Source organism: Coptis chinensis, chromosome 5 (genome assembly GCF_015680905.1).
Source record: "Coptis chinensis isolate HL-2020 chromosome 5, ASM1568090v1, whole genome shotgun sequence".
In the NCBI taxonomy this organism is placed as follows: Eukaryota; Viridiplantae; Streptophyta; class Magnoliopsida; order Ranunculales; family Ranunculaceae; genus Coptis; species Coptis chinensis.
The window spans coordinates 21827968-21900056 of NC_141460.1; the positions used below are offsets into that span (position 1 = coordinate 21827968).

Consider the following 72089-nt stretch of genomic DNA (forward strand, 5'->3'; position numbering starts at 1 on the left):
ATCTTCCTTTGCCTTCTACTTACGCTATTTCTTTTCCAAAAAATAAAAAAAGGGCACTCCTTGTAGTCACATGCCCCATTCTTCTCATCCACACTTTGCACCATATTTTAGAAAATACACATGGTCTAACTATCCTGTGACACCTCGATCTATATTTTCTACATCTTCGGATTGGTACCTATTTATAATAAGGATAGACACCCTAAATACCAACTTCCCTTTTTTCACTAAAATTTTTCTTTACCCCTCCCTCCATCTTTAATGGCCCTTACTCGAATTTTCGTGCCCGAGCAAAATTTTATGGAAAATTTCCAAAACGGTCTTTTTCATCCATTTTTTGACACAGAAATTTTACGTCGAGGATGGTACCCTCTTTTACATCATAAACAGGCAATTTTTTCCAGATAATTGGTCTTGTTGTTCTATAAGCACAGTTATTTCCAAAACGGGCAATTCTTTGTCCGTGCAAACGGATGCAAGCGTGAATTGATTATGGAAATTATCTCCGAGGTACTTCAAATTCCCATTACAAACCAAGGGATACATCTTCAGGATTCACCATTCGACAATATCAGACATCTGATGTTTGCAACTATCCTTCACGGTGAATACAACCGGAAAAACTATGTTGTTCATCAACGATCCTTGCAAAAGAACCAATTATCTGTGATCCAATAGCTGGCTCATAATGTGCTCGGAACGTCTAAGACTTCCGAAATAACAAAGCCCCTCCTCCATCTACTATGGGTCTTGCAGACTAACTGCAATGATTTTTGCATTATTAAATTTATCTGGAACGCTATCGCACGTGCCAGGAAAAAGGCAGCTCCTTTGCCAACCATTGTGACACTTATCATTCATTCAGAACAGCTCTCAGAACAGCTAACATTCTTACCATTCACTCAGTTTGCAGGAACGGTTTCTAGAATCCTGACGTTGCAAAAAACCATGTCAGTACAGAAACCGAAGAAGCTTGTTCCGCTGATAACATCTTCACTGAAAATGCATTAAGCAATGTATTTAATCCTATGGAAGGACTTCGTTTAATTCAACAAGGATTGATGACATTATACAAACGTCAAAACATTATCATCACCAGTCTCCTTGAATTTCACGACCTGCGGACAATACAGGAAGAGGAACAAGCACAATTCTTGCGCAGTCACAACCGTTTCTCGGCAAATCACACTCTCATAATGGAGAACCACGCGAGATTTACCGCATTATTCTGAGTGAAATTATACAACGAGTTGTTGCCAGAATTGACGGCATCGAAGATCTTATAAATGGATCCCTATCATAAAAGGATCCTCGCCGTTACTTGGGCCCATGACACAATTTACATTTTGCAATTTTATGTTCTTTGTCATTTTTTTTAGTTTTTTAAATATAGTGCAATTTCCCTATGGTAATTTGTTTTTTTTCTTAATTATTCTCATCATATTCTAATATTTGTTTATCTTTGTCTAACAGGTAGCATCTTTCTTCACACATCTTTTATAATGGAAGCTCCAAAGATGATTCCAGAACAATCTTTCCATTCGTTGCTGAATTCTCCTGCATATGGACATCTTTTCAGAGACTACATCACTTGAGTCGGTTGGAACTCTCTTATTCTACACCCAGAGCAGACATACTCCCCAGGTTTGGTAATTTATTTTTACGATCATATGGAAGATCTACCTGCTGTACAGGGTTTCCCTTTAAACGGATTTACAATCCGTATTGGTAACACCCGACACTCTTTTTACGAGCCAACAGTTGTTATGGCTCTAGACCTTCCTCCCTTTTAGCCAGACGTCCCCATCCAATACATGGTAGAAAACAACTTTAACGACTATTCTTGGGAAAAATTTGCCACCCGTTATGGCGATGGCCTTGCCCAAGTCAGGGAACGTGCCGTAGCTGGCCGATGGCCAAACTTTACTATTCCACTTGCCAGTATGACCATGAATGTTGGAACTACTATGTTATTTATTCTTCTGAACATTATGGGGGATTGGCATTTTTCCACTGCATCAAAGTCAGCTTGTAAGACGTTCCATGCACTAGCCCAGCAACATACCCTCCTTCGACATCACAGACCTAGTAATTGAGAACCTAAAGAAGGCTCGATCTTTTCGGAAACACTATATCACATTGCCAGTCACAGCATGCAGGATAGTGAGGACGTACTTCCCACAGTTTGCGGCCACCTTTCAGGACTGGGTAAAGGTCGACTCTATGTGTCCAACCAACAAGATCATTCATTCCTTGCAATTTCGGACATGGCGATGCCCTGCAAGGTATCTAAAGAAAGTGTGTTCCTTCCCTAATGATGATAAAATGATAGCTCATCTGGACACTGCAAAGAAGAGGAAGTGGAGCGAAGTCTGGAGAGCTATGATAGATTGGCGTGATGCAAAGGAATGACATTTCTACAGGGACGGGGCAAGGATGGACTATCCCCCAGTTCAAGGTTAGGGCAATGTGAGTTGATGCATGTACATATTTCTTTTTATGTTTTGATGTGAGATAAATAAATAACCTAACAGTGTGCCAATCTAACAGTGTGCTTTTACTTTTATGATGTATAATATATAGTGTGTTATAATAAACACTACACCAGAATTTAAGAAAAAGGACGCACCCTTAGGACTATTTTTTCCGTCTTCAATAAAGTACGAGCAATACCGTCTTAAATCGTTTTGTGCCCGTCGTATTAGTTCATTATGTTGGCAAAAGGACTTTGCTTTTTGTCCCATATTTAGGACGAGACAAAGTGTGCATTAACTTTTCACGCAGACCGTCGTAGTTGGTTTCCCCTATTTCTCACAAACTATGCCGCCCAATATTTGCACTAAACCTAAACCCGGAAGGCCAAAACTAAAACAAAGCGGCAAGAGTGAAGCTTTTAGGTGGGACGGTGGAAGTGCAAGAGCTTTACCTCTCTCTCGTCTCAAGATCGGCAAGAGCTAGAGCTGCATCTCTCTGAAGCTTTGGTAACCATCGCTATCTCTTTTAACAAGTTTCAATTTTGCTTAATGTCGTGAATTGTTCAACCCCGGTTTCGAATGTATTTCCATCGAAGTTTTTAGGATCAACCAAATAAAAAGAAGGAAGAGTGAGCTTCTTCATCTTTCTTGTTTGAATAAATTAATAATAATTAATAAAGAATAATGTCAGTGTAGCAATAATATTGGATCTATGGAGAAAAAATCTTAACTTTGCAAGTCAAGTCGCAAGCGGCTTCAATTCACTCACACCACTTGTTTTCGGCAACATTCGTTTTCATTTCTTTGCTTCTCTTGCTTCTACAAAATCTCATCTACCTTCTCGCTTTCTCTTCGGGTAACAATTTATTTTTAGTAAAGATACCTTTTTTTATGTTTATTAGTTTGATTTTTAGTGTTAAACAACATTGTTTTACTGTTGCAATATGTTTTTCTTGTTTTCAGTATTGATATTTTTAATGGAATTAGTATATTTGAATAAAGTAGTAGTATGCCACTTGCTTTGTGGTTAAGAATAAGAATAAAGGGGAGGAGGAAGTGTTTTTGTGTATTGAGTTATTAGTATCTCAGGAAACAACTTTTTGTGGTCTCTCTGATGATATTAATTTTCTCTATCACAATTGTTTTTCTTTTTTTATAATTTGCTCAATTTCTTATGTTAGTAAGATTGCCTACGGTTTCTTCATTATTTAAAATGCAGAAACCAATCTCTTTGTTCTAATATTTACTATTGCTGCCTATTAATTTACTGCATGCTATTGCGATATTATGAAAAATGCATACTTGTTGCATTTTAAAGTGTAAGTCGATATCATTGTTATGTTTCTTAATGCTTGCGAAAATGAATACTTGCTACATATGAAAAAGATGTACGAATGTTACTTGTTTGTTATTCTTATTTATGAGATGCTACTTATATTTCATTGCTTGCATTCCATTTCTTTTTTATTTATGAGAAGTAGTAGGTGGTATTCAAATACTTGTGAGTTAAATGACTTCTATTCCTCCAAGAAAGGCATGGATGAAAGAAAGAAGTCCCTGTCCTAAGTATCTGGAAGGTGTCGAATCATTTATGAAATTTGCCAAAGACCATTCAGGGAATGTAGATTGGTATCTTTGTCCATGTATAAAATGTCGTAATGTTGGTGGTGGAAAAACTTATAAGGTGGTCAAGGAACATTTAATTTGTGATGGTATAATGACATCCTACACCACATGGTATTGTCATGGCGAACCCATTATTGATGTTGAGCCAAACCCGGGGCGTTTGTAGTGCATCTTCTAGTGGCAAGACTCATGAAGAAGCAGCCTCGGATGTTGGATTTGGTGAATGATGCTTTTAAGTGTTTTGCCCGAGAGCCTCGATCGTGCATGAATGAATTGGGTTCACATGGGGATACTCATGCTGAACATGGAGAAGATAATAATTCTGAAAACAATTCACGTGAGGACATAAAAGCTAAAAAGTTACGGGATGATGCAACTCAACCTTTGTATCCCTCATGTGGAGTTGAGGAAACAAAATTGTCTGTTATAGTTGAATTGGTAGGCTTGAAGTCTACACATAATTGGTCCAATAACAGTTTTGATGAGTTGCTTAAGACACTCAAAAGAGTTCTCCCCAGTGGTAACACCTTGGCAGAGAGCACAACTGATTGTTTGGAAATGATCAAGTCTCTGGGTATGAATTACATATCTATCCATGCATGCCCCAACGATTGTATGTTATATTGGAAAGATAATAAAGCTCTTAAACGATGTACTACATGTGGAGAAGGCAGGTACAAGGCTGAGTTTAATAATAAGTCCTCGCTTGTACCAAAGAAAGTATTGAGATACTTTCCTTTAACCCTAAGGTTCGCGTAGGCTTTCTGAGGTTAGCCATCTTGTTTGTGGGTAATATTCATTTATGCGGTTTCCATGTAAAATAAGTTGAAATATATTTTTTCTTGCATATACTCTTGTAGCATTCCGTGGATAGCTGAGATGATGACATGGCATTCCAAATCAGCTTCCCCACTGTGGGATATATGCCATCCATCGATTCTTCTTGTTGGGGGAATTGATACAGCGTCAACAGAATTTTTGCCGAGCCGCGTAATGTTCGCTTTAGGCCTTTCAACGGATGGATTTAATCCATTTGGTAACAAGAGTCTTTCTCACGGTTGTTGGCTGTAATGATTGTTCCTTACAATCTTCCACCTTCATTTTGCATGCTAAAAGAGTTTACTATGTTATCATTGTTAATTCCTGGGAAGCACAGCCCAGGAAAAAACATTGATGTGTATTTGGAACCATTGGTGGATGAGTTGAAAGATTTATGGAACAATGGATCAACTGTTTTCGACTCTCACAGCAAGACTTCTTTCACAATGAAAGCTGTTCTTTTGTGGACTATACAAGATTTCCCGGCATATGGGTATTTATCGGGTTGTAGAACTTCTGGAAAGTATGCTTGTCCGGTCTGCGGTGAAGATATATCCTCAATTAGGCTTAAACACGGGAGTAAACAAGCTTACATGGGTCACAGGTGCTTTCTACCGGATAACCATCCCTTTAGATCTCAAAAATCTCAGTTTAATGGGAAAGAAGAACATGGGAAGACTCCTAAACGATTAACAGGAGACAAAGTACTTGAAAAAGTTAAGAACCTTCAAAATGTGTTTGGAAAAGTAGCGTCTAGGAAAAGAAAGAAGCGAGAGGACGATGATGAGACTGCATGGTCAAAGAGATCGATCCTATTTGAGTTGCCTTATTGGGAGGTACAATTTTAAAATACGTTATTGTCAATTGTAGTTTAATGTCTATCGTTTAAACTATAATAAACTATAACCTTTGTGTTTTTACAGTTGTTGGTCGTTCGTAACAATTTAGATGTGATGCATGTGGAGAAAAATGTTGCTGAAAATCTCATAGGTACAATAATGGGTGCAAAAAATAAGACTAATAAGGACGGTCTTGCAGCTCGTTTAGACTTAAAGGAGATGAATATTAGGAAAAAGTTGTGGCCTGTACAAAATGGGACTAGAACTTTTTTACCACATGCTCCTTTCTTACTTTCAAGAGAAGAGAAAATGTTATTTTGTCAGACTTTGAAAACATTGAAGGTTCCTATAGGATACAGTTCTAATTGGGTGTATAATGTAAGCATGGAGGAACTTCAGATTAGGTGTCCCAAATCACATGATTATCATATTGTTATTCAACAATTACTGCCGGTACTATTGATGTATGCCTACAAAGAGCAAAAGCCATTGGGTGCTGCGATTAGACAATTGTCAATATTTTTTAATGTGCTTTGTTCTAAGGTTATTTGTCGCAAAGAGCTTGAAATTGCTAGCCGACAGATTGTGGAAGTATTATGTGTATTTGAGAAGTACTTTCCTCCTTCATTTTTGTTTCAATGACACACCTCGTAGTGCATTTGGCGGAGGAAGCACGTATTTGTGGTCTGTTAGATTCCGTTGGATGTATCCTTTTGAAAGGTGTTTAAAATGATATATAATTATTCAATTCAAGTGTTAATTTTTCAAGTGATAATTGTCATTTAAAACCTTAACTTAATATCTTGTTTTAGGATGATGAGAACATTCAAAACCTATGTTAGGAATAAAAGGTTTCGGAAGGGTGTATCGCCCGCGATACCTTATTGAAGAATCAATTTTGTATTGCAATGAATACATGCGGAAGGTGGGAGTGGAAGCCACAAACGAGCAAGGAAAAATTTCTTGGATGATGATAATGGTTGTTCTAGTGAACAACTTAGTGGTAAAAGGGCAAGGTGTACAAACTTTCAAATATCCAGTACGAACAAGTGAGAAGATGGGTATTGGAGTGCTCTAAAGATGTTGTTAGTTGGAGAGAGTAAGTACAACATCCAGTTCATGATTTTAGACTCTTATACTCAATAATAAAGTAGCATTTAATGCTTTTACCAGGAAGTACCATTCCTATGAACAAAACCACCCAAGTAAGAAAAGAGGGACGAAAGGGGAAATCAGTTGGGAAAGTGATGGATTTTATTCCTTGGCCGAAGAACAGGTTCAAATTAGTAATTATTTAGTTTTATATTGGTTGGTGTCTTTTTATTTGTACAAAAATATTAACATATGCATTTTGACCGAGCTAGTTGGAAAATGAAGAGATGTCCCCTTTGAAAAGGCTTGCTGAAGGTCCGTTATTTAAAGCTATGTCATTATAACCGATATACAATAAATGGGTATCAATTTTGCACACCAAATGTGATAGTACCAAGACAACACAAAACAGTGGGGTTGCCATGAATGCCACGACGAGTTTTCGAGCCAGTGCAAGAGATAAGAACTTGATTGATGGAGATCCGACTTATTATGGTGTCGTCCAACAGATTCTTGAGCTAGACTATACTGAGTTCAAACAAGTTGTTTTTTTATGTGATTGGGTTCGAATAGGAGATAAAGTAAATGGGTGTTCAGTTGATCCAGAAACCAGGTTAACATTTGTGAATTTTAGAAGGTTCATGAGCAGTTCAAAGGAAGGTGATGAGCCTTTTATTCTTGCTTCTCAAGCACGCCAAGTCTTTTATTGCAAAGATCCCAAAAGAGACGATTGGCGTGTTGTTTTAGATGCTCCTAAGAAGTTGACCCGAGATGTGGACGCATATGAAGATCCTTTGGTCTTCGAGGCAAGGCTAAAAGCAGATGCTTTTAGATCGACATTAGTAGATGAGGTTGTAGAAGAAGATATTTGTGAAGGATCATGGGTTGAAAGTTAGCTGAGTTTTAAAGGTGCACGGACATAGTTAAATGTTATACGCCTTGTTGTTTTTCATATTCAATTTTCATTTTCTAAACCTTATTTTAGTATCCCTGAATGTCTTACAAATATATTTTTTTTCTTAATTTGAACAGTGCTTTTGGAATGAATCTAGATTCACAACTTGAAGGGATGGAACGTTTGATTGATTGGGCAATCACATCTTCATGTTTTAATTTAGTGAAACAGTTTTTTGTAACTACTAATGTGTATGCATAGAATGTGTCTTGCATTTGGCGTACTTTCTTTTGTTGTGTGCAGTTTGTAATTGTTAGCTACTGAAATGTAATTGATGATGGAATATTTGAAAAGTGAGTTATGAATTAAATGAGTTTTTTTTGTTATGAAAATGTTGTTTTGTGCAATATAGTTTTTTCAGCACAATGGCATCCGGACAAAGCGGACGGTGGGAGTGGATCTCGACAAGCCGAGGGTGGGAGTGGATCTCGACAAGTTGAGAGTGGGAGTGGATCTCGACAAACTAATGGAGAGAATGGATCCCGTCTGCGGGTGGTGGTGTATCCACGGACAATCTGAACTGCAAATCTTTGGTATATTGTTACTGGGTTATTTTAAGTATATATATATATATATATATAAGAGATGCATTTAAGTATTCCTAACTTATACTTGTGTTATTTTAGAACCTAGACAGAAGATTTTTGTACTATTTGATGAAGATGGAAGACCAGTTGGAGACAAAGCTGCTGAATATAGTAGTCATCTTGGAGAATATAGTCGGGCGCATGCTTCAATAGCCCATCACAGATGGAAGAATGTGTCAGATGATGATAAGACACTCATATGGAAGCGAATCTCGATAAATTTGATTACAACTATATTATAGTTCAATATTATTGTTTAACTACGCTAACTAATAATTTAATGTAAATATAGGAAGAATATAATTTGTCTGGAACAACGAAAGAAAAAGTTATGGCCAAGGCAAATGAATATTGGAGGAAGTACAAGAGCAGCTCCCTTAGGAAGGTTTATGATAAGTATAGAACAGATGAAGAAAGGAAAAGGCATTGCCCAGGTGCTGTTAGAAAAGAAGATTGGGAAAAATTTGTTGACAATGAGTCCATTGAAGCAGCAAAATCTCGTCGAGTTAATGGAAAACTTTCTAGACAGGCTGCGATAGCACGACAGAGATCCGGAAGAAAAGGTTCAGCTAGAATTGCTCACGAATTGGTAATCATTATCATATTTAATTTTTACTTTTTGGTGCATTTAGGGTAGTTATGTTTCTCGAGGTAATTTGTTGTAACATTACACTTTTACTCTTTGGTGCAAGCCTCAATTTCATATCTTCTATGCGTGCACATGCATGTAATATAGTTATCTCGATGGCTGTAAGTTAGTTACTTACTGTTCACACACCCATTACTATAGTTAAAAAGAAATATTGAAGACCCACTCCATACTATTTGAGGCTCCGTGATTCGGATAAATTGAGAGAAGAGTATTGGTATGAACTTCGACGAAAAGACAAAGTTTATACAGACTTCCACATTACGAGTACAGACCGCAGTTTGCTGATGGCTTAGGTACGTATCGCTTTAATCCCACAATTTCACACATTATGGTACATTATCTGAAAATGGAAAAAGATGGGCTGGTGGGTATTGGTGAGGAGGAGGTTGTGGAAGACGATGTTTGTTTACGTGCACTCTTTCAGTTAACGTATGCTTTTTATAGTCGGGGAGATGCTCTTGTCCCGATTGATATTTATGAGCAAGTCTTGTATCTTGTCCATGATTAACAATGCAGCTTCTTTAAGTGAAGACCCTCTTTCGTTGATTCCTCAAGTTGAAAAACTTCTAGAGCCATTAAGATGGTATGCGGTAGTGATGTTCCTGGACAAGTTGTTGAAGTTGTCTCCGAGATTTTGAGGCTTGTTTCCGCCGCCGTTCTCAAATCTCAGCCGGGGTTGTGCAAGATAAAAACAACACGTGGATCCAAGTCTTTCCCAAGATGATGTTCTCGCATTTAATTCACTGTAGTGGTTGATGATTTTAAGCACCTTCTCCACTCGGAGATACCGGAGGACTATTTTAGACGACTTTCCCAAAGAAGAAGTTCAAGTGGATGTTGCTCATCTTGAACTATATGTCGGACAAAAGTCGTGAATGATCCTCGTCGTGGAGCTTATGTATCATCCTTTCCAAAATTTGAGAGACTAATACAATGGCTGCATTGAACTATGATGCTTTGCTTCTTCACCTAGTTGTTAGTCTAAGACAACCGAAGAAAGATTTGAAACGAAGAATTGGAACATTCTCTCGGATTATAGAAAGTTATCTAGTGGCATACAAAGGCTCAACTGTGTTTGACAAGCTGATTTTTTTTCCTTGAGAAACGTGACCAGTTGGTCGAGGATTTGACTTTGGACTTTGTTTTCTCGTCGCGAAGTTCCTTAATCATCTCCACCCGAAATAGCTACCGTGATTCAAAGCATTGATCGAGGAGCTGAGCTGAGGGTTTCGGGTGAAGAATATGGAATAGGGCTAGGCGGTTGTCCGCCAATGTGCAATTTGTATAATGCTTCCAGCGTGCCTTAAATTGCTCGCTCGCAGCTTTGCGTGGTTCCGTTTGTGTTCTTGGTGTTATTTTTGTTTTAGTCATTTGTATTTCTGAAAAAATTGATCTACCGATGATGCTACTCGAAAGTGTTCCTTGAGGGTAAATATAACTTTTGTCAAAAGGAGACGTAATCTTTAATTCTTTATGAATGCATCTAAAATTTAAATACAACTTTTGTCAAAAGGAGACGTAATCTTTAATTCTTTATGAATGCATCTAAAATCTAAATACAACTTTTGTCAAAAGGAGGTTCGAAGTAATAGAAGGCCTTGCATAAAGATCGACCTAATTTTAGCATGGTCTAGCATTTTTGTACATGTAAGTAAGTCTTTATGTGTTGAATATCTTTATATGTATATGTATACATTTTTTTCCAGAAACTAAAGAACCCTAATGTCCCCATCCACGAGAACGGATGTGTATGTAGTTTTACATACCAATAGCTTACGCACTTGCCCCCACACAAGAAACAAAGTGACCAAGTGGTAAGACATTTTATAATAGATAACTTATTTGTCAATCATTTTGATGTTTTAGGTTATGAACAAATTCTTATTTGTTATATAGGAAAGTATAAAGGAAATTGTTGCTAGTAACCCTGCAAGCACTATGTTGGATTTGGATCATGATCCTGTTGCACAAGTATTGGGGCGTGATACCAAAGGTCGCTTTCGTGGCTTGGGCGCTGGAGTTAGTAGAAGAGGACTTGACGCTTCAGCTCCAGCAAAAAATCAGCTTAAAATGCAAAAGGAGATGACTTCAACTCTTATGGGGAGGTCCAGGATTTGAAGTTTCTTTGTGTGGAGAATTGCAAAAGGGACGTAGCAATGATGAAATCTGGTCAAGGGTCGAATGTACCGTTCTCCCCTTGTTCCGGTTCTTCTCAGGTAAGGTCGAATGCACCTTCCATATAAATTTTTTAGTGCAGATTTTACTCCAAAACATCTGACTTCATTGATGAAATTTATATCTACTATTTGTAGTTGAATCGGATGGGACCAGCACCCCAAGGATTTCCACCTGGTTTACGCTCAGCGAGTTGTAAGTTATACTCAATGCGCCGTGAGCATGTGGCTAATGGAAGGGCAATTATAGGAGAAGAAGTTGGTGGAGAAGTTATCGAGACTTATGATGTTATCTTCGATAGTGTGCTTGTACCTCATGCTCAAAGTACAAACCGTGCAACTCTTGGAGAGGAGGAGATAGGATCAATTGTCGATTGGCCCAAAGCTCTAACTGTCTTTGATCATTAGCCATTAGGGGTATGAATATCTGAATGTGTAATATCTTATTACATCAGCATCTACTACTAAAAATATTTAGCTAATAGAAAATGCTCTTATTTTGCAGGATGTGGACTTTTTGCGTGTTGCTTCTCTTTTTGTACATCGGTGTTACTGAAGGTCATGGAAGATGCTCGTAGAAGTCTCATGTTTTTTGTATATCAGTGCTTAGGTAGGATGTGAATGCTTAGATGAACCTCTAGTATTTTGTGTATACCGATGATTTTTTTTGTATTAAGTTGATCGTATCCCCTTGTTTTGTATATTGGTTCATAGAACTCGAATTTGAAGTTACTAGCCTACTAGTTGAAAGTTTGAATCTAGATCTCGTGTATGTTTAACGACGTGTGTGTTTGTATGTTCCTTTGTACCATTTTCTATGTTTATTTATTTTTCTTCAGTTACTCGTTTATGGATTGCGATGAACAAGCTTTGACATCTCGCCCTGTCTACCATCAATGGAGGGAATGGAACTAATGATCTTGAGGCTCTCAAACATGTATTGTATTTTCTTTATGTTTTATAGATTTTTGTTTATTGGGTTTTGGCTGTTGACTTATGGGATTCATTATGTTTATTTTCAGATTGCATTCGAATGATTATGATCATTCAGGTGAGTTATCATTTCAAGTTGTCATAACTAGTTCCCTGGATATCAATTGTTTGAATAAATTCTTAATTTGAGAATTCAATTTCAGGGTGAGGCAACTGAATGCATGCCTAAGCTTCATTTGAGGTACTTGATAAGAGCCCAAAACTGTAGTTTTAACCCCTTAATAATCATACTGTTAGACCAATTATGTGAATAATAAGTAAGAGTTAATACCGACACGTGTTTTATGCATTTCGGGCTTCAAAGTCCATTATGTGCAGAAATGTGCCACTTTAGCGAGATAAAGGAGCAAAAGTCAGCAGAACTTCCGAATGCCATATCTTTGGATTTAGACCTCGGATTGAGGCCTACCTTATGTCAAAACGACCGGCTCGGAAAGAGCTTTGCAATGGTCCAAGCCTTGACCCAATCAGAGGAGCAAAAGTAGACGAAAAGTCTGTGTAAGCCAACTGCAGCTGAAGAGGCCTTTTTGGACTGAAAGAATTGGGTTTTGGGCCTGATTCTCTGGCCCAAAACATGGCTCCAAGCCCATGCACGATTTTTGGATCTGGATGTATAAAAACAAAAGCTTGACTCATTATTAATGGCAGTTAGGTTAGGTAGATAGTTAGACCTAGATTAGTTAGCCTCCATTAATTAGTTTTAGAACTTAGTTTAATTAGTTTCAATTCATTGTATTAGATTAAACCTTTGAATCTTGTTCTTCATTTGATTAGATCAATAAAGTAGTATTTTTTATCAATTTCGATTTTGTCATTTCCATTTCTAGATCTAATTTCAATTCTTGTTCTTATTTCATTTTAGTCATTAATTTAGATTTCATTATTGTTTAAATTAGTAAATTTCAATGCTTTATATTATGTTTAGTTTTAATCTAAATGGAAATGATTGCAGAATGATTCAAGGCTAAACCTCCATTAGAGGGGGTTGAGAAACCTTGATGAAAGCTTAATTCCAATTATCGGAGATTGTCGTAATTTCCTTTCCACTCTAGAAACGTTTAGTTCACCATGAGAATGGGTTTAATCGTTCACATGCTAATTATTAATTGGTAGAAATGCCATGTGTAATTAGGGATTAGGAAGAACCGATTGTTCTGCGTAGCAGTTCAATTCGGATTACTGACGACTTAATGCGCTAGTGGATTAAGTTGAGTTAAGGTGGAATCAATCCCCCTCTAACTCCTTATCATCGAATCAACGTAGCATTGCCTTAGTTGTCTGATAATCGATTAGTTGCATTTCATGGGTAGTTGCATCTTAGTCTAATTCTGCTTCGTAAAGCTCTCATTGACTTAAGACTGATTTCTTAGACTTAGAAAACAATCCATGCTAGGGAACTAGGAGTGGAACTAACTTCCTACTCCACTTAGTGCAATCGCGATCGAGTAGAAGCTTTGATAATTGAGATAGTAAAGATTAGTTTTAGTTTACTTACGATTTGAATTCATCATTCATTTCAGTAGGTAGACTATACATTTTACAGTTATCAAATGGGCTGCCATCTTATCTTTGCACTTTAGCATTGTTTTCCTTGTAGAAGTAGTCATTTTTAAGTCCCATTAAACCCACCCACCCTTGTTTGTTTCATACTGTGGTTGCCCATTTCAGCTTTGACAAATTCCGCGAGAAAATATACGCGGCGCCACGCTTCAAGGAGAGAGCGATTCGCTAAGTTCTTGGAATTTTATCTACCAATCTAGCGGCTTCATACTAAGCAGCGACCAGCGCCAAACACTGGAACTCGACTTCACACTGAGCGCGACCCGCCCTAAAAACACTGTAATCTGAAAATTACTTTCGGGCCTTGGCTTGGCCTTCTATGCCTGTGTTAAATTTTTCGGATTTCGACAGTTTTGATTCGAACTTTGATCTTTCATATTTTTCAGTGTTCTAACCTGCTCTATACACTGAACAAGCGTAAACAAGACGCTATTCATAAGCGAAGCAAGGACGCAATCAGGTATTCCTTTCTTCCACACCTCGCATCTCCTGTTAGAGGTTTATACTAGTATATCAGAATTGTTTGGAGTGTTGCATGTTTAGTTAAGTTCGACTTAGTCTTGCATGAGATTAAGGTCCGGCCGAACAAAAACACCGAACGTAAATACACAACAACATCAACAATCAAATCTATCTAGTATACCACCCACTACACCTCTAACTACTATTTCACACACACCACCTGATATAATGGGGGAAGAAAGAGAGACTCCTCTCGGACTTCCACAAAGCCTTGAGCGATAGCCCCAAATCTTGCATCGTTCTAGCAGACCCAGGGGATTTGAGAATCCCTCCAAATATTTTAATTTGTTACCCGCTTTTCATGGTTTAGACCATGAAAAACCTTATCACATGAAAACCCTTATCAGCACATGCGTAGGATTGAACAAGTCCTAACAACATTCCACCATCCTACGGTTGGTACGGAACAAATTAAATTAAGGGTATTCCCTTTCACCTTAGCCGATAAGGCGGCGTCTTGGTTAACTGCCAAAGCCTAATTGTGGACTCGTGGGCTAAACTTGTTGTTTGTTTATGGAACATTTTTACCCACCCCTAAAGACGGATGAGATGCTTTCCAAGATTCATTTCTTTTCGACAAAATCCTCATGAATCATTTTCAGAGGCTTGGAATCGTTTCACCGATCCGCTTTTATAGAGTGTCCACACCATAACTTAGCGAAAGACACGTTAGTTCGTGCCTTTTCAAAGGACTTCTACACCACCATAAAGAAGTCCTTGACATAATGAATGGGGGTAGTTTCTTAAGCAAAGGAGCCTCGGAGGCTTATAAATTTTTAGAAGACCAAACTAAGCTTAAATAATAATTGGGGGTAGTGACGATTACTCCGCTCCGTTAGTTCTTCTTCAACAGTTAAGGCCGCCGGTATGTTTGAAATTAAACACGATTCCGAGCTTAAAACTCTAATCGAATCACTCACTAAAAAGGTAGAGGCCATTTCTGTACAACAAAAGCCTATCCCCATCATGAATGTAAATTCAAACCCATGTAGTTTCTGTTGGAGTCCTGAGCATCCCGACTCCCACTGTCCTATAGCCTATGAACAGGCTTCTTCCATTAATAGTGAACCTAACGCCCCTTGGAGACAAAATCCCAACTCCGGTTGGAGAAATAACCAACAAGTCCCACCTCAAGGGTACAATAATCAATATGTTAGGCCAACGCACAGCTTTAACCAAGCTCCACTACGACAAGGACAGGGTCAGGGTAATTTTAATAATTATAACAACCAAGTGCAACCTCGACAAGGTCAAGCACAAGGTCAATGTAATTATAATAATTATAATGCTAATAGAGGTATCGTTCCGGTAAATAATAATTATCAAAATCCACCCATAAATAATTCACGTGAAATAGTTCCAGTCACACCACCTGTGACTACTACACCCACACAACCGGATCGCCTTGACACCTTCATACAAGTGAGCCAAAACTTTTCCAAACCATGGCTCAATCTAACCAATGGCTTCTACAATCCGTTAATAATTTAACCCAACGGTTGGCTCAAGATAAAGCCCAAACCAAAGGTGTGTTGCCAGGTCACGCAATACCTAATCCTAAAACAACAAACACAGCCTTTGAGGTAACCGATAATACTAGTAATGAATATGAAAATGTAGGTGAGATAAATGCCATCACCACTCTCCGTTCTGGCAGAGTGGTTGATAACAAGGTAACTATGCCTATAGTTACCCCACCAGTAGCCCCTACACCTACTATTTTACTAGATACCGAAATAGAAACTGAAGAGCCTACCACTGTAGAGGTACCAGTTACAACACAACCTAAGAAACAGAAAGCCACGGTTAAACATCTAGGTGATACCATTGCTAAATATAGACAGAAACCACCGTTTCCACAAAAATTAGCCATGTTAACTAGGGATACAAATTACGAGGAGATTAGGGACGTTTTCAAGAATCTAACTATAAACCTTCCCTTCCTCGAAGCTATTAAAAAGCTACCACATCATGCTAAGTTTCTTAAGGAATTGTGTACTACTAGGCGTAAGACAAATATACCAAAAGACGCTTTTTAACATAACAATTCCCAACCTTATCTGAAAATAATGGAATTGTTAAGTACAAGGACCCCTGTCGGTCCTATTGTATAATGCACCTTAGGAGATTCCTATCTGACGACGCGTTATTAGACACGGGGGCTAGTGTTAACTTACTCCCATTTTATTTGTATAGACAAATAGGTCTAGACAAGATGCAACCCACTAAAATGGCGTTGCAATTAGCTGATCGGTCTATTAAGTATCCTAAGGGTGTAGTCGAAAATGTCTTTGGTAAAAGTTCAGATTTCTACTATCCGGCTGATTTTGTAGTCCTCGATACGAGGAAGTCGGTAACGACTCTGTCCGATCATTTTAGGGCGCCCTTTCGGCGCAACCGCCAACGCGCTCATTAATTGCCGTGATGGTTCAATGTCCATGTCTTTTGGCCATCTTGCTGTTGAAGTCAATGTTTTTAAAACAAGGACACAGTTACCCAATTCATCTATGGATGGAGAGGTCAGCATGATCGAGAGCTTCGCTCGAGATTATTTCAACAACACGTTCCCTGATAGTCATATGCCCAAAATTCTTTCCTTTGGAAAGTCAGACTCCAACATTTTCATCCCTACACTAGTCGATACACATATTATTGATGAGGACGGGATAGATGACTTTCTCAAAGATGTAGAGGACTACCATAGTAATGTGGATATGACCAATCTAGATGAGGAATTCGATGAGTTTCTTCGAGTAGGTGACGATTCACCCTATCAAGATCTACCTTGCATAACATCCACCTCGATTCCCCTCCTTCCACCCTTTCAAAGGAATCTCGAGTTTGCACTCGATCCTTTTGTTTCTCCTGTGCTTCATAATTTTTTAAATCCTCCTAGCAAACAGATACTTCAGAAGGACAAACTATTTGACACCTTCATTTTCAGAATTGAGACAGTCCCTACACACACAATGAATGAGTTCGGTGCTAAAACCACATCCTCATTGTGTACAGGCTGTCTTTCTACAACTTATCCATATCCACCATATTCTCCACAACCATTCACTTTTCCACACTTATTTACTAAAACACCCACTCATTCAAAAATTAAAAAGAAGGTGCATGATAGGTTACATAATAGGGTTATCCGACTTCGCTTTCATTTCACTAGGTTGAGTCATAGAAAATCTTGGTGCTTGATTGTGTTTGGATATGTTTTCTGTGATATTTATTTATGGAATGATCCACAACTATTTCGGTTGTTGATATATGATCAACTGCATGTTCATACATATGTTTTAGATAAGGTCTCGAGTATCTGACTATAAACGACTCAAATTCTGTGTTTGGTGCACTTCCTTTCACTTTAATATATTGGTGAGTGCACCATTAAGGTAACCGGGCCCTCCCTATGGAGTGTGTGGCTGTAAGTACCGGATCCTAAGTCCACGGTTCACATAGTTCACGTTTTCCACTCTTGCATGTTTTTCTCGGATTTTTGAGTCATGTTTCTCTATGGTGTGAATTATGTCTTTATTGCTTATTGTTTTTCCTTCTAAAAATAAAATAAATAAAAATAATAAAAAAAATAATAATAATAAAAAAAAAAAATAAAAAAAAAATACACATAGTAATCTAGGAAGTCTCGGGAATCTGACTTTAAAAGACCTACTGCTAAAAACAAATTTTCTAAGCTTCGTTGTAAAAAATTTGTTTGGGGGTGGGGTGTTCGTGTTTCCGTACTAAAATGTTTATGTCCCATTACAGTTGCTTAGGCCGTTTAATTGTATTACGATTCGGATTGACATAATCTATTAATTTAGAGTTCATTCGTTCGCATAACTTACGTCATTCACGCACTTCGAGGCGTTTTCCACTATCTCGTATGTCACCTGAAGTCGGAATAGAGTGTTTTATGGATCATTGGATAGGAAATTCTCTCCTGATCATTTCCATATCTCATTCGCAAAAATCGGACCGGTAACGAAGCGGGAATTTTGAATTGAAGTTCGCGAAAAAATAGAAAAAAAAATCAAAAATTTCGATTTTGGGCTTGGGCCCAACCAGCTAACCAGCATCACCCGGTGGCCTTACCTTACCTTCTCACCATCACTTCATCGTTTTCATCTTCCATTCCGCCATTAACAAAGCTCCAAAACCTAAAACAAAATAAAAATTAAAAAGAAAATACAATAAACCCACGCCCAAAATCAAATGATAACCCCAAATCTTCTCTAAAACCAAACCACCACAACCCCCACCAATTTAAATCACTAAAAACCACCGAAATTTACAAATTTTGGTGCTGCGCCGCCACCACTCCACCACCACCACTGCTCTTTCAGTCGGTCAATTTAAACCACCACCACCACATCATATTTAAACCCTCACTCCATTCCAAACACTAGATGGCTCAACAACGCCGAATTATACCGGAGCAAGTTTTCACTGCCGACCACTTCGCTACCGCGTTTTTTACGGTGCGAAATGGCTAGTAGAGACTGGGGTAGTTTGTGGTACTCGACCGAAGCCTTCTACCATGAAGACTTGGTCCGACGGTTCTACAACACCAGGGAGTTGGAGGGGAGTAGGATTTTTGTGATGGTAAGGAAGAAGAGGAGGGAGTTGACTACTGGACTGTTGGCTGAGATTCTAGGCATTCCGCCTAGAATCCATCTGGATGCCACTCTACAGAGGTTTGGTTTGACGGGGTAGAGCCTCGATGGGTGGATGTCATCAATGGGAGCTACAATACAAACTCCCATTGTGTACGCCAGGCATCCCTCAGGACCAACCAGCTGGCTACAGCTCAGTGGATTGGTCGGAATGTCCTAGGGAAGGACAAGGTCAGCGACATCGGTCTGACCTGCCTCCACGTCTTATGGGTACTCCAGGAGCAGAAGTACGATTTCTGTATCTTGGAGTTTTTGCTGAGCATGATTAGGGGGGTCGGAAAGTCTTTGGCACCTCTTCCTGTGTTAATCACCAAGATCATGCTGAAGATGAAAGCAGCTCCGGCGTCTGATAGGATTTACATTACCCTGCACCGTAACACGCGTATCTATAGGGAGTGTGTCCAACAAGTTTGGAGGAGGGCTGAGGATAGAGAAGAAGAAGAAGAGGATGGTGGAGCTGAGAATGAAGAGGAGGCTGGGGGACATCAGGATGCCTCCGAGGATGAGGAAGACTTGACCTGCTTTGATGCAGATGCCCTCCAGAGGTGTTGGTCTGATGCGGAACGCATGGCTGTGCTTCATAGGGGCATGCGTTCACTAAACACTATTTGTGCAGACCTCCGGACTCGACAGGCGACTATTCATCACAACTTCGAGATCCACACCCAGAGAGGATGAGAGATGGGAACAAAGCGAGTATCTGAGATGGAAGCCCAGCGCCAGTTTAGAGTGGATATGCTTGCACGCTTCCCACCTCATACAGACTCTGCTTCTAAGGACACAGCTACGAGGCATGAGCGTCGTCGACGAAGGACGACTGCTGCTGGACCTTCAGGAGCCCAGGAGCCACCACTAGAGAGTGTGCCCTCCGCCACCAGTGGCGAGGTATTTAGAGAGTGTGAGGATTGATAGTGGTTGTTGTTTTATTTATTTTTGTTGTTTTTATTGTAATGTAACTTTTATTTTCGTAATTTGAATTTTGTAGTGAAAGATACTCTGAATGAAAATTTTAATATAAGGGGTTATTTTCAGTATGTGTGGTTGTTTCATATTGATCCCACCTTCCCAACTTGTTTGGGGGTGGTTTTATCAATTCAATCTTTATTTTTATATAACCCTACTGTTAGAATTTATTGCGGAGTCAAGGTGAAAATATGGTTGTTTAGGCAGAAATATGATTAAGTATCATTGTAGGATGAAATCTAGATTAAATAGGTACATTCAATCATATAATCAACCTAAAAGATACTGGGTTTGAATTAGAATCAAGAAAATGAGTTGTTTCCGTTTTGGTTTGGAAATTTTAGGATTTCCTGAACCCGTAATTAGTTTTGGCAACTTTTCGATCCATTTTAGCAACTTTAAACCTATATAAACTTGATACAATCTATCCTCACAACTCACACTACACCTAAACTCCATCACTCACCCTTCACACCCGCGATTCCCACGTTTCGTCTCCATTTTCGCAAATCTACAACTCGGGCGTGCTTCGAGGAGGAAGGGCTCGCGCCTCTACACTTCTCGACAGAAAATTTTGCTCGAGGCGCGCCAGCGCAAAAGTCAAAGCGACTTCGCCAAACACTGGAATTCCAAAATACAAAGAGCGACTTCGCCTAGTTGGCCTTTCCGGCTGCGCCTTCCGGGACAGAAAAATTCCAGTTTTTCGAAGTTGTGCCCGGTTGTTTTGCAGCTGTTTCGAGCTTAGTTTTGAGATGACATCTCCTATAATAATACCGAACAGTCTTCGAAGATTTGTTCCAAAGCACTACTTACGGTGCTTGGTTTTGAGGTGATCACATCGTTGGTGGGAACCTCTTATGGTAAGACCGGCTGAACTTTATTCTCCAAAGACTTGCATCTTATTTTTATAATAACTGCATTTTCTTTGAGAGACCGGATGGAGAACAAGTGTTCTCCATCAACATTGACGATGAACCAATGGAAATTACCGTGTTCTTGCTAGCATTTGTTCTTGGACTTGCTATGCCGGCCGAGATACAAGACCCATGGTGCTATTGGGTCGATAATATGCATGTCTACACTTATGAGTTTTTGCACGAGGCTTATGGGGCAGGCATTTTCCGTATTGAGGACCAAGGGGACTATAACGTTGCCCTTGGTAGCCTGTCCATGAACATAGGAACTGTTATGTTTTGGATTATGCTAAACATTTTAGGGGAATGGCATTTTTCTTCTGTGAATGATGCCACTTGCAGCGTTTTCCTTGCTTTAGCCACGGGACGCCGGTTCTATGACCTTCCCAGAACTTTGATGTCTAGTTTAGCACGAGCCCATACCATGAGGCATAAGTACCTTCTTATGCCTGTTCTAATTTCACGTATATGCTATGTTTCTTTCCTTTTTTGTACACGTTTTCACGGATTGGATTAGGGTAGACACGGTCGCGACCCACCAATAGTATTATTCGATCTTTCCGTGCAATGACTTTGGCAAGGGTGGCGGATACAACCTCACCAGGTTGCACCCTACACCCTATCGGACCAAGTGGCACTTAATAGGTTAGCAACCATAGATGATAAATGGCGTGAAGCCGGCAAATTATCATAGCATGGCAGGGGCCGAAGGAGCCTCACTTCTTTATAGAAGTAGAGGATGGCGAATATGACGAATAACAAATGGAGTGGAGGTAAGTTTTAGTTTGTTAGTGTAATGCTTATGTCCCAAGTAATTTCATTCTTTTAACCCCATAATGGGTAGAACTCGTATAGAGTTGAGTCAGTTTTTATTTCCTATATTAGTACGTTCTAACCTTGTTTTGCAGATGTTTATGAATTTCACGCGCTTCAATGGTATTTTTCCTACCCTCTTTATTTAAATGCTTTGAGGACAAAGCATGCTTCTTGTTTGGGGGCATAGAAACACGTGTAATTAAGACATCTGCTAGGATATAAATATGTATAATATGCATTTGTTTTCTAGTTAAAATTTCAAAAATTTAAAAATATAAATAAATAAGTTATGCTATACACTTAGGAATATTGGTATTGTTTCTTTCTCCATGCTCTTAACAATCTAGAAGTCTCAATGAGTCATTTGCATCGAATAATTGTTAGAAACTTAGGTTAATATATAGGTAATAATCTTTACATCTATCTATAAATATATTACATGAGTATCTATGATTGTTAGCAGTAAGTTTCTGAAATCTAGGCTAGAGTAGTTATTCTACAAATCCTGTGAGAATATAGCCTAAAGTCTTATATGAGTGAAACATTTGAGAAATGACACAAGGGAGAAGTAAAATCCGGATAGAGAAATCACGTGTCCACTTGCTTGATCACTAAACCATATCCTAAGCGAGAATTTAGGCCCTTTTTGGATCGATATAGCCAGAAATTCAAACCTATGAATTATTTTTTTCGCTAGTAAGCCCTAATCGAGCCTTTCATTAGCCCTTCCATAAACCACAATTCCTTTACCCATTGTTACAAAACAAAACAAAATAAAAAAAAAATAAATCAACCTACCCAATTTAGAATAAGTCCGAGAATAAAATGATGAAGAAAGAAGAAGAGAAAAACTGTGTAAACAAAAAATTAGTTAGTGCTTCAGAAAATAAAGAAAATAAGTTTCCATCCAAAGAAAATAAAAATAAAAATAGAAATAAAATAAAAACTCCAAAAATAGAATAAAAGGGAGTCAAAAGCCAAAGAAAAGAAAAACAAAAATATGGCTAAGGATGGAAACAAAGTGTAGAAGTAAAAGTAAATAACAAGGTTTTCTCTAGTTACATAATATGAAGACTCTATTATCTCAGACTTGTCCTTTTGAATATCCATTTCTTTCCTTCTTAAACCATCTCCTAATCCCCGTAACACCTAATAAAGACCTCTAGCTCAATTAGGAATAGGTTAGTGTGATAGTAAGTGGCAGATGTGTTTGATCGACTCCGGCTTCCTGTGTGTCATTGAGATTGTAAGGTAAAGTGTGCCCACTGTACACTAGAGTAGCGAAACTTGAGTGGAAAAATCAGAGTGTTGTTTCTTGACTATTATTGTGAGAACCTACTTAAGGACGCTATTCCGAGTTCTAAGAAACAAACCTGCTAAACATTTTGTAGTACTACTCATTGTGTATATGTTTATTGTAGATGATAGATTATTATGCATATATTAACTTAGGTTTCTGACTTGGTTATTCTTATTCAATTGCTAGAGAGATGTATAGATAGTTGAGCATGAATAAGGAAACAATAGTTTTATTTTCTTAGTCGTTGTAGTATAGATGAAGTTTGTGAGTACCTTCCTTTGGAAAACTCTCCACGAGGCTATAACTTCGTCCACTAGGGAATTCCTAGTGGTTTAAGGCCTTGTTGCATATGGTCAATGCAATCGCGACTCAGTAAACGAGAGTAGTTAGAACTCCATTTTTGGTCACTTATTCTAATTTCTCATCTTTGCTTGAGGACAAGCAAAATCTTTGTTTGGGGTGGTTTGATAAGAGCCCAAAACTGTAGTTTTAACCCCTTAATAATCATCTTTGTTAGACCAATTATGTGAATAATAAGTAAGAGTTAATACTGATTACGTGCTTTTATGCATTTCGGGCTTCAAAGTCCATTATGTGCGAGAAATGTGCCACTTTAGCGAGATAAAGGAGCAAAAGTCGTGAGAACTTCGAATGCCATACCTTTGGACTCAGACCTCGGATTGAGGCCTACCTTATGTCAAAACGACCGACTCGAAAGAGCTTTGCAATGGTCCAAGCCTTGACCCAATCAGAGGAGCAGAAGTGGACGAAAAGTCTGTGGAAGCCAACTGCAGCTGAAGAGGCCTTTTGGATTTGAAAGAATTGGGGTTTGGGGGCCGATTCTCGGCCCAAAACATGGCTCCAAGCCCATGCACGATTTTGGATCTGGATGTATAAAACAAAAGCTTGACTCATTGTTAATGGCAGTTAGGTTAGGTAGATAGTTAGACCTAGATTAGTTAGCCTCCATGAATTAGTTTTAGAACTTAGTTTAATTAGTTTTAATTCATTGTATTAGATTAAACCTTTGAATCTTGTTCTTCATTTGATTAGATCAATAAAGTAGTATTTTTTATTAATTTCGATTTTGTCATTTCCATTTCTAGATCTAATTTCAATTCTTGTTCTTATTTCATTTTAGTCATTAATTTAGATTTCATTATTGTTTAAATTAGTAAATTTCAATGCTTTATATTATGTTTAGTTTTAATCTAAATGGAAAAGATTGCGGAATGATTCAAGGCTAAACCTCCATTAGAGGGGGTTGAGAAACCTTGATGAAAGCTTGATTCCAATTATCGGAGATTGTCGTAATTTCCTTTCCACTCTAGAAACGTTTAGTTCACCATGAGAATGGGTTTAATCGTTCACATGCTAATTATTAATTGGTTGAAATGTCATGTGTAATTAGGGATTAGGAAGAACCGATTGTTCTAGCGTAGCAGATTCAATTCGATTACGACGACTGCCGTCGCTAGTGGATTAAGTTGAGTTAAGGTGGAATCAATCCCCTCTAACTCCTTATCATCGAATCAACGTAGCATTCCCTTAGTTGTCTGATAATCGACTAGTTGCATTACGTGGGTAGTTGCATCTTAGTCTAATTCCCCTTCGTAAAGCTCTCATTGACTTAAGACTAATTTCTTAGACTTAGAAAACAATCCATGCTAGGGAACTAGGAGTGGAACGAACTTCCTACTCCACTTAGTGCAATTCGCATCGAGAGTAGAAGCTTTGATAATTGAGATAGTAAAAGATTAGTTTTAGTTTACTTACGCATTTGAATTCATCGTTCATTTCGTAGGTAGACTATACATTTTTACAGTTATCAGTACTTAATTACTTGATTACAATTACAATTTCCTTTTTCTCTTATTTGATTGTTTAAGTATAGTTTTGGTTTAAATTTACACTAATCCACTAGTTTGTGCATATCATGCACATGGCATGGTGATTTTATAACGAGACGTACAGGTGAAGTTCCAAAAAGAAGTTCACCTTTGCAAGAATGTAGAGTATCGAGGAGAAACTTAACCATCTTTCTGCCACCATAGAGAGGGAAAGAAGCCATCTCAACAACAACCTTTCACAGTTCAAGAAAGAGTCGAAGCTTTCCGTTTCTAGAATAAGTGCAAATGTGAGTAAGCGCAAACATGATCTTATTCATCATTATTTATAGCTGATTGTTCTTGTTCTAGTCATTAGTTCAGTAGAAACCATGAATATGGACTTGGACAAGTGCATTTAAGGTCTTTTTGCTTCAAGCTTAGGTTTAGGTTGCAAAGACTTCTTCGACGGTTTTCAGGAACAAACTTATCTGGCGATCCAAGGATATCGCTCTCACCCTACATGTAACATGTCAATGAGAAAGTTTTCTTTCAAGGTGGACTATTTATAACTTGGATCAAAATGTAAGCTTGTTACTAAATTGGTTCTGTCTCTCGCGAGAATGCCGCTTGCTCGGATGCATAATTGACACCGGTGAGGTTTTGAAGTTCGATGATCCATATATGAGGGAGGAAAGGGTATAGTAGTCCTAGCGGTTGAACAGAATGAGACACAAGGATTAACTTATTCTGCATGAAACTCCAATAAGGGAAATATTTGTTTTTATTACAAGTGTTTATGTTTACAATTGAAAGTAACCAATAAACTGATTACGCTTTTTTCTGAGTAATGAATATTTTACGGTGATATCTGCAACTGTTTTGCCGTTAGTGAATCTACCGGAGGCACCGCCGCTGAAGTCTACACCATAAGGTGGGAAATTTGTATCTAGATATCGACGGAATTCGTATCATTGGCAGCATTCTTGGTCAAAGTATTGTAAGTTCTGCATGCCATAGCCTTAACTGTATATGTTCTCATGAAGAGTCATTGGCAGTAGATTGAAGACGAGCAAAACATCTTCTTTCTTTCTTTTTTACATTTTTTATCTTGAATAATTTAACTCTTGAAGCGGCAAGGTAAGAATGTTTAAATGCTAAAAAAGATGCAAAATAATTATATTTGTTCAGAATTTAACACCTTTACCAGTACCAGCTTAGATACTTAAGTGCCAAGTCAAGCAGTTAGCACCTTTACCAGTACCATCGTGTTAAGTTAGCTTTGACTCTTAATAAAAAAAAAGTTTCATTATTAGTTGTTGGAAGAAATAGAAGTTAAAAAGGAAGGATGACAGACACTTAGAAATGGCAGTTGAGGACTTAGGGTCGAAGCCAATGATCAGTGTGAGCAGAGGGACAAAGATGCCACCACCACCAACTCTTACACTCCCCAAAACTGCACCTAAGAATCCTATTATGGAAAGGGGGGTTAGATATCAGTGAGTGCTTTTCGTACCAGTGGGTAGTTATTTTGTGTAAAGAACACAGTTGAGAAGAAAGAGTTTGAGCATCCCCCTGGTAGCCTGACCACTTCACAAGCAGGCAGGGAAGTCGCCTTCTTATCATCCGGCCTCTCCTCCCAAATTATCCTTATTTCTTACCATCCGGTTTCTCTGAGTTAGCGAGAGAAATCTCCCTCATACCACCCGAGCTCCCCACCTAGACATGTTGAATCTTCGGGATCATTGGTAATTCGATTACGTGGTTGTCGGGGCTATCGGATACCGGCCGAGGCGAGGGACGGCCGAAGATGAGCTCGGATGAGCACTCCGAAAGTGCTTATCGGTGTGCTCATCTCCTAGAGTGTAAGTCGAAGGATGTCCATATCTTCGAAGAGGATCCGTAGAGCTTGCCGGATCTGTTCAACGCCCTTCCGGATATGTGGCCCGATCTTTTGGTTTACTACTTAAATAGCTATGTTAGCCCGTGGTCCATTGGTTTCATAGATGTCCACAAGCGGGGGTTGCGGCAATGCCTTCAATTATGGACCGACGCAAACAACGGGAATTACGGTTGTCTCTGGGCAATTCTTCTTGGATAGCCCGGTCGGTCCGGTGACCATTGAGATGCATCCTTGATGAGGATTGTCATTCTGCTCTGACTCTTCGCCCGGCTGATCTAATTGCTTTCGGACCGTTAGAATCGATAAATACAGGCGCGTCGGCTCGATTGTCGTCGGTGTTGCCTTCACACTAGTAGTTCTTTGTTTCTCCAGCGGATGGCTTGTGGAAAAACTTCGCTTGCTTGGTCTTGAGACAAAACCAGAAAGCGATAAACATAATTAAGGAGTGACATGGTACTCCCCGCCACAAAGCCATCTGTCTCGATCTCTTTCCTTTGTCCTTCGAGTAGTATTTCAACCACTCTTCGTTGAGGATCGCCTCTTACTTCTTTCTAGAATTCTTCTTGCATGTCCGAGCTCTTGAGTAGCTCTCATCGTAAATGAAAGCCTCCATGTTAAGGCCACGAAGATTGGACGGTCGCACAAAAGGCTTCCTAACTTTTCTGCGCAGTCTTTAGAATTTTATGGGGCTTGCCAATCCTGCGGATAAAAGCATAGAGGCGGAAGGTCTAGCTGAGGCTGGGAAAGGACGATGTATATAGGAGCAGAATCACTGAATTAGAAAACTAGTCGATCGAGACCTTGGCTTGGGAAGAAAGCAAGGGTGATTTAATCTTTTCCTCTTGGCTCTCTGAATGGGAAGCGAGGCTTTTCTACAGTACCGCAGGGAGTGAAGTCTGTTTGTAAGATAGGTTCCACTACCCGGGTATGAGATCTTATCGGTGAGGCGCTTTGGAACAATTCGGTGGCCGTCAAAGTCGGCTGAAGGAGGGGGGGCATCCCATGCGATAAGTCGGGGCTCCCTCGTGCCTTCCTTATTGCGTAAAGGGAGTCGAGTTCTTCCTTTCCTTCCATCCTTCAAGTAAGTCTGTCGGGTAAGTCGGGGATCGATCAAAGTACCGGATCGCACTAGAGTACATCCTCAAACATTTACTCATGCGCAAATAATACATTATAGATTGTGTCCGACAACATCAGAATTTTATTCTTGAAGAGTTGACATTTACTCATTATGTTTATTTTCAGATTGCATTCGAATGATTATGATCATTCTGGTGAGTTATCATTTCAAGTTGTCATAACTAGTTCCACGGGTATCAATTGTTTGTATAAATTCTTAATTTGAGAAATTCAATTTCAGGGTGAGGCAACCTGAATGCATGCCTGAGCTTCATTTGAGGTACTTAATTACTTGATTACAATTACAATTTCCTTTTTCTCTTATTTGATTGTTTAAGTATAGTTTTGGTTTAAATTTACACTAGTTTGTGCATATCATGCACATGGCATGGTGATTTTATAACTTGACGTGAGCTTGTCTTGCAATGGAACGGGTATTCCTTTTTCATGCACGGTAGCTCTTTTTGTCGATCCATTGTATTTTTACCTGCCTACTATTGGGGGCTCAAACACACGAGCTTCGTGTATGAAAACAGACTAAAATCTGAGAATTGTTGTTACTTGTTTCCATTACCATTGCCGATCTGTTTTCTACCTCTTGCACATGGTTATAAAATTCCATACAACATATGTAGCGCCAAGCTCATGAGTTTTCGGAAGGGGTGAACTTGTCATGGATCTTAAGAAGATTTCTAGGAGGTATTTGAGATCAGATTTCCTTATAGATTTGGCAGCAACACTCCCTCTGCCTCAGGTACTATCATGTATTTGCTTCAAGTGAACTCCATTTGTTTTTATTTTTTGGGTCATTTCCTTTTCAATACCAAAATTTTCTTGTTACACACACATAGCATATATAAATGGCCACGAGAAAACTAGGGGCGTGGGCGTGGTAAAGTGTATTACACAAAAGGGATATTGTTATGTGTTGACTTCTTTTCCTAGGCAGACGCGTAGGTCGCGAGGGAGTGCCGGGCCTCATGCTGTTTAGTAATCCAGCTAGGCCAACCAGGGGGCTGGTTAGGCGAGCTTGCAAAAACAAATTAATCCCAATACCATAATGCCCGAAAAGAGCTCAAATACCAAAAAAACCCATAAAAGGGATTGTGTTAGATTGCTAGAGAAGCTCTTGGGTAACGGTGGAGAAGCAACCATAGCAGATAACGCCCTAGAGTTTAGACTTCAGAAGTTTCCAAAATGTTGACTTAAGAAAACTTCATGAAGTATATTTTCTATTGGATGAGGGAAAGGAAGAGGAGGGACGTGTGGGTCATTAGTTTGATGGGTAGAGAGGCTTGAAGAGATATGAAGAAGAGCGGTCGAGAGACCTAGTTGACTAGTTCATATTTTTAGTTGGTGTTTGAATTATGTTAAATGTTTGGTTGAAGAACTTTTATGCCTTTTAAGAAGTATTGTTTCTATTTTTGGTGGGTGAACTTTAAAATCAACTATGTAGGTGGTAGAAGGCCTCCTGCCTTCTTCTTTGAGAACACTTGCTTTCATAATGTCTACACGGGTGCTTATTTTGATGAATTAGAAGTCTTGAAGGAAGATTCCTCAAATTATGATACTTGTGTTCTTTTGGGATACAATCCTAAAACATAGTTGTTTGTTGGAATTGAACTTTGTCGCTATGCTTATCTTTACAGGTTAAAACATTTCTTCTATCAAACATTGTTTCCCTTAATATTGGCTTGCCTTTTCTTCATTATCTTTCAAGTGATTAAGTAGTTGGTTCTTGTTTAAATATGATTCAGATTGGTTTGTTGACCGGAGTAGCTTTAGTCTGTTATCTTTATTCTTGGGTTTGAGACCTTTTCTCGCCTTTTACCTCTAACTCTGCTTGTCTTGGAGATCACAAGATCGGGGGTTCCGTAAGGACCATTGATTATTTATTGTCTTTACTATGTGAGAAGTCCGAGGATACATGCAAGGCATGGTAGCTTTGAGATAGCCTAAAATGGCATTTTGCATGACAATTATGCAAGGCGTTTTAACCACTCTATGATTCCCAATGGATCTATAATATGCTTACAATGTAATCTTTGGAGTGGGAAGAGCTACGAGAAGTTGCAAATGCATTCTCGCTATTTATATCATAGCAACGCAGCGGCGTTGCTACTTGGTGGTAGACTTGTAGCAATCTTTGTTTATATCATAGCAACGAACCATTCGACTTTAATGAAAATTGGAAATCTTTTGATGGAACGGATGGTTGTAGTCAATATAATGATTGATTTGACCACATCTAGGTGCCCCCTCCTCCCCCGAAAAATGCAGTATTTTCTTGTGAGACTGCATAAACTTATATATTTTTGAGAATTATTAAATCAAATGAAGAAAATACTAACACCGACACATATTTATGAGCGGTTTGTTCTTTGGCTCTCAACCGATGAACGCCCTTGCTTTTGTTCTTGATGGACTCTACTATGGCGTTTCAGATTTTCCATATCTTTGCATACTCAATGGTATCTCTACATGTGGCACTCTCTTAAGCGTGTCCTTTTCTAACTACTATTATTTAGGAATAAAAGGTTTAATGTCGGATAATGGATCATCCTTACTCCTTAGGTGTTGGTTGGGTGATCACGCCGATGTTCTTATATTTTATGGCTCCGTGTATATGGTCTTGTTGGAGTCGGTGCAATCTGTCAAGGTATGCATGTATGTATGTTAGATCAGTATTTTGGGAACCTTTTGGCATTGAGAAAGTTGTTCTTGTTAGTTGTATTGTTTTTTTGTCCCGACTCTTTCTATTTGGCTTTTCTAACCTTATAGGAAAGCATTGGTCACTCTTTAGCCAAGATAAATGCTCCAACAGACTTGAATGAGGCTCTAGATATTATTTCATTTGGTTCTCCTAAAGCGAGGTTCTTTATTTTTCTTGATATATGCATGATATAATAAATTTGTGGTTTTTCAGATTTGTTAGAGTTCTAAGAGGATATCCCTCACCACGACCCGGCTATTGTCCTTTTTAATATAACATATTTTGTCTTTTAGAAATGGTACACCATGATCCTAGAGGCTGAAAAATTACAACCGCCAAAAGAAAAACAGAGGATCGGAAACTTTACACACTCCAAGGGCGGAGCTATTCAGAATCCTTGGGGCACAAGTGCAAATTGCCCGGGACAGTGGGACAGATGTCAACAGATGCAGCAGAAAGTGAAAGTGATCTCCTCCAGTCTCTAACTATGCTTAATGGAAGAACCATTCCACTGGTTAAACGGCCAGCCCGAAATTCGGTTGAAAAATGGGATGCTTTGCTATAGACATGGTCTTGAGGGAGATTCCCAGGTAGAGTAAGAAATTGGTACTTCTTGCAGAAACAGAACAAGAAAATAAATTTTCAGTCATGGATTGAACCTTTCTAACTCTTTCTGGATTATGGTATTATTTTCTGGTCTCCAATCATGAATTGTTTTTTATCCCATGTAGGTTGAAGCTATGCTAGATAAAACCATCAGTGCTATGTCAACTGTGTTCATTGGAGCATTAGGCTCGACATTCACAGAGGACATACTCCGACTCCGAAAAGATTGGCGTACAAGTTCAGTTTGTGATGAGTACCTTTGCCAAGGCGAGCAACCCAACTTTATAGTAGACACTGAACCTTTCCCATTATGTTTTTATTATGCCTTGATGTGTACTTTAAAAGCCTAGTTATTTATTGGCAATCAACAATTTGAAATTTGAAAAAATTGTAAATTTTGGAAAACCAATGTATAATATATCAAATTTTCAAATGTGTTGTTTTAGTATGCTTTAGTATGTTTGTATAATTGATTTTATGATATGAGAACTATGTAGTATTAGTAGCGATGTCGGGAAAAAATACGTTCTACCAAAAAAATGAATTATTTAAAAAAAAAATTATTTTGAACAAACACGACGACGAATATTGTCGTTACTTGACTTCCCTAAGACAATACACCACGAAAATGCGTGTCCTAAATTTAAGACAAAAATTTACGACGATTCAGTACGTTCTAGATTTGAAAATAGGCAGTTACAGCAAAAAGGCAATTTGCGACGGTTTTGAATGTCCTATAATTAATGACGTCTTTAAGTGTCGCAATACCATCGCATTTCTAATTCGCTTTACCACGCATTTTCCCGTCGTTAATATTAACGACAGGGCTATTCGCGACGAACTCTAAGACACTATTTTCCGTCGTAAATCTCGATTTAGGACGGCAATATCCGTCGTTTATGGCCTTTTCTGGTGTAGTGAAATTTCTGTGGAAGATGTCAGCTATATTTTTGTTCAAAGCCTCTCAGGTATACTCTTTCTTCCTCTTAACACTTTGAGGACACAGCGTCCGACTGTTTGGGGGTGGTGAGAACCTTTCGCAAAAATTAAGCATGCATAATTATATATAGTTTACCTTATGTCTAAATAAACGTATTTAGTGACAAATTCTCATTTCCTTTTCTGTGATGAAAAATATTTAGAAATCTCACCTTAGCATCAGAATTAGGACTTGTTCTTAAAAACTTAATTTACTACATATGCAATAGTTTTTACATCTTTTCATGAGCATTCATGCACTGACTATCATTAAATGTATACAGCAGTAAGTTTCTAGGACCCACGGTTAGACAACTTAGTTTCCATATCAGGTAAGAATCTAACTAAAAGGCCCCAAAATGTGTGATATGTGAGTAATGACACAAAAGAGTAGTATTTTCTGATAGAAAAGTTCACACGTCTACTTACTTGATCACTACCCAAATCCTAGGCGAGAATTTAGGCCTTCTTTAGATCGATATAGCCAAAAATTCACACCTGTAAAAAAATTTACTGCTAGTCGCCCCACTAAATCTTTCATTAACCCTTTCTATTTCACTAAAAATTCATTACCCATCTATTAACCACAAATAAATAAGCCTACCTAGATGATGAGTATGAGAAATAGGATGAAGTGCAGAAAAATGAAGAGAAAAACCTTTTCATAAATCAAATTCAGTTACCTGTTTCAGAAGAAAAGAAAAAAAGAAAAATAGAAATATGTTTCCAAAAATCAAAAGAAATATCAAAGTTAGAATTTCCCCCAAAAATCAAATCAAAAGGGAATACAAAAGCTTGAAAAATCCAAGTATGGAAACCCATGTTAGAAGCAGGAAAGAAAATAAGGATTTCTCTAGTATAAATATCTCAAGACCTTATTCTCTCATACTTATCATTTTTTGGAATTTTCTATTCCATTTTTTCTACACTACCTCCTAAGCCCCATAACACCTAATAAAGACCTCTAGCTCAATTAGGAGTAGGATAGTGTGATAATAAGTAGTAGTTGTGACTTCTCGACCTCGGCTCCTCTGATTCTCATTGAGTATGTGAGGAAACGTGTGCCCACTGCACACTGGAGATAGCAAAGTTGAGTGGAAAAATAAGAGAGAAATTGTGTTTCAACACATACCTATGAGAACTTACTTAAGGACGCTATCCGAAGGATCCAGAAACGGCCCTGCTCGTACATTTTATTATAAGATCATTGCATGCATACTCATACGTAGATGTTTTGATTATTGTATATATATTAACTTGAATTTTGAAAGAATTAAATCCTTGTTTTCCCCGCTAGTGATATGTCTAGATACCTGAGATTATTTCAGGAAACAGGCCCTTGTTACTAAGTCATTGTAGTATAAATGAAGTTTGTGAGTATCTTCTCTGGAAAACTCTCACGAGGCTATAACTCGTTCACTAGGGAATTCCTAGTGGTTCAAGGCCTTGTTGCATACGGTCAATGCAACCGCACTCTGCGAAATGAGATTTAGCTTAGGACAACATATTTTGACCACTTATCATTTTAATGTCTCTTCTTTGCTTGAGGACAAGCAAAGTGATGTTTGGGGGTGGTGTGATAAGCACCCAAAACTGTAATATTAAATCCCGAGAGACATAGCATTTTGATCAATTATGTGTTTAATAATCATGTAATAATTATAATTTCGTACTTTTGCAGGTTTACGCAGTTAACATGAAGATAATGATAAAACATGCATCGATGTACGAGAATACTAGAATATTTGAAGTTTCCCACTCAACCCCAATGAAGCCCAACAAAGCCTGACTGGAGCCGAAGTTTCCAAAAGAACAAAACTAGTGCAGAACGGGTCCACATATAAAGAAGCAGCAAACTTTCGAAGCTCACATCTGATAAATCTAGATTCCGACGTTGGCTAGTGAACTGCCAGAGCGACCAGGGCGACGAACCCTATGCAAAGATAGAAAATTGTAAAAACGCCAAAATCAGCGACGCCACTGGACACACTAAGTGGACCCACTCGGTGGGCCCAAAAGGCATGACGAGTCAGCATAGGCAGGTGGCAAGAGATGGTCACAAATTTGTGCCACCTTGCAATGTGAAGACACATACCTGTTCAAAGATTGAAATGAAATTGAGCAAAGGGACAAAAGCAAAACACAAAAGGACGAAACATTAAATGAAGTTTTGTTTCGTAAACAAAACTTTGGTTAAAAGGAATTCACATGCAGACAAAACTTTGACTATCAAAGTTTTGAAGGTCTCAAATTGAGAAACGGCCAAAACTCAATTAATCCTTCTCCAGCCATCCAGCATATATATATGAAGGGGGGAGGGTCTTCGAGATATTCTCCTTCGGCATTTTCATGTTTTAGCCTCGGCTTTAGGCTGGCTAGTTTAGTTTCAAAGACTTAAATTCGTCATCCCTTTTATTTCATTGACTTAATACTATAAGTCATTTTCTTCTTAATGAAAGTCATTTCTTTTCCAGTTTAATTTCTATCCTGCATTTATTTATTTAATATATACAACAAGTTTAATTATTCTTCCAATGACCATGAGCTAATCCCCTCCCTGGGAGGGTTATCTTCGCTTCGTGTGAAAATCCAGATTGACTCTTTAATATTCTAGAATCACTACTTAGGAATTAGGTGTAGATTAGACATCCGGTCCCAAAATGACTGAGACTGTACAAAGTTGGAGGGCTGATGCTCTAGAACAGTCTCACGAGAGACCCAAAATGTCTCGCGTGACTTTCTGGTGTTAGACAGCTCTCCAATTGGTCCAGCTGATGTAGAATCGAGCCAGGAGCTGAAATGATATTCCAGAGATGAAATATTAGTTCAACTTCTTATGCTAGTGTGATGTGGCTCAGAGATATGGGCATTTCGCTAGGGATCAATACTCGACGTCGTCTCGGATTTGTCTATGAACTCGAGACGAATTAGAGCTGTAGTGATGTGGTAATATAAACTGTTAAAAAAATGAATCTTGCATGAGCATGATTAACCCTCTCCCTGTTTCTCTATCTTTGTTTATTTACACCGAAATCACCGTTAGTAATTTACATTATTTACATTTCCGTTAAATTAATTAAACCAACTAAAAAAAACCTAAAATCCTACTCACTAAAAGTTGTAATTCCAGTTGTGAACCTTGCCGAGCCCTAAGGTTTGGACGATCCCTTACTCGACCTATCCTACCAAACCCACGTGAGTAAGGTAACTTGACTAAACGAACGACTATACGGACTTTGGACTTCGGACTTTGGTCTTCGAACTTCGGACTTTGGACTTCGGACTGTGGACTTAAGTAAAAGAATAAAAACCAAAGAAACGTACAATTAATGTTTTATCACCTAACCCTTGATCTTTCTTTCATCCATCTATTTTGCTACTCCCACGTGTCTTCTACTACGTGGCATACTTGTCCACCGCCTAGCCAATTATTTGATATCCTCCGCTCTATGGTTTCCGCGTACTCCTCCTCTTTGGAATTCGTCCTAACAGCCCATTCATTCCTCCAGACCTATGAAGCCCATTAAGCTCAAACTATATTGTAACAGTTGCCCCCTTTTGGGGCTGCAGACTACAAGTCCGCAGTGCCAAGAACTCCTCCCCTATGAATTTCGCCGTGGATGAAGTGGTTTCCTTATGAATTTCGTTTCAGAGCTCATCATCCGCTTTTGAACATGAAGCTTCTTCTAACCTATTGAAGGTGGTAAGGACTCATTTGAAAGTTAAACCATCTCATTCTTCTCACTCACACTCTTCTGCTCTTACTTGATAAGTCCCCAAATGTGCGCTTTATTACCTTTACAATGCTTCAATTATGCCCTTCTTATGCTTAATGAACATACAATTTATAACGTTTGCTACCTTTTGCAGGATACAAGCCATTTAGGACCTATATGGACCTATATTCCTAAAACGTGCATTTTAGCGCAAAAAAGATTGCTATTTATGTTGCTTGGGAAGATTCCAGTTTAGGAGCAAAAGTGTCAAAAAGTTAAAGTCAACTATCAAAGACAACTCTCAAGGATTCAGGACTAAAAGATGAACACTCAAGGACTCAAAGCTAAAAGCTATAGACTCAGGGACTTAAAGCCAAATCAAGAATTCAATTATATAGGCTTAAGTTAAAAGCCCACAAAGCTTAATCTTATCCTCAAGGTGTTTCTAAAATAAGGGGCAAATATGTAATTGGTGTCCTATATAAATCGAAGTAGGGAGAGAGAACCTTACCCTAGAATTAATCTTTGGTCATTAGGAGTAGGTAATATGTTTTAATTAATAGTTTAATTTGTTATTTACTTATTTTCCATTTTTATATTTTTCAAGCTTTAGTTGTTAATACAAGTTCTTATTATCTTCAATACAAGCTTTCAATCTTGTCTTCAATACAAAGTTTTCACTACTTCTCATAATCTTTGATTCAACCCCAAAAACACTAGTCATACTTATTTGACAAGTTCTCTATCAAATGAGTATACCTTTGTGAGCAAGATATCCATCTAAACCATTTCCATACATGTTTCTTTATCAAATCAATAGTTTATTTAAGATTTCAACCCATTCTAGATAAAAAAAAACTAGTGTTTCCACCATTTAAAACATCAAGAACAAGAGTAAGAAAAACTAGAAAGTTTAGAAAGAGATTTTCAATCCATCACAACCCCTCCTCCTAACAAATGATCTAAGATGAACAACAAAACCCAACTACCAACTATATCTACCTCATCAAATGGCACCGCCATCATGGATCTAAGCACAAGGAGGAAGATGGAGAAAAAAAATCACTCTTTGAACTTTTCTTCTCAATCTTATTTTCAAGTTTTTTTCTTTATTTTCGTTACTGATAAATTTTTTTCGTGTACTTCTAGTAACCTTCTGAGCAAACGGAGCCCGAAAATAGCACGAGACGGTTCACCGAAGACTGCTGGAGAAAAACGAGCGAAAACGGTGAAATTCAACCCGTCTTTGCTGCGCTTGGACACCACATGCCCGCATGCGACATGCGCCCGCACCTTTCAGACCCGCGCCGCACCTTGGTTTTTCCCAGTGAAGATTCTGTTGACTCAGAATCTTCGTTTGTAAGTTAGCTTTAATTTCCCCTGGTCATTTTAGTTCAACTGTGAGTAGATAAAAAGTAGATAGATTTGCAAAGTTTTGAGTTTTCAAAACCAAAAATTAAATTAAAAAAGGAATTTAAAAATTAAATTTTTTTTATTAATTTAAATGAATTAGTAATCCATAAGTAAAGTTAACATTAAAATTAGTTTAGTAGCATGTTTAGGTTTTATTTTCTATTGATTGTTGCTTATGTATGTTAGATTAAGATAATATCATATAGTTAAGTCAGAATACAAAAACATAATTAGGATAAATACAAAACAGTTTAAATTTGAAAGTTTAGTCTTTTGGTTTAAGTTTACTTACCAAGAGTTGGGGATTCAACCAACTTGGACCGATTGGATGTGTGAGGCAAGGAGTGTAATATCACGCTCGTGCATCTCAACCCAACTTGGGGGTTGAAGTTCCAATTTTTGACGAAAACTTTCTAAGCTTTTACATATTTTGTTTAATTAATCATAAGTAAATAGTTAATTAGTTAAACGTAGTTATTTTTCGTGTTTACTGCTTTCATAGTTTTAAGCCGACTGATAAACTATAAAATTGAATAGTTTACCTACGAAATGAACGATGAACTCAAAACGTAAGTAAACTAAAACTTTCTTATGCTGCCTATGTTCATCAAAGATTCTCCTCTCAATCCTATGAGATATAGTGGAGTAGGAAGTTCGTTCCACTCCTAGTCCTTCCGCATGTTAATGTTCTCTACGTATAAGTACTCTTAACTCTAAAGTCTAATGAGAGATTTACGAAGTGGCAACTAAACTACGATGCAACTACCCACAAGATGCAACTAGTCGACTATTAGAATAACTATGGGAATGCTACGTTGATTCTATGATAAGGAGTTAGAGGGGGATTGATTCCACCTTAACTCGACTTAATCCTACTAATGACAACGACGAATCGTCGTAATCCGAATTGAACTGCTTCGCAGAACAATATGGTTACTCCTAATCCCTAATTACACATAGCATTCCAACCAATTCATAACTAGCATGTGAATGATTAAACCCATTCTCATGGCGAACTAATCGTTTCTAGAGTGGAAAGGAAGTTACGATGACTCTACGATAATCGGAATCAAGCTTTCATCAAGGCTTCTTAACCCCCTCTAATGGAGGTTTAGCCGAGAATCATTACGCAATCATTTCCAATTAAATTAAAACTAAACATAATATAAAGAATTGAAATTTACTAATCTAATTTAAACAATAATTAAAATCTAATTAATAACTAAGAATTGAATAACAAGTAATAAATGAAATCAGATCTAACACAAATGTAACTGACAAGAATCGAAATTGACAAAAATAACTATTCTTATTTATCTAATCAATCAAGAACAATGATTCAAAGACTTAATCTAAAACAAGAATTGAAAATAGAACTTAAACTTAATTACTCTACTGAAAACTAGATCTATAATTCTATAAATTTTTAGGTCTAACTAGCTACCATTAACTATCTACCCTATCTACCATTAACAAAGAGTGAAGCTTTGGTTTTTATACATTCAGATCCAAAAATCGTGCATGGGCTTGGAGCCATGTTTTGGGCCAGAGAATCAGGCCCAAAACCCAAATCTTCCAGTCCAAAAAGGCCTCTTCAGCTGCAGTTGGCTTAAACAGACTTTTCGTCCACTTTTGATTTTCTGATTAGGTCAATGCTTGAACCATTGGAAAGCTCTTTCCGAGCCGGTCGTTTTGACATAAGGTAGGCCCCATTCTGAGGGCTAAGTCTAAAGATACGGCCTTCGGAAGTTCTGCTGACTTGTGTGTTGTTTCTGCCCGCGTCGACTTTTCAGCTTTTGACCGGGCTTTAGAAAGGCTTTATCTTCTTGAATCTTGGCCTTTAATCACAGAACTCCTTAGCAACTGACCTTTGCTTCTTTATCTCGCTAAAGTGGCACATATCTGCACATAATGGACTTTGAAGCCTGAAATGCATAAAAACACGTAATCAGTGTTAACTCTTAATTATTACTCACATAATTGGTCTAAAAGTATGTCTGTTACAGGGTTAAAACTACAGTTTTGGGCTCTTATCAAACCACCCCCAAACAGCATTTTGCTTGTCCTCAAGCAAAGATGAGAAATTAGAATAAGTGACCAAAAATGGAGTTCTAACTACTCGTTTATTTGAGTGCGATTGCATTGACCATATACTGACAAGGCCTTAAACCACTAGGAATTCCCTAGTGGACGAGTTATAGCCTCGTGAGAGTTTTCCAGTGAAGGTACTCACAAACTCAATCTATACTACAACGACTAAGAAATAAAACTATTGTTTCCTTATTCATGCTGTAAATTAACTATACCTCTCACTAGCAATGCATATAGAGTAATCAAGTCGAAACCTAAGCTAATATATACATAATAATTAATCATCTACAATAAACATATATACAATGAGTAATGCTATGAAATGCCTAGCAGGTTCGTTTCTGAAACTCGGGATAGCGTCCTTAAGTAGGTTCTCACAATAATAGTCAAGATACAACACTCTGATTTTTCCACTCAAGTTCTGCTACTCCAGTGTGCAGTGGGCACACTTTACCTTACAATCTCAATGACAACAAGGAAGCCGGAGTCGATCAAACACATCTACCACTTACTATCACACTAACCTATTCCTAATTGAGCTAGAGGTCTTTATTAGGTGTTGCGGGGATTAGGAGATGGTTTAAGAAGGAAAGAAATGGATATTCAAAAAGGACAAGTCTGAGATAATAGAGTTTTCATATTATGTAACTTAGAGAAAACCTTGTTATTTTCTTTTGCTTCTATACTTTGTTTCCATCCTTAGCCATATTTTTCTTTTTCTTTTCTTTGGCTTTTGACTCCATTTTATTCTATTTTTGGAGTTTTTTTATTTATTTCTATTTTTTTTTTCTTCTTGGATGGAAACTTCTTTTCTTTTTCTGAAGCAACTAACTAATTTTTCTTTACACAGGTGTTTCTCTTCTTCTTTCTTCACTCATTCTATTCTCAGACTTATTCTAGATTGGGTAAGTTGAATTTTTTATTTTGTTTTGTTTTTGTAACAGGGTAAAGGAATTGTGGTTTATGGAAGGCTAAAGAAAGGCTCAGAGGGGCGACTAATGGAAAATAATTCATAGGTATGAATTTCTGGCTATATCGATCCAAAGAGGGCCTAAATTCTCACTTAGGATATGGCATAGTGATCAAGAAAGTGGACGTGTGATTTCTCTATCCGGATTTTACTTCTCCCTTGTGTCATTTCTCAAATGTTTCGCTCATATAAGGCTTTAGGCTATATTCTCACAGGATTTGTAGAATAAGTACTCTAGCCTAGAGTTCAGAAACTTACTGCTAACAATCATAGATACTCATGTAATATATTTATAGATAGATGCAAAGATTATTACCTACATATTAACCTAAGTTTCTAAGAATTATTCTAATGCAAAAGCTACGTGAGACTTCTAGATTATTAAGAGCATAGAGAAGGAAAACAATACCACTATTCCTAAGTGTATAGCATGAACTTATTTATTTATATTTTTGAATATTTGAAATTTCAACTAGAAAACAAATGCATATTATACATATCTATATCCTAACAGATGCCTTAATTACACGTGTTTCTATGCCCCCCCCCCAAACAAGAAGCATGCTTTGTCCTCAAAGCATATAAATAAAGAGGGTAGGAAAATTACCATTGAAGCGCGTGAAATTCAAGAACATCTGCAAAACAAAGTTAGAACGTACTAATATAGGAAATAAAAACCGACTCAACTCTATAAGAGTTCTACCCATTATGGGGTTAACAAGAATGAAATTACTTGGGACATAAGCAGACACTAAATAGAACGAAAACTTACCTTATCTCCGGCATTACTCATCATCTTTCTCATCCTCTTCTTCCATAAAGAAGTGAGGTTCCTTTGCGTCCTGCCATGCCATGATAATTTGTCAGGCTTCCCGCCATTTATCATCTATTATTGCTAACCTATTAAGTGATACTTGGTCTAACGGGGTGTAGGGTGCAACCTGATGAGGTTGTATCCTCCACCCTTTCCAAGTCATTGCACAGAAGGATCGAATAATACTATTGGTGGGTCGCATGCGATTAACCGTAATCCAATCCGCGGAAACGTGTACAAAAATAGGAAAGAAACATAGCATAATACGGAAATCAGAGCAGGCATAAGAAGGTACTTATGCCTCATGCTATGGGATCGAGCTAAATTAGACATCAAGGTTCGGGAAGGTCATGACACATCGTCCCCGTGGCTAAAGCAAGGAAAAAGCTGCGCAAGTGGCATCATTCACGTAAGAAAAGCGCCATCCCCTAAAATGTTTAGCATGATCCAAAACATAACAGTTCCTATGTTCATGGACAGGGCTACCAAAGGCGACGATATATTCCCCTTGGTCCTCGTCACGGAAAATGCTGCCCCCATACGACTCATGCAAAACTCATAAGTGTAGACATACATATTATCTACCCAATAACACCATGGGTCTTGTATTTATTGGGCATAGCAAGTCCAAGAACAAATGCTAGCAAGAACACGGTAATTTCCATTGGTTCATTATCAATGTTGATGGAGAACACTTGTTCTCCATCCGGTCTTTCAAAGAAAATGCAGTTATCGTAAAAATAAGATGCTAGTGTTGGAGAGTAAAGTGCATCGAGGTCTTACCATAAGCGGCTCCGATAGCGTATGTGATAAACTTCCAAAACCAAGCACCATAAGTAGTGTTTTGTAACAAATCTTGAAAAGACTGTTCGGTATCAATGTTGGAGATGTCATCTCAAAATTACGCTCCGGAATAGCTGCGAATGATCCGGAAACTACCCGAAAACTGGAATTTTCTGGTCCCGCGGAAGTCGTATGAAAGGCGCGAAGATTTGAATTTCAATGTTTTGGCTGGTCACACCTTCACCTTGAAGCGCTCGACAAAAATCTGAAAAAAAAAAAATTGCGAGCTTGAGTGCGGCTCCCTCTAGGGCGCTGAAGTGCTTTCGGAGTTCTTGAAACTTCGGAAAATGAGGCGAAACGTGGGAATCGTGGGAGTGAAAGGTGAGTGATGGAGGTTAGGTGTAGTGTGAGTTGTGAGTGTACAATGTATGAAGTTTATATAGGTTTTAAGTTGCTAAAACGGATCGGGAAGTTGCCAAAAGGTTTTTACGGTAGTTTCCGGAAATACCAAAATTTCCAAACCCGAAAACGGAAACAACTCATTTTCTTGATTCTAAAACAACCCTAGTATCTTTTAGGTTGAATTTATGATAGAATCTACCTATTTAATCGAGATTTCATCCTACAATGATACTTATTCATAGATATGCCTAAACGGCCATATTTTCACCTTGACTCCGCAATAAATTCTAAGACGAGGGTCATATAAAAATCATGCTGGAATAGATAAAACCACCCCCAAACAATTTGGGAAGGTGGGATCAATATTAAACAACCACGCATAATGAAAATAACCGCGTTATATTAAAATTTTCATTCGAAGTACATTTCACTATAAAATTCAAATTACGGAAATTAAAACTTACATGAAAATAAATGACAATAATGAAACTACAAATAAAAATAGAAACATCAAATGATACTATCCCTAACCACTCCGGTACTGGTAGCGGAGGGCACACGGTCCGGAGATGGCTCCTGAGCTCCCGATGGGCCAGCACCATTCGTCCTTCGGCGACGACGCTCTTGCCTCGATGGTGTGTCCTCAGAAAGAGAATCCCCATGAGGTGGGAATTGTGCAAGCATGTTGGTCCGGAACTGGCGCTGAGCTTCTAGCTCGGCCCTCATCTGTTCCCACCTCTCATCCTCTCGCTGGGATCGGATCTCGAAGTTATGATGGATAGTAGCCTGTCGAGTCCGGAGGTCTTCGTAGATAGTGTTGAGTGAACGCATGCCACGATGAATTACAGCCATGCATTCTGCATCTGACCAACACCTCTCCAGGGCATCCGCATCAAAACAAGTCAAGTCCACCTCATCCTCCGAGGCATTCTGATTTCCCCCATCCTCCTCGGCATTCTCGTTTCCCCCATCCTCCTCGTCTTCTTCTCTATCCTCAGCCAACCTCCAAACTCGTTGGACACACTCCTTATAGATGCGAGGGTTTCGGTGTAGGGTGATGTAAGACCTATCGGGCCTTTTTCGCTCTCAACTTCAAAGATGATCTTAGTTATCAAACACGGGGAGAGGTGCAACGCGGACTTCCCTACTCCCCTAATCATGCTAAGCAAAACTCCAAGATCTGAGAACTTCGTACTTCTGCTCCCGGAGTATCCATAAGATGTGGAGGCAGTTCATGCCGATGTCTTGACCTTCTCCTTCCCGGGCGTTCCGACCAATCCATCGAGTTGCGGCCAATTTGGTTGGTTACGAGGATGATCGGCGAACACAATCGCGATCTCGCATTGTAGTTCCCTTCGATAACCGCCACGTTCATCAATGGTTCTACCCCATTATATTGGGACTCCTGCAACATGACATCGGATGGATTCTAGGCGGAATGCCTAGAATCTCGACCAACAACCCGATAGTCACTTCCTTCCTCCCTCTTCGCCACCAAAACAAAATCCTAGTCCCCTCCAACTCCCTCGTATTGTAGAACCGTCGGACTAAGTCTTCGTGGTAATAGGTTTCGGTCGAGTACCACAAACTATTCCATCTCTATCGATCATTTAAATCACCGTAAAAAGCGAAGCGAAGTGGTCGCGATAAAAGCTTGCTCGCAAACCCGGCGTTGTTGAGCCATTGGAAGTTTGGATACGGTTTGAGGTTTGTAGAAGGTAGGGGGAAGCAATGAGGGACACCTCACTAAAAAGAACGATGGTGGTGGTGGTGTGGTGGCGCGGCAGCACCTATTTTTTTTTTAATTTTGATTTTCCGGTGGTTTTGTTGATGTAAATTGGTGGAGGTTGGGGGCTGGCGGTTCGGTTAGATAGATGGGTTGGGTCTTGGATTGTGGGCGTGGGTTAATTAGGTTTTGTTTTTAATTTATTTTTTTTGGTCGGGTTTGAAGCTTTGTTAATGGCGGTTTGTGGAAAAAAACGATGAATTGATGGTGAAGGTAAGGGCGCGGGTTGGGCCCAAGCCCAAATCGAAATTTGTGAATTTTTCGATTTTTTCGCGAAACTTCAAATCAAAATTGCCGCTTCGTTACCGGTCCGATTTTTACGAATGAGATATGGAAATGATCAGGAGAGAATTTCCAATCCAATGATCCATAAAACACTCTATTCCGACCATGGATGAAATATAAGATAGTGGAAAATGCCTCAAAGCGTGCCTGACGTACGTTATGCGAACGGCTGAGCTCTAAATTCAAGATTATGTCAACCCGGATCGTAATACAATTAAACGGCCTAAGCAACTGTAATGGCACATAAACATTCTAGGACGGAAACACGAACACCCCACCCCCAAACAAATTTTTTACAACGAAGCTTAGAAAATTTGTTTTTAGTAGTGGGTCTTTTAAAGTCAGATTCCCGAGACTTCCTAGATTACTATGTTTATTCTTTAATATATATATATATATATATATATATATATATATATACTTTTAAAAAGAAAAACAATAAACAAGAAAGACATAATTCACCCCATAGAGAAACGTGACTAAAAAATCCGAGAAAACATGCAAGAGTGGAAAACGTGAATTATGTCAAACGTAGACTTAGGATCCGGTACTTACAGCCACACACTCCGTAGGGAGGGCCCGGTTACCTTAATGGTGCACTCACCAATATATGGAAATGAAAGAAAATGCACCAAACACAAAAGTTGAGTCGTTTCTAGTCAGATACTCGAGACTTTATCTAAACATATGTATGAACATGCAGTTTATCATATATCAACAACCAAAATAGTTGTGGATCATTCCATAAATAAATATCACAGAAAACATATCCAAACACAATCAAGCACCCAGATTTCCTATGACTCAACCTAGTGAAATGAAAACGAAGTCGGATAACCCTATTACGTAACCTAGCATGTACCTTCTTTTTCATTTTTGAACGAGTGGGTGTTCTAGTAAATAAGTGTGGAAAAGTGAATGGTTGTGGAGAATATGGTGGATATGGATAAGTTGTAGAAGGACATCATGTAAACAATGAGGATGTGGTTTTAGCACAAAACTCATTCATGGTGTGTGTAGGGACTGTTTCAAGTCTGAAAATGAAGGTGTCAAACGCTTTTGTCTTCTGAAGTATATGTTTACTAGGTGGATTTAATAACTTATGAAGCATAGAAGAAACAAAAGGATCGAGTGCAAACTCGAGATTCCTTTGAAAGGGTGGAAGGAGGGAAGTCGAGGTGGATATTGTGCAAAGTAGTTCTTGATAGGGTGAATCATCACCTGCTCTAAGAAACTCATCGAATTGCTCATCTAGATTGGTCATATCCTCGTTACTATGATAGTCCTCTACATCTTTGAGAAAGTCATCTATCTCATCCTCATCTGTAATATGTGTATCGACTAGTGTAGGGATGGAAATGTTGGAGTCTGAACTTCCAAAGGAAAGAAATTTGGGCATATGATTATCAGGGAATGTGTTGTTGAAATAATCTCGAGCAAAGCTCTCGATCATGCTAACCTCTCCATCCATAGGCGAATCGGTGGCTGTGTCTTTGTTTTAAAACATTGACTTCAACAGCAAGATGGCCAAAAGACATGGACATTGAACCATCGTGGCAATTAATGAGCGCATTGGCGGTTGCCGAGGAAAGGGCCCCTAAGATGATCGGGACGAGTCGTTAGCGACCACGTATCGAGGATGACAAAATCAGCCGGATAGTAAAAATCCTGAACTTTTACCAGAACATTTTCGACCACACCCTTAGGATACTTAATAGACCGATTAGCTAATTGCAATGTCATTTTAGTGGGTTGCATCTCGTCTAGACCTATTTGTCTATACAAATAAAATGGGAGTAAGTTAACACTAGCCCCCAAGTCTAATAACGCAGTCGTCGTATAAGAATCTCCTAAGGTGCATTATGCAGAGAGGGGCGACCGGGGTCCTTGTACTTAACAATTCCATTATGTTCGGATAGAGTTGGGAATTGTTCCATTAAAAAGCGTCTTTTGGTATATTGGTCCCGCCTAGTAATACACAACTCCTTAAGAAACTTAGCATGGTGTGGTAGCTTTTTAATAGCTTCGAGGAAGGGAAGATTTATAGTTAGATTCTTGAAAACATCCCTAATCTCCTCATAATTTGTATCCCTAGTTAACACGGCTAATTTTTGTGGAAACGGTGGTTTCTGTCTATATTTAGCAATAGTATCACCTGGATGTTTAACCGTGGCTTTCTGTTTCTTAGGTTGTGTTGTAACTAGTACCTCTACAGTGGTAGGCTCTTCAATTTCTATTTCGGTATCTAGTAAAATAGCAGGTGTAGGGGCTACAGGTGGGGTAACTATAGGCATAGTTACTTTGTTATCAACCACTCTGCCAGAACGGAGAGTGGTGATGGCCTTTAGCTCACCTACATTTTCATATTCATTACTAGTATTATCGGTTACCTCAAAGGCTGTATTTGTTGTTTTAGGATTAGGTATTTCGTTACCTGGAAACACACCTTTGGGTTGGGCTTTATCTTGAGCCAACTGTTTGGTTAAATTATTAACGGATTGTAGAAGCTGTTGGTTAGATTGAGTCATGGTTTGGAAAAGTTTTTGACTTACTTGTGTGTAGGTGTCAAGACGATCCGGTTGTGTGGGTGTAGTAGTCACGAGTGGTGTGACTGGAACTATTTCACGTGAATTATTTATGGGTGGATTTTGATAGTTATTATTTACCGGAACGATACCTCTATTAGCATTATAATTATTATAACTACCTTGACCTTGTGTTTGACCTTGTCGAGGTTGCACTTGGTTGTTATAATTATTAAAATTACCCTGACCCTGTCCTTGTCGTGGTGGAGCTTGGTTAAAACTTTGTGTTGGCCTAACATATTGATTATTGTACCCTAGAGGTGTGACGTGTTGGTTATTTCTCCAACCGAAGTTGGGATTTTGTCTCCAAGGGGCGTTAGGTTCACTATTAATGGAACAAGCCTGTTCATAGGCTATAGGACAGTGGGAGTCGGGATGCTCAGGGCTCTAACAGAAACTACATGGATTTGAATTTACATTCATGACGGGGATAGGCTTTTGTTTAACAGAAATGGCCTCTACCTTTTTAGTGAGTGATTCGATTAGAGTTTTAAGCTCGGGATCGTGTTTAATTTCAAACATACCGACGGCCTTAACTGTATTTGATGAACTAGCGGAGCGGTGGATATCATCACTACCCCCCCAGTTGTTATTTCGCTTAGTTTGATCTTCTAAAAATTTATAAGCCTCCGAGGCTCCTTTGCTTAAGAAACTACCCCCATTCATTATGTCTAGGACTTCTTTATGGTGGTGTAGAAGTCCTTTGAAAAAGGCACGAACTAACGTGTCTTTCGCTAAGTTATGATGTGGACACTCTATAAGGAGATCGGTGAAACGATTCCAAGCCTCTGAAAATGTTTCATGAGGATTTTGTCGAAAGAAATGAATCTTGGAAAGCATCTCATCCGTCTTTAGGGGTGGGTAAAATGTTCCATAAACATTTGAACAAGTTTAGCCCACGAGTCCACCGAGAATTAGGCGTTTGGGCGTTAACCAAGAGCCTTATCGGCTAAGGTGAAAGGGAATACCCCGAAGTTTAATTTGTTCCGCACCAACCGTAGGATGGTGGAATGTTGTTAGGACTTGTTCAATCCTACGCGTGTGCGATAAGGTTTCTCATGGTCTAATCCATGAAAACGGGTAACAAATTAAAATATTTGGGGGATTAGGAAATCCCCAATCGGGTACTAGAACGATGCAAGATTTGGGGCTATCGCTCAAGGCTTTGTAGAAGTCAGAGAGAGGAGTCTCTTCTTCGTCGGGCATTGTGTCAGGTGATGTATGTGAAATAGTAGCTAGAGGTGTAGTGGGTGGTATACTAGATAGACTTGTTTGTTGACGTTGTTGTGTAATTACGTTCGGTGTTTTTGTTCGACCAGATCTTAATCTCATACAAAGCTAAAACCAAACTTAGCTAAACACATCAACACTCCAAACAATTCTGATATACTAGTATAAACCTCTAACAGGAGATGCGAGGTGTGGAAGAAAGGAATACCTGATTGCGTCCTTGCTTCGCTTATGAATATCGTCTTGTTTACGCGTGTTCAGTGTATATAACAAGTTAGAACACTGAAAAACTTGAAAAATCAAAGTTCGAATCAAAACTGTAGAATTCCTGAAAAATATATCTTAGCTGGGCGCGCGCAAGATAGGCTGGTCGCTTCGTGTTCCATAACTTAGGCATGGTCGCTTCGTGTTCCAGCTATAGAGTATTGAGGTGTGCTCCTTATAGGCGCGATCGCGCTCAGTGTAATTTTGTCGCGGAATTTTTCAACGATGAAACGGAAAACCACAGTATGAATCAAACAAAGGTGGGTGGGTGAAATGTGACTTTAAGAAAAGTACTTACACTACGAAAACAATGCGAATGTGAAACTAAGATGGCAGCGGTGCCATTTGATAAACTATAAAATTGAATAGTTTACCTACGAAATAAACGATGAACTCAAAACGTAAGTAAACTAAAACTATCTTATATGCTTATATGTTTATCAAAGATTCTACTCTCAATCCTATGAGATATAGTGGAGTAGGAAGTTCGTTCCACTCCTAGTCCTTCTGCATGTTAATGTTCTCTACGTATAAGTACTCTTAACTCTAAAGTCTAATGAGAGATTTACGAAGTTTCAACTAGACTACGATGCAACTACCCACAAGATGCAACTAGTCGACTATTAGAACAACTATGGGAATACTACGTTGATTCTATGATAAGGAGTTAGAGGGGGATTGATTCCACCTTAACTCGACTTAATCCTACTAACGACGAATCGTCGTAATCCGAATTGAACTGCTTCGCAGAACAATATGGTTACTCCTAATCCCTAATTACACATGGCATTCCTACCAATTCATAACTAGCATGTGAACAATTAAACCCATTCTCATGGCGAACTAATCGTTTCTAGAGTGGAAAGGAAGTTACGACGACTCTACGATAATCAGAATCAAGCTTTCATCATGGCTTCTCAACCCCCTCTAATGGAGGTTTAGCCGAGAATCATTACGCAATCATTTCCGATTAAATTAAAACTAAACATAATATAAATAATTGAAATTTACTAATCTAATTTAAACAATAATTAAAATCTAATTAATAACTAAGAATTGAATAACAAGTAATAAATGAAATCAGATCTAACACAAATGTAACTGACAAGAATCGAAATTGACAAAAATAACTATTCTTATTTATCTAATTAATCAAGAACAATGATTCAAAGACTTAATCTAAAACAACAATTGAAAATGGAACTTAAACTTAATTACTCTACTGAAAACTAGATCTAGAATTCTATGAATTTTTAGGTCTAACTAGCTACCATTAACTATCTACCCTATCTACCATTAACAAAGAGTGAAGCTTTGGTTTTTATACATTCAGATCCAAAAATCGTGCATGGGCTTGGAGCCATGTTTTGGGCCAGAGAATCAGGCCCAAAACCCAATTCTTTCAGTCCAAAAAGGCCTCTTCAGCTGTAGTTGGCTTCAACAGACGTTTTGTCCACTTTTGCTCCTTTGATTGGGTCAAGGCTTGGACCATTGGAAAGCTCTTTCCGAGCCGGTCGTTTTGAAATAAGGTAGGCCCCATTCCGAGGTCTGAGTCCAAAGATACGGCCTTCGGAAGTTCTGCTGACTTGTGTGTTGTTTCTGCCCGCGTCGACTTTTCAGCTTTTGACCCGGCTTTAGAAAGGCTTTATCTTCTTGAATCTTGGCCTTTAATCACATAACTCCTTAGCAACCGACCTTTGCTTCTTTATCTCGCTAAAGTGGCACATATCTGCACATAATGGACTTTGAAGCCTGAAATGCATAAAAACACGTAGTCAGTGTTAACTCTTAATTATTATTCACATAATTGGTCTAAAAGTATGTCTGTTACAGGGTTAAAACTGCAGTTTTGGGCTCTTATCACCTACGAAGGCAACTTTGTTTTAGGCCCACAAAGGCAACCAATTGTATCTTATTGGCTTTGCCACATTTTGACCCGACTTGTGGGTGTTAGATAGATTAAACTTGTAACTGTAAGGAAATGCTCGAATGGTGGGTTGACATGCAAGACCCCAAACACTTCGTCAAGCCCACCATGTCACCTTCACCCCAAGGGTTGTGTACTCGCACCTTGGGCGGTACTTTCTAAACCTCCTCGCTACAAAGTGTAAGAGGATACTTCTATGTTACTTATCATGTGTACTACACCAAAACAGGATATTAGTAACGCACACATTTTTTAATTTGTAACATTTTTTTACCGTTAGTGCATTCCTATTGCTTTGTTACCGTAAGGAACGATGATAAAGCGTTAGTTTAAATGCCCATGAGATTTGAATTAATTCCTAATGGTTTTATGTTTTTTGGTCGCGAGATTTTATCATCAGGCAAACGTTAAAAAAAAAAAAAAAACAACTAAAAATTAGAAATTTGGGAACGAGGGAAATTCTGGGAAGAAAATAAAAAACTCTCAAACTAAAATAAAAGCTCCCCTCTCTCTCTCTCTCTCTCAACCCTCTCTAAAATCTCTTAAAATCTAGGGTTTCGCCGCTCGTGCTCTCCCACTGCTGCCGTAAGTACTCCTTTCCCTTTTTTCTTCCTTTTATTACCTACGGTTTTAACGCTTGTGCTCTCTCACTGCTGCCATTTAAAACTAATGAATTTCATTTTTTTTAGTAAACTAACCTATTTCTTTCTTCGTTTTATTCCAATATTGTGTAGTAATCCTGTGATTCACGAATTGTTTAGTAGCTTTCTGGTCTTGGTTCAGTGTTATACTATGATTTGTTGTAAAGGTATGATTTTTTTTTCCCTTTATCATATTTTTAAATTAAACCTAGTAAATTTGGTGGTCTTTTCTGCGAATGGGCATATTTCCAGCTTGTAGTTGTGCTCTTTCTTTATTTTTGTAATTTTACCTTAGAAAGAAAAATAATGATGGTTGATGATGATAACTTAACAGGGAAGCGATTCCGTTGGCTTTGGCGTATTTATATGGGCATTACCCAAAGCTTAATAATAGTAATGCATTTCGTGTTCTTGTTGTTGCATCATTTCTTGATCTTTAGGTATTTACATACCTCTGCTTGTGCATAATGGGAATTTGCTTTTGTTTTTAGCTTTTTAACTTAAGGGCTTATCTTGCAGGATTTGTGTACTATTTGCACTGACTTTATTATATCGGAATTATGGACATCAAACTTCTTAGCGTATCAGGTAAGACCCTGCTTATTATAGTATTTGTTCAGGTCCCATATGTTTTTATCTAGTTTTAATATACACATTTACCTGCTTTAAATCTATGATTCAGGTATTATTTGCAGAGAGTCAAGACTATGGTATACACAGAGAAAGTGTCAGAAATGCTTGATGGGTTATCTTTGTCAAAATGGTGTCATGGAGTTGAAGGTGGTAATGAATGAGTGTGAATAGTAATTTGTTCATGGAGTCGAATAATTGCAAGTCATCTTCTTAAGGTTTTTTTAATAAATTCTACAAGAGGTGTTATCCTGTTTATGACATATAAAAAATAGAAGAAAAAAAGAATGTCAAATGATCAGTGTTGAGATTATTAATCCCACGTATGGAGTTTAAAGCCTAGCTTGGCCACATATGAGCTAAAACTCCGAAACTTCAGACTGGTATTAGAGAAGGTTGTTGCAGTGTTTGGCAAAAAGGGCCTATGTGTAGTCCACGTCACCCATAAAAATCAAAGTCTCCATGTGTTAGGCTCAACTCAAGCCATACATGAGAGAGCTTAAAACCTAGCTAATTAATATAATTTCTCCCCATTATGGCAGCTCTAGTCATGCTCCGAGTTTAACGGTCAGGCAATCAACACATAATATATTAATGTCTCCAGTTTCAAGTCCATCTTTCAATAATTATTTAAAGAGCTTAATGGGACTTTTTTGCATCTAAAGGTTCTTAAGAAATAATACCTTCTTAATAGTAGTTTAGTTGAAATCCGATATATCATCGTCCGATTATAAGATGTAGGCAATATTTTACTCTTAAAAAGAAAGCATAGCCGGAAGTTTTACTCAGTTGGCAATTATTTCATATTTCCACCGTTTTCGAGACATTTCTGTTTGATATCACTTCATTCTTTACAAGTTCAGGTTTGTTATTTGATTAATGTATGGATACTAACTATTAATGTTAAATTCGGCATGGTTAACATGGGGCTCCTGATAGGTACTGTCCAGACTTTCTACTCAAACTTTGCATGCACTACTCACATCAGATGAATTGTGGGTTCCTACTGAGGAGAAAAGGTAACATATTAACGGGTTCTTACTTGAATTTTATCAACTGCAGCTGTAATTTCTCTGAAAATGATTAATCCATACAACTTTTTGATTTTTCAAAGGTTTGAGTTAGCACTGTAGACATTGCTAACAAAAGTTACATTGTTAAAAGAACAACCCGAGGAAGGAAGTTCAAGCTGGTAAAGAGAAATAATATTATCCTTAGAAAGGGATGTGTATGTATTTTATTCATTTTTCTCTATATCCTTGATTATTTCTTGGTGTATATGGTCTATGGTACTCTCTTCAATTTGAATTTATGAGAAGTGTAGGCCTGATGCTCGGTGATCGCCGCTGGATGCTGTCTAATTCTCAGCTTCTTTCTGTTTATAATGAACTGATTAGTTCCATTACTCGTTGCATTAAAAGGAGTACGGGATTGTTAAATGAATATATACTTCGGGAAAAATTAGACCTGCTAGGAAATACTTCGGGGTTTTTGCTGTATTTCTAGAGATCCTGTTTGTGTGTTCTATTCGACCAATAGGCAATGGGCACCTTCTCTGATGCGTAGACATTCAAATCGTTCACTAGTATGTTTTCAAGGTCATTTATTTGGTGATCCTGTTATTGGCCTCTATTCTACCTAGGCCACATTATCTATTGATTTCCCGACCTTCAAATTACTCAATATTAGTACATGAATTATTCATAGCTTTTCTCTATCTAATATGCTGCCTTTCAGATGTGCCTTTAGTAGTTTAGTGGATTGTTTGACAGTTGGGGGATGCATATCATGAGACCATTTCTAAATACCCACACCATTGTTTGATCACGTCTCTCTCTCTCTCTCTTCTCCCAGAATGTTCATTTCTGGGTTCCTAAATAGTCATTGTGACATGTGTGGCCAGGTATGCTCAGCCACTTCTTGGTTTATCAATTATAAGTAGTACATAGCAGTTGTGCTTCATGTTGCTTGTATAAGTCCATGTTTCTTTATATTATTAACACCTATCAAATCCAATCTCATCATCTGTCATACTAATATGTGTGTGGTTTTCACACTGTGATTCAGGTTATGTTCAATGCAGTCTTGGAGCATGCATGCAGTGAGCAAGGGGTAAGAATGTTTGCTATAGATAGCTCCACTAGAAATGTTGGAGACATGCTTGATCATCTCACACTTACTTACAACAGGTCTCCCATTATCTTTCTCACACTTACTTACAACACATGTATAAAAAAAACAGGTGTATAACTTGCGCCATTGTGTCACATCCGTGCACATACCAACTGCATCAGAAATTCATACCTTTTGTTGTTGTTGCAACTTACTTATACTTGATACTGATCATTCCTTTTGTGATTTCTGATTATAGAACCCATCAAGTAGCTATCACCACTGAACTTATTCATCTCTTTATATTATGCCTTAACTTTTTTGTCTTTGGTTTCAGGTATGGGATCACCAAAAGATCATAGTAATACCTGATCATTATATATTCACAAGTGATGAGCGTGCGAACCGTAATGTGGACATCTTGTGGGACTTTTGTGGAGAGTAAGATGTCAAGGATCTTGGTGATTTCAGGGTATGTGTTTGATAAAAGTTAAAATTGAATAGTTTACCTACGAAATGAACGATAAAACTCAAAACGTAAGTAAACTAAAACTATCTTATGTGCCTATATTTATCAAAGATTCTACTCTCAATCCTATGAGATATAGTGGAGTAGAGTGATTCGTTCCACTCCTAGTCCTTCCGTATGCTATGTTCTCACGTGTAAGTACTCTACTTAAAGTCAGTGAGAGATTTACGAATGAGGCAACTAGACTACGATAGGAATAACTAAGGGAATGCTACGTTGATTCTATGATAGGGAGTTAGAGGGGGATTGACTCCACCTTAACTCGACTTAATCCTATTAACGACGAATAATCGTCAGAAATCGAATTGAATCGCGCAGAAGCGATTGGTTCTTCCTAATCCCTAATTACACATGGCATTCCTACCAATTCATAACTAGCATGTGAACGATTAAACCCATTCTCATGGTGAACTAATCGTTTCTAGAGTGGAAAGGAAATTACGATGATTCTACGATATTCGGAATCAAGCTTTCATCAAGGCTTCTCAACCCCCTCTAATGGAGGTTTAGCCGAGAATCATTACGCAATCATTTCTGATTACATTTAAACTAAACATGATATAAAGAATTGAAATTTACTTAATTAAACAATAATGAAATCTAATTTAATGATTCAAATGAAATAAAGACAGGAATTGAAATTAGATCTAAGAATGGAAATGACAAAATCGAAATTGATAAAAAATACTACTTTATTGATCTAATCAAAATGAAGAACAAGATTCAAAGGTTTAATCTAATACAATAATTGAAATTGAACTAAACTTAATTAATCTACATGAAAAACTAGATCTAGAATTCATTAATGGAGGCTAACTAATCTAATCTATTTCTAGGTCTAACTATCTACTATTCTTTACCTAATTTTTCTACCATTAACAAAGAGCTAAGCTTTTGTTTTTATACATTCAGATCCAAAAATCGTGCATGGGCTTGCAGCCATGTTTTGGGCCAGAGAATCAAGCCCAAAACCCAATTCTTTCAGTCCAAAAAGGCCTCTTCAGCTGCAGTTGACTTCAACAGAATTTCCGTCTACTTCTGCTCCTCTGATTGGGTCAAAGCTTAGACCATTTGAAAGATTTTTCCAAGTCGGTCGTTTTGACATAAGGTAGGCCCCATTACGAGGTCTGAGTCCAAAGATATGTCCTTCGGAAGTTCTGCTGACTTTGTGTGCTGCTTCAGCCCGCGTCGACTTTTCAGCTTTTGACCGGGCTTTAGAAAGGCTTTGTCTTCTTGGATCTTGGCCTTTAATCACGGAACTCCTTAGTAACCGACCTTTGCTCCTTTATCTCGCTAAAGTGGCACATTTCTGCACATAATGGACTTTGAAGCCCGAAATGCATAAAACACGTGAATCGGTGTTAACTCTTAATTATTACTCACATAATTGGTCTAAAAGTATGGTATTCTGAGGGTTAAAACTACAGTTTTGGGCTCTTATCAAACCACCCCAAACAACATTTTGCTTGTCCTCAAGCAAAGATGAGAAATTAGAATAAGTGACCACAAATGGAGTTCTATCTACTCGTTTCATCGAGTCGCGATTCGTTGACCATATGCAACAAGGCCTTAAACCACTAGGAATTCCCTAGTGGACGAAGTTATAGCCTCGTGAGAGTTTTTTCCGTGAAGGTACTCACAAACTTCATCTATACTACAACGACTAAGAAATAAAACTATTGTTTCCTTATTCATGCTCCAAACTATCTATACATCTCACTAGCTATGAATAAGAATAACCAAGTCAAAACCTAAGCTAATATATGCATAATAATCAATCATCTATAATAAACATATATACAATGAGTAATACTATGAAATGTCTAGCAGATCCGTTTCAAACTTCGAATAAAGTCCTTAAGTAGGTTCTCACAATAATAGTCAAGATACAACACTCGATTTTTCCACTCAGTTTTGGCTACTCTAGTGTGCTTGATGGGCACACTTTACCTTACAACAATGACAATGACAAAAGGAAGCCGAGTCGATCAAACACATCTGTCACTTACTATCACACTAGCCTATTCCTAATTGAGCTAGAGGTCTTTATTAGGTGTTACGGGGATTAGGAGATGGTTTAAGAAGGAAGGAAATGGATATTCAAAAAGGACAAGTCTGAGATAATAGAGTCTTCATATTATGTAACTAGAGAAAACCTTGTTATTTACTTTTTTTTTTTACACTTTGTTTCCATCCTTAGCTATATTTTTTTTTTTTTTTTTTTTTTTTTTTTTTTTCTTTGGCTTTTGACTCCCTTTTATTCTATTTTTGGAGTTTTTATTTTATTTCTATTTTTATTTTTCTTTTCCTTGGATGGAAACTTCTTTTCTTTATTTTCTGAAGCAATTAACTAACTTTTGTTTACACAGGTTTTTCTCTTCTTCTTTCTTCCTCATTCTATTCTCAGACTTATTCTAAATTGGGTAGGTTGATTTATTATTTTTTTATTATTTTGTTTTTGTTTTTGTAATAGGGTAAAGGATTTGTGGTTTATGGAAGGCTAAAGAAAGGCTCAGAGGGGCGACTAGCGGAAAATAATTCATAGGTTTGAATTTCTGGCTATATCGATCCAAAAAGGGCCTAAATTCTCGTTTAGGATATGGTTTAGTGATCAAGCAAGTGGACGTGTGATATCTCTATCCGGATTTTACTTCTCCCTTGTGTCATTTCTCAAATGTTTCGCTCATATAAGGCTTTAGGCTATATTCTCACATGATTTGTAGAATAAGTACTCTAGCCTAGATTTGAAACTTCATCGCTAACAATCATAGATACTCATGTAATATATTTATAGATAGATGCAAAGATTATTACCTATATATTAACCTAAATTTCTAACAATTATTCTGATGCAAAAGCTAGGTGAGACTTCTAGATTGTTAAGAGCATGGAGAAAGAAAACAATACCAATATTCCTAAGTGTATAGCATAACTTATTTATTTATATTTTTGATTTTTTTTTTAAAATTTTAACTAGAAAACAAATGCATATTATATCTATCTAATCCTAACAGATGCCTTAATTACACGTGTTTCTATGCCCCAAATAAAAGCATGCTTTGTCCTCAAAGCATTTAAATAAAGAGGGTAGGAAAAATACCATGAAGCGCGTGAAATTCAGGAACATCTGTAAAACAAGGTTAGAACGTACTAATATAGGAAATAAAAACTGACACAACTCTATACGAGTTCTACCCATTATGGGGTTAACAAAAATGAAATTGCTTGGGACATAAGCAGACACTAACTCGAATGAAAACTTACCTTATCCCCCCACATTACTCATCCTCTTCTTCCATAAAGAAGTGAGGTTCCTTTGCGTCTTGCCATGCCATGATAATTTGCCAGGCTTCCCGCCGTTTATCATCTATGATTGCTAACCTATTAAGAGCCACTTGGTCTGATGGGGTGTAGGGTGCAACCAGATGAGGTTGTATCCTCCACCCTTGCCAAGTCATTGCACGGAAAGATCGAATAATACTATTGGTGGGTCGATGCGATTAATCGGCCGTAATCCAATCCGTGAAGCGTGTACAAAAAACAGGAAAGAAACATAGCATAATACGGGAAACTAGAACGGGCATAAGAAGGTACTTATGCCTCATGCTATGGGATCGAGCTAAACTAGACATCAAGGTTAGGGGAAGGTCATGACACATACGTCCGTGGCTAAAGCAAGGAAGACGCTGCAAGTGGCATCATTCACAGAAAAAAGCGCCATTCCCCTAAAATGTTTAGCATGATCCAAAACATAACAGTTCCTATGTTCATGGACAGGCTACCAAAGGCGACGTTATATTCCCCTTGGTCCTCAATACGGAAAATGCCCGCGCCATACGACTCATGCAAAAACTCATAAGTGTAGACATACATATTATCGACCCAATAGCACCATGGGTCTTGTATTTCAGCGGGCATAGCCAGTCCAAGAACAAATGCTAGCAAGAACCTGGTAATTTCCATTGGTTCATTATCAATGTTGATGGAGAACACTTGTTCTCCATCTGGTCTTTCAAAGAAAATGCAGTTATCGTAAAAATAAGATGCTAGAGTCGGAGAATAAAGTGCATCCGGTCTTACCATAAGCGGCTCCCAGCCAACGAATGTGATCGCTTCGCGAAACCAAGCACCATAAGTAGTGCTTTGGAACAAATCTTCGAAAGACTGTTCCGGTATCAATGTTGGAGATGTCATCTCAAAATTACGCTTTGGAATAGCTGCGAATGATCCGGATACTACGCGCGAAAACTGGAAATTTTCTGGTCTACGGAAGTCAGGGCGCGAGTGCGCTCTGATAGGGCGCGGTCGCGCTCTGAAGAAATTGAAATTTCCAGTGTTTGAATTGGTCGGTCGCTTGAAGCTTGAGCTGAAAGCCTCGACAAAACTCATAAAATATACTGAAGGCGAAAGCGCGCCTCTGTAGAGGCTTGCGAGTGCTTCGGAGTTGCGTAAACTTCGGAAAATGAGCCAAACGAGGGAATCGCGGGAGTGAAAGGTGAGTGATGGAGTTTAGGTGTAGTGTGAGTTGTGAGGATAGATTGTATCAAGTTTATATAGGTTTAAAGTTGCTAAAATGGATCGGGAAGTTGCCAAAACTAATTACGGCAGTTTCCGAAAATCCTAAAATTTCCAAATCCGAAAATGGAAACAACTCATATCCTTGATTCTAATTCAAACCCAGTATCTTTTAGGTTGATTTTATGATAGAATGTACCTATTTAATCTAGATTTCATCCTACAATGATACTCAATCATAGATATGCCTAAACGGCCAAATTTTCACCTTGACTCCGCAATAAATTCTAACACGAGGGTTATAAAAATAATGCTTAAATTGATAAAACCACCCCCAAACAAGTTGGGAAGGTGGGATCAATATGAAACAACCACGCATACTGAAAATAACCCCTTATATTAAAGTTTCATTCGGAGTACATTACACTACAAAATTTAAATTACGGAAATAAACTTGCAATAAAATAAATAACAATAATTAAATTACAAATAAAACATAAAACCTCAAACTATACTATCCCTAGCTACTCCGGAACTGGTGGCGGAGGGAACATGCTCCGGAGACTGCTCCTGACCTCCTGAAGAGCTAGCACCATTCGTCCTTCGGCGACGACGCTCGTGCCTGGATGGTGTGTCCTCAGAAGGAGAGTCCCCGTGAGGTGGGAATCGAAGTCAACATCTCGTCCGAACCGGCGCCGAGCTTCTAGCTTCGGCTTCATCCGTTCCCACCTCTCGTCCTCTCTCGGGTATGGAGCTCGTAGTTGTGATGCATCGTTACTGTCGAGTCGGGGGGTCTTCACAGATAGTGTTAAGTTTAAGCGATGCCTCGATGGATCACAGCCATGCGTTCTGCATTTGTCCAGCACCTCTCCAAGGCATCCGCGTCAAAACAGGTCTAGTCCTCCTTGTCCTCGGAGGCATCCTGATGTCCCCCAGCCTCCTCGGCATTCTCAGCTCCTCCATCCTCTTCTTCTTCCTCTCTATCCTCAGCCAATCTCCAAACCCGTTGGACACACTCCTTATAGATGCGAGGGTTACGGTGGAGAGTGATGTATGTCCGATCAGTCGCCTGAGCTGCTCTCAACTTGAGCATGATCTTTGTTATCAACACAGGGAGAGGGGCAATAGTCCTCCCTACTCCCCTAATCATGCTCAACAAAAACTCTAAAATGCAGAACTCATACTTCCGCTCCTGGAGTATCCATAAGATGTGGAGGCAGTTCAGGGCGATATCGCTGACCTTCCCTTCCCCGGATGTTCCGACCAATCCACCGAGCCAGCCACTGGTTGGTCCTAAGGGAATTCGTCGAACACAATGCGATCTCGCATTGTAGTCCCCTCCAACGATCGTCCTCGTGCATCAATGGCTCTACCCCATTATCTTTGGGACTCCGCAACGTGACATCAAATGGATTCTAGGCGGAATGCCTAGAATCTCGCCAACAAACCGGTCGTCACTTCCTTCCGCCTCTTATTTACAACAACAAAATCCTAGTCCCTTCCAACTCCCTCAGATAATAGAACCGTCGACTAAATCCTCGTGGTAATAGGCCCGGTCGAAAGTACCACAAGCTATTCCGATCTCGACTGATCATTTCGTCACCGTAGAACGGCGCGAAGTGGTCCCCGGTAAAATTCGGCGTTGTTGAGCTATGGAAAGTTTGGAATGTAGTGGGGGTTTAAATGTGATGTGGTGGTGGGATTTAAATAAACCGGTTGAAACAGTGGTGGTGGTGGTGGTGGTGGCACCAAATGGCGGCAGCACCAAATTTTTAATTTTTGGAGGTTTTGAGTGATGGAAATCGGTGGTGGTTGTGGTCGGTGGTGTTTGTGATTGATTTGGGATGGAAATTTTTATTTTTGGTGGGTTAATTTTTTGTTTTCTTTTTTTTTGATTTTTTTTTTTTTTTTTTTTTTTTTTTTTATTTTGGTTTTGTTTTAAGCTTGGCGTTAATGGCGGAATGGAGGAAGAAGAAAACGTGACTGTTGGTGAAGGTAAGGGCGCGTGCGCGCTGTCCTTGGGCGCGGGTTGGGCCCAAGCCCAAAATCGAAATTTGTGATTTTTTTCGATTTTTCGCGAAACTTCAAATCAAAATTGCCGCTTCGTTACTGGTCCGATTTTTGCGAACGAGATATGGAAATGATCAGGAGAGAATTTCCAATCCAATGATCCATAAAACACTCTATTCCGACCGTGGATGACATATAAGATAGTGGAAAACGCCTCGAAGTGCGTGCATGACTTACGTTATGCGAACAATTGAACTCTAAATTCATGGATTATGTCAACCCGAATCGTAATACAATAAAACGGCCTAAGCAACTCTAATGGGACATAAATATTTAGTAGCACGAACATTTAACACCCCCCCCAAACAAATTTTTACAACGGAGCTTAGAAAATTTGTTTTTAGCAGTGGGTCTTTTAAAGTCAGATTCCCGAGACTTCCTAGGTTACTATGCTTATTCTTTAATATATATATATTTTAATTTTAAAAAATAAAAACAATAAACAATAAAGACATAATTCACCCCATAGAGAAACATGACTCAAAAAATCCGAGAAAACATGCAAGAGTGGAAAACGTGAATTATGTTTAACGTGGACTTCGGATCCGGTACTTACAGCCACACACTCCATAGGGAGGGCCCGGTTACCTTAATGGTGCACTCACCAATATATGGAAATGAAAGGAAATGCACCAAACACAAAAGTTGACTCGTTTATAGTCAGATACTCGAGACTTATCCAAACATATGTATGACCATGCAGTTTACCATATATCAACAACCGAAATAGTTGTGGATCATTCCATAAATAAATATCACAGAAAATATATCCAAACACAATCAAGCACCAAGATTTCCTATGACGCAACCTAGTAAAATGAAAGCGAAGTCGGATAACCCTATTACTTAACCTAGCATGCACCTTTTTTTTCATTTTTGAATGAGGGGGTGTCCTAGTGAATAAGTGTGGAAGAGTGAATGGTTGTGGAGAATATGGTGGATATGGGTAAGTTGTAGAAAGACAGCCTGTAAACAATGAGGATGTGGTTTTAGCACAAAACTCATTCATTGTGTGTGTAGGGACTGTCTCAATTCTGAAAATGAAGGTGTCAAATGGTTTGTCCTTCTGTAGTATTTGTTTATTAGGTGAATTTAAAAAATTATAAAGCACAGAAGAAACAACAGGGTCGAGTGCAAAATCGAGATTCCTTTGAAAGAGCGGAAGGAGGGGAGTCGAGGTGGATGTTGTGCAAAGTAGTTCTTAATAGGGTGAATCATCACCTACTCTAAGAAACTCATCGAATTGCTCATCTAGATTAGTCATATCCACGTTACTATGATAGTCCTCTATATCTTTGAGAAAATCATCTATCTCCTCCTCATCCGTAATATGTGTATCGACTAGTGTAGGAATGGAAATGTTGGAGTCTGATCTTCCAAAGGAAAGAAATTTGGGCATATGATTATCAGGGAATGTGTTGTTGAAATAATCTCGAGCAAAGCTCTCGATCATGCTAACCTCTCCATCCATAGGCGAATCGGTAATGCGGTGTCTTTGTTTTAAAAACATTGACTTCAACAACAAGATGGCCAAAATACATGGACATTGAACCATCGCGAGCAATTATTGAGCGCATTGGCGGTTGCGAGAAAAGGGCGCCCTAAGATTATCGGACAGAGTCGTTAGCGACCACTACGCGGTCGAGGATGACAAAATCACCCGGATAGTAAAATCCTGAATTTTTACGAGAACATTTTCGACGACACCCTTAGGATACTTAATAGACCGATCAGCTAATTGCAACGTCATTCTAGTGGGTTGCATCTCGCCTAGACCTATTTGTCTATACAAATAAAGCGGGAGTAAGTTGACACTAGCCCCCAAGTCTAATAACGATGTCGTCGTGATAAGAATCTCCTAAGGTGCATTAGTCAAGGAGATCTGACCGGGGTCCTTGTACTTAACAATTTCATTATGTTAGGATAGAGTTGGGAATTGTTACGTTAAAAGGCGTCTTTTAGTATATTGGTCTTATGCCTAGCAGTACACAATTCTTTAAGGAACTTAGCATGGTGTGGTAGCTTTTTTATAGCTTCGAGGAAGGGAAGGTTTATAGTTAGATTCTTGAAAGCATCCCTAATCTCCTCGTAATTTGTATCCCTAGTTAACATGGCTAATTTTTGTGGAAACGGTGGTTTCGTCTATATTTAGCAATGGTATTACGGATGTTTAACCGTGGCCTCTCGTTTTCTTAGGTTGTGTTTAACCGGTACCTCTACGGTGGTAGGCTCTTGGGTTTCTATTTAGGTATCTAGTAATATAAAGGTGTAGGGGTTCTTGGTGGGGTAACTATAGGCATAGTTACTTTGTTATCAACCACTCTGCCAGAACGGAGAGTGGTGATGGCCTTTAGCTCACCTACATTTCCATATTCACTACTAGTATTATCGGTTAACTCAAAGGCTGTATTTGTTGTTTTAGGATTAGGTATTTCGTTACCTAGAAACACACCTTTGGGTTGGGCTTTATCTTGAGCCAACTGTTTGGTTAAATTATTAACGGATTGTAGAAGCTGTTGGTTAGATTGAGCCATGGTTTGGAAAAGTTTTTGGCTCGCTTGTATGAAGGTGTCAAGATGATCCGGTTGTTTGGGTGTAGTAGTCACGGGTGGTGTGACTGGAACTATTTCACGTGAATTATTTATGGGTGGATTTTGATAGTTATTATTTACCGGAACGATACCTCTATTAGCATTATAATTATTATAACTACTTTGACCTTGTGCTTGACCTTGTCGAGGTTGCACTTGGTTGTTATAATTATTAAAAATCCCCGACCACATCCTTGTCGTAGTGGGGCTTGGTTAAAGCTGTCGCGTAGGCCTAACATATTGATTATTGTACCCTTCGAGGTGTGACGCGTTTTTGGTTATTTCTCCAAAGTTGGGATTTTGTCTCCAAGGGGCGTTAGGTTCACTATTAATGGAACAAGCCTGTTCATAGGCAATAGGACAGTGTGAGTCGGGATGCTCAGGGCTCCAACAGAAACTACATGGATTTGTATTTACATTCATGACAGGGATTGGCTTTTGTTGTACAGAAATGGCCTCTACCTTTTTTGTGAGGGATTCAATTAGAGTTTTAAGCTCAGGATCTGATTTAACCTCAAACATACTGGTAGCCTTAACTGTGGAAGAAGAACTAGCGGAGCGGGAGTAATCGTCACTACCCCCCCCAGTTGTTATTTCGCTTAGTTTGATCCTCTAAAAATTTATAAGCCTCCGAGGCTCCTTTGCTTAAGAAACTACCCCATTCCATATGTCTAGGACTTCTTTATGGTGGTGTAGAAGTTCTTTGAAAAAGGCACGAACTAACCTGGCTTTTCGCTAAGTTATGATGTGGACACTCTATAAGGAGATCGGTGAAACGATTCCAAGCCTCTGAAAAATGATTCATGAGGATTTTGTCGAAAAGAAATGAATCTTGGAAAGCATCTCATCCGTCTTTAGGGGTGGGTAAAATGTTCCATAAACAGGTGAACAAGTTTAGCCCACGAGTCCACGCAATTAAGCGTTTAGGGAGTTAACCAAGACGCCTTTATCGGCTAAGGTGAAAGGGAATACCCTTAATTTAATTTGTTCGGTACCAACCGTAGGATGGTGGAATGTTGTTAGGACTTGTTCAATCCTACGCATGTGCTGATAAGGTTTTTCATGGTCTAATCCATGAAAAACGGGTAACAAATTAAAAATATTTGGAGAGATTTGGAAATTCCCCGCTGGGTCTGCTAGAACGATGCAAGATTTGGGGCTATCGCTCAAGGCTTTGTAGAAGTCAGAGAGAGGCCTCTCTTCTTCGTCGGGCATTGTGTCAGGTAATGTGTGTGAAATAGTAGCTAGAGGTGTAGTGGGTGGTATACTAGATAGACTTGTTTGTTGACGTTGTTGTGTAATTACGTTCGGTGTTTTTGTTCGGCCAGACCTTAATCTCATACAAGGCTAAAACCAAACTTAGCTAAACACATCAACACTCCAAACAATTACGATATACTAGTATAAGCCTCTAACAGAGAGAGAGCGAGGTGTGGAAGAAAGGAATACCGATTGCGTCCTTGCTTCGCTTTATGAATAGCGTCTTGTTTACGCTTGTTCGGTGTATATAGCGAGTTAGAACACTGAAAAAATATGAAAGAGCAAAGTTCGAGTCAAAACCGCCGAAATCGAAAAATTTTAACACGAGGGCAATTTTCGGCCCGAAAGTAATTTTCAAATTACAGTGTTTTTAGCGCTGGTCGGCTCCACATGGGGCTGGTGGCTCTATGTCCGATGAGTTTAGAATTGGGCCAAGGAGGATGCCAAGGCTTCGAAGATAATTTTACCCGAATTTTTCAACTCTGAAATGGACAACCACGGTATGAATCAAACAAGGGTGGGTGGGTGGGTGAAATGGGACTTTAAGAGCAAGTACTAATACTACGAAAACAATACGAAAGTGAAACTAAGATGGCAGCGGCGCCATTTGATAAAAGTTAAAATTGAATAGTTTACCTACGAAATGAACGATAAAACTCAAAACGTAAGTAAACTAAAACTATCTTATGTGCCTATATTTATCAAAGATTCTACTCTCAATCCTATGAGATATAGTGGAGTAGAGTGATTCGTTCCACTCCTAGTCCTTCCGTATGCTATGTTCTCACGTGTAAGTACTCTACTTAAAGTCAATGAGAGATTTACGAATGAGGCAACTAGACTACGATGGGAATAACTAAGGGAATGCTACGTTGATTCTATGATAAGGAGTTAGAGGGGGATTGATTCCACCTTAACTCGACTTAATCCTATTAACGACGAATAATCATAATCGAATTGAATCGCTTAGCGAGAACGATTGGTTCTTCCTAATCCCTAATTACACATGGCATTCCTACCAATTCATAACTAGCATGTGAATGATTAAACCCATTCTCATGGTGAACTAATTGTTTCTAGAGTGGAAAGGAAATTATGACGATTCTATGATATTCGGAATCAAGCTTTCATCAAGGCTTCTCAACCCCCTCTAATGGAGGTTTAGCCGAAAATCATTACGCAATCATTTCCGATTACATTTAAACTAAACATGATATAAAGAATTGAAATTTACTTAATTAAACAATAATGAAATCTAATTTAATGATTCAAATGAAATAAAGACAGGAATTGAAATTAGATCTAGGAATGGAAATGACAAAATCGAAATTGATAAAAAATACTACTTTATTGATCTAATCAAAATGAATAACAAGATTCAAAGGTTTAATCTAATACAATAATTGAAATGGAACTAAACTTAATTAATCTACATGAAAAACTAGATCTAGAATTCATTAATGGAGGCTAACTAATCTAATCTATTTCTAGGTCTAACTATCTACTATTCTTTACCTAATTTTTCTACCATTAACAAAGAGCTAAGCTTTTGTTTTTATACATTCAGATCCAAAAATCGTACATGGGCTTGGAGTCATGTTTTGGGCCAGAGAATCAGGCCCAAAACCCAATTCTTTCAGTCCAAAAAGGCCTCTTCAGCTGCAGTTGGCTTCAACAGACTTTCCGTCTACTTCTGCTCCTCTGATTGGGTCAAGGCTTAGACCATTGGAAAGATTTTTCCGAGCCGGTCGTTTTGACATAAGGTAGGCCCCATTCTGAGGTCTGAGTCCAAAGATATGTCCTTCAGAAGTTCTGCTGACTTTGTGTGCTGTTTCGGCCCGCGTCGACTTTTCAGCTTTTGACCGGGCTTTAGAAAGGCTTTGTCTTCTTGGATCTTGGCCTTTAATCACGGAACTCCTTAGTAACCGACCTTTGCTCCTTTATCTCGCTAAAGTGGCACATTTCTGCACATAATGGACTTTGAAGCCTGAAATGCATAAAAACACGTAATCAGTGTTAACTCTTAATTATTACTCACATAATTGGTCTAAAAGTATGACTGTTACAGGGTTAAAACTACAGTTTTGGGCTCTTATTAGTGTTATCTCTTGTTTTGGTTGTGAACTTGCCATTGATCTTTCCAGCTAAGTGAATTTAATATTATGTTGGTATTTATCAAGTATTTGTTCAATCGTATTGCAGGCTAACCCGGATTATAAAGGTATGTCATCATTGAAGGCATGGGGAGGTGCCTCTCTCTCTCTCTCTCTCTCTCTCAATATGCTTATTTTATTTTTGTGGTCCCTTTTATGACTTTATTTAATTTGCTTGCAGGTCTTGCTTGGTACTGATTCACACATATGCAATGCTGGTGCATTTGGCCAGTTCGCCAGTGGAATTGGAAACACTAATGCTAGTTTTGTTATGGGTGCTGGAAAACTCCTTAAGGTATGTCCGTGATTTCTTTGTAGCTTATTGATATTCCAATCCCATCCAGTCAAGTTATGTATGAAAGCATAAAAACTGTTTAAACCTAAGTAAGATGGACATTTCATATTCTTGAACCCCTCCCCCCCCCCCCTAAAAAAAAATCTTCCCCGCTCCCCTCATGCCCCCATTGCAATGTAGTATACTAGTGTATTTGAATTACGATGCCACAAAACAATCTACTCAAAACTAACACTGCTACTATTTTCTTTCTTATTTTTTCATGTCTTAAGGGGATTGCAAGAAGGCTATTCATTTGTGAGAGCTTTTGTCTAGTGGAACATGGAAAGTAGAATTTACTAGACCACCAAAATAGGGAATTAGTAGCGTTCGCTTTTTTTCATTAGTAACAGTTTTTAAGTGTAAGAGAGTTCCTCTCACTTTAATACTGTTAGCAATTATGAGGAACTGCTACAATGATTTTCCATTAAAATTGAATTAATTTCTAACGTTTTTTTGGAATTTTCTTACAAAATATATGCATTGTCAAACTGTGAACACTACAAAAAAAAAACACAAAAAAAATTAGAAATTTGGGAATTAAGTAAACTAAAAACTCGCGTTCTCTTGAAGTTTCACGTATTCCCTCTTTAACTATGGAAAAAAACTATCTTTAATCGATTCTCTCTCACAAATCTATTTCGATCTCTCGCAACTAAATCTCTCAAATTTCTTTCAATCTCTCTCAAATATGTTTCATTCTTGAGTTGTTTGCTGCCGCCGCTTGTAAGTACGCCTTCCCCTTCCTCTTCCTTTCAATAATGTAGGGTTTGGTAATTCTTCAATAGCACTAATTAACTTCTCTCTCTTACTTTTTAATCCATTATGATCTAGGGATTTGCTCGGTTTGTTTCAGTCCAATTTCGGTTTGAGTTGTTGCAAAAGGTACGATTTTTATTTTTGCGTTTGTGCGTGTTCTTCTAGCGAAACTACTATCTTTTAGTCTGATTGTTCTTGTCTGCAAAGGGGATGATTTTAGGGCTTATGATTTTTCCTTTTTCATAAGAATCAGGCATCAAAAATAATTGTTTTTGGGTGTTGTTAGTTCTCTGTTTCAGTTTGTTGGTTTATTTTTACTCTTCTGCTACTACTACTAGTACTAGTATTGAGTGTGAATTTAATGTGCTTGTGTCAAATACAAGTGAGACTCATACATTTGGTGGTGGGTTGTAGAGCCACGTACATTCCATATATATCAATAATAAGCTCTTGATTGGACGAAATTTTAGATTTGGATTGCGATAAGTTTAAAATTTTCATGTTTACTGGTGCTTAGTTTTGCATTTTATTTGGTGTATCCAGTTTTTAAATCTAATAATGTAAGTCTCAAGTAATTACTATTTTCTGAATTTTTAATCTAGTTACAATGAGTTACCTCCTTGTTCATTGTGCTGATTTGGAACTATTATTGAAAAGTGTGGACTGTGGAGGTAACAAGTAATTATCTTTGCTCGAGAGAACTTGCATTTGTGAGTGTTAAGTTGAGATAGGTTGTATAGAGATCCAATTGTGAGTAGATGAAATTGTTGTTGTCTCTCTTTGCACTTTAGGAATAGCGGTAGCAGCTATGTTTACGAAACTTAAGCTGTCATGCTACTAAAGTCTATGGTGGACGTCTATGATTTTTTTTCTGTTCACTTTTTTGGCTATTATATAGAACCTCTCCTTAGCTTATTTCATGTTGTTTTTCTAAGAATCAAAATTGAGCGATTGCCTCCCACAGAAAAGTCTTATATTGATGTCTCTGATGCAAGTAATTTAGTTCACGTACTACCTGAATTTTGAGTGAAGGATACAATTGAGTATGGTTTAGAGTTCATTGAGTCGGCGTTGAAGTGTTTGAAAATATGTTTCACCCAGTTCTTTGGTGTGGACAGGTGTATGCTCATTGGAGGGCTAGCATGATGGTTAACATTAGCAACATTATTTCCCTCCTTTTGTTTGATGTTGGTACTCTTTCTGATTTGGCAATTAGCATTGGTGGTAGTAGTTAATAGTAGTAGCCTCCTTTGGTAGCAAAATTCTCACATCTCTAAGTTGCTCGAACCCACTATGTTCAAGATTCCACTTGTTTGTAGCAGTCTTGATCGAAAAGAACTTGGTAGTTTGAATGTCTTTGAAATTGAATATTTGGGGTTCTCAACTTGAGTTGGGGAAAATGGTTATGGGGAAGCATTATGCTTGTAGTGACTCGTTGAAGGTATTTTTTCTGTAACCTTTTCTTACTACTTCGAAATTACTTATTGTTTAGTCTATATAAGTTCATTCATTGCTGGTTTTGTTTTTATTAATGGGTTGTCAGTTGTGGTGTTAATTAGTTTGTTCAAGGAATGTCCACACCCAAATGACAAACAACTTATGAAACTCAGCCAAGAACTTGGACTTAAACCTAGTTAAGTTAAGTTATGGTTCCAAAATCGACGAACTCAGATGAATGTGGGTGTTCTTAGCTTTTATTTCTACTTTCTTTATTATGCACGATTTCCAAGTTACAATTGTATCCATGCGTAGTAAAAATAAAGTTGTGGATGGATATGAATTAAGAAGAAGCTCATTAACTTGGCTCAACTATTTGGTTGATACTCATTAATGACCAATTCTCGTGCTTCTTCCTATTTAACCTTACTTAATGCGATAACACAACATAAGCTTCGCTTCTATTTTAAATTTCACAACATTCTATCTTGTTATGTTGTATGTTTAGGCACAACAAGACAGAAGCAATCATGTGATACTCAGAGCCGAATATGAGAACCTAAAAAATGAGGGTTTCAGGTTACAAGCCGCATTGAGGAGCATATCCTGTCCTAACTGTGGAGGTCCAGCAATTCTAGGAGAAATGTCATTCGATGAACAACATTTTCGGATTAAAAATGTTAGACTCAAAGAAGAGGTATTATTTATTCATTTGCTTAATATTTCTGCTGATATATATATTGCTAGTTAGGCGATTCAAGTGACAATGAATGGTAAGTGCATGTTAGTCTTATACGTTATAACTTCTCGTGAGTTGCACATATGGCTAATTATGTAGCAGATTAAGTTGTGTAGTTGCAAAATTGTAATGCTCTTGCTGCACTTATCTTGTTTGAAGTAATCCAAGCATGGCAAAGATTTGTCCATGAAGAGATAAACCTTTATCATGTATTATGCTATTGGCAATACCCAATGCAAGTATTCAATTGCAAGAGGCAACTTTGGTTTTGTTCTTATAAACCTTTGTTAGTTCTTATATTGCACCATATATACTTTGGCTTTGTTCTTGGCTCAAACTATTAATTACAGAAATAATTTGGAAGGTGAAATGCTTTAGTACAGAAAGGTTTAGTTTCAGTCCTTAATATATGTCAAACCAAAAAGATAACACTACACCAAAAAGGTGATTTAATAACGCACTCCTTTTTCACTTAGTAATGTTTTTTCACCATGACACACTTATTAACGTTTCGAAAGTGTAACTATGTAAAATTTTCCATTACTTAATTTCAGATAATTATCGAAATTAATTTGTCATGGTGAGCTAACACATTGATAATGTTAGAAAAAACAAATCAGAAAAATAAAAGACAATTCAAAACCAAAGGATGTCATACTCATCTCTCTCACTTTCTCACTTTCAGAGGGCCGAGATGTGGATACCTCAAACCTAGACTACCTGATCTAAAAAGAATTGAAGGTAAGTTTTTTGTCGTCTTCTTCTTCTCTTTTTAGGGTTTGGAAAATTTAGATTTTTTATTTTTGCTTCTTCCTCTTTGGTTTTTTAGTTATTAGTAAAGATATTTCAATTCTTTTCTTTACTTGTTGTCATTATTGGTATTGGGTTTAATTGGATTTCAAATTTATGTTTTAGAACGAGGTAGGGTTTTGTCAATTTGTACGCTCAACATTTCTGATTGGGTCAGTTAATTTTGCTAACGGGTATTTGAACAAAAGTGTGCTGGTTATCTCTTAATATTCGCTGAATATTTTAAATCGTTTCATAAAAATTATGTCGTTGTTCAAAAGTTTTAATTTTTACTATTTTTTCACCCTTTGCAGATCTTGTTTCAATCTCTTGGTTCAAGGGAAAAAGGTATGAAAACGGTGGATTTTAGAATTTTGCTGTTAGTTTTAGTGTGTATTCCCAATAGATTTTTCTTGTTGATCTCTGATTAACATGGTTGCAGACTTGACACAGAAATAGTGATAAAATGATTCTACCTTCTGAAATAGGCAGCAAACATTATCTACCTTACCGTTAGATATGGGCATAGAGTCGTAGACACATAGTTATGTAATCTGCTATGGCTTATTAGCCACCATTGCTTGACGCTATAACCGTGTGAACTACAAAATTATGAGGCATTACTTGGAGTCACTCTGTTCAGATTTGTGGTCTCATACAATTATTAGTGTACTAACAATGGCAATGTTAAATCAATGATGTGTACTCTTGTTAGCACCATCGTTTCTTAGCACCCATCTTTTATGATCCTTAACTTATCTGTCTAATGTATGCTATACAATTTGCTTGAAAAGATTATATCTAGAGCTTGTTGTCTCGTGTCATTGAATTAATCATATTTCTTGTATTTGTTTCATTACCCAACAAAAAGGAAAAGAAATACTTTATAAGTCTGAGTCTTAGTTTTCTTTCTTTGTAGCTACCATGTTAACCATGGCACTTATATGTCGTGTTAATTCTTTAATTTTTTTTCTGCAGTCCAGTCCACTGATCTAGATGTTTTCTGTTCATAAGCCTGTTTAGATAGATTTTGAAGATACATGGCCTCTTCTTATGAAATATAGATTTGTTCATGAACCAATGCAAGTAGAGGTTATGAATAACAAATCTGCTAGTCAAGTATTCATGAAAGGACTCACGGTGTATTATTCATAAACTGT

At 38.2% G+C, this 72089-nt stretch overlaps 1 protein-coding gene, 1 long non-coding RNA gene and 1 pseudogene across 4 annotated transcripts; all 3 read left to right on the forward strand.

Moving 5' to 3' along the window:
- Nucleotides 1-3278: 3278 nt before the first annotated feature.
- LOC147497080 (uncharacterized) lies at nucleotides 3279-31559 on the forward strand. Of its 3 annotated transcripts, XR_015195029.1 has the most exons (8): nucleotides 28049-28087; nucleotides 28443-28561; nucleotides 29565-29681; nucleotides 30178-30278; nucleotides 30382-30466; nucleotides 30589-30680; nucleotides 30814-31110; nucleotides 31252-31559. It is a non-coding gene; the product is annotated as an uncharacterized LOC147497080 (long non-coding RNA). The 3 variants fall into 3 exon arrangements; XR_015195028.1 differs by lacking the exons at nucleotides 28049-28087; nucleotides 28443-28561; nucleotides 29565-29681; ... (2 more) ...; nucleotides 30589-30680; nucleotides 30814-31110 and adding exons at nucleotides 3279-3330; nucleotides 12241-12269; nucleotides 12355-12392; nucleotides 24934-25096; XR_015195027.1 differs by lacking the exons at nucleotides 28049-28087; nucleotides 28443-28561; nucleotides 29565-29681; ... (2 more) ...; nucleotides 30589-30680; nucleotides 30814-31110 and adding exons at nucleotides 3279-3330; nucleotides 12355-12392; nucleotides 24934-25096.
- LOC147497081 (uncharacterized) lies at nucleotides 5171-6422 on the forward strand. Its single transcript, XM_086562510.1, has 2 exons — nucleotides 5171-5755; nucleotides 5843-6422. Exons 1-2 carry the CDS (start codon nucleotides 5171-5173, stop codon nucleotides 6398-6400), a joined length of 1143 nt encoding a protein of 380 aa, XP_086418636.1. The 3' UTR covers nucleotides 6401-6422.
- A 16126-nt stretch (nucleotides 31560-47685) lies between the features above and the next one.
- LOC147497082 (small nucleolar RNA R71) lies at nucleotides 47686-47779 on the forward strand (annotated as a pseudogene).
- Nucleotides 47780-72089: the final 24310 nt, after the last annotated feature.

Coding starts and splice junctions, on each gene's coding strand:
- LOC147497081 (XM_086562510.1), top strand. CDS start 5,171: ATGATTGTTCCTTACAATCTTCCACCTTCATTTTGCATGCTAAAAGAG. Junction 5,756..5,842: donor TTGAGTTGCCTTATTGGGAG/GTACAATTTTAA, acceptor GTGTTTTTACAG/TTGTTGGTCGTTCGTAACAA.